Source organism: Pocillopora damicornis, chromosome 1 (assembly GCF_964200805.1).
Source record: "Pocillopora damicornis chromosome 1, jaPocDami1.2, whole genome shotgun sequence".
In the NCBI taxonomy this organism is placed as follows: Eukaryota; Metazoa; Cnidaria; class Anthozoa; order Scleractinia; family Pocilloporidae; genus Pocillopora; species Pocillopora damicornis.
In genome coordinates this window covers 35,205,022-35,275,754 of record NC_142670.1, presented here as the reverse complement: position 1 = coordinate 35,275,754, position 70,733 = coordinate 35,205,022, and the positions used below count along the sequence as shown (strand labels likewise).

Sequence of the window (70,733 nt, the reverse complement as noted above, 5' to 3'; positions counted from 1 at the left end):
GATCACACCCTTCCTTGTAGATTCTAGGAGGATATAGCTAATCCAACGTAGAACATCGTGCACATTAAGAATTCCCACGACTCGACTACAAGTTACGGTACATTTACATTGTCCTGGGGCTGTCCTAATTGACTTGAGTCTTGCAACAACATGAAAGTAATTCCTTTGAGAATAAGGCCTACAATAGCATAAGAGGAATTCCTCTAAGAATATGGCTTTTAGTGCAGAAGCATTCCTCCGCGTCAATATTTTCTTGGTGTTTATAACTTTTTAATTACACTCACAATTTTGACATGGCAGGCGGAAATTTCCATGGAATTGAATTAAAGCTTTTTCCACTACAATTCACACTTAACACCATAGTTTGGTGGAAGACGTCACATTCGCAAGGTTGTGGGCACTCTAAAATGAGGCAAGAATGATTGGCCGTTAAAATTCGTCAACAAAGGCTCCAAATTTTGTAAGACTTAAGTCAGTTGTTTGGGCAACGAAGAATATTTCACTTTGATAGAACATTACTGTAAAATCAAAATTACCAAGATTAAACGAGCACTTCAGAGTTACGATGTAAATTAACTGATCATAAGTCAAAGATGAAAACTGGATTGAAAACACGAACTTCTGGTACACTCTATGCAGGCGCCAAAATCGACAAACTGGTATGGTAACTTCACTTGAAATAGAAACAAGTTTAAGCGTACAAATGTGAATTTCCTTTGGTTATCATCATATACGCCTTCACCTTCACAAGATAACTATCATACCAATAATTAACATTCAAACCTAAAAACAACATACAAGTTAAACTAAAGGGATATAGAAAGATTACTTTTGAAAGGTGAAATAAGATCCAAGCACCAAAGTAGCTTAAAGGTTTTTTTGGGTGCTTAGAATTTTGAGCAAATAAAAAAGTAGAGGTTTAGACAATCCAATTATGAAAAGTGCTGATATACATCAACAAAACAATAAAACCTCACCTTCAATTCTAAGGCTGATGTTCCTTCTTGACACCTCTCCATCTCCTCTTACCTCGCAGCTGTAATTCACGTTGTTTTCCGATGTTACTTTAAGCCGAAATGTTATGCTGGTACTATTTTGAACAGTGACACCATCTTTTCTCCATACAATGTATGGAGCCGGCGCACCTTTCACTGGGCACCACAGTTTAGAGGTTCTGTTCAAAAATACATACTGCGTCTTTGGAGCTTGGTCCATCGTAGGATTGACTGTATCAGTTTCAAAAAATAATAATAATAATGTAAGAATGATTATGGTGCATGTTTTCAGAATACCTTAGAAACAGTATGGACGTGATAATCTTTTCCATTCGTCTGTGTTTAAAACTAGAATGTGAATGAAGGAAGATGAAAAGGAAAAGAGTCCACATGTGGAAAGAAAAAAGAAGCCTTGCTTTCAGCAAAAGAGGTAAAGAAATTCGTCGCGGAATGGCGAAATAATCTCATCAAAACGGATAAATCCTCGTAACTTGGGCAGTTTTCGCTGCTAACAGTCGATCACTAAACAGTCAACTAAAAAATTGCCGTTCAGCAGAATTGAGCTAAAGGTCTATCACAGGTTACTGTTAAACAGTTACCGCAAATCGTGTTTGTGCAAGGAGTCTCCTGAGATTCTGCAAGACGCTTTTATGTTTCTATTAGGAGTTAGCATTCTAAGTTTTTCAGAGTTTCCACATAACTTGACATGTGGTTACCCAAACGCGTGAACTGTTGGGAAAACCTTGGAAGCATAAAACAGTCTACGTCGTTTGCATGCCAATGTGTATTTCTTTGAAGAGTCAATAGAGTATGTAAACTTCACTAATTGCCTTGAAATTTGGTCCGAAGACTCTTAAGATACTAACCTAAAAGACTTTGTTAGGGAATTGCGTTTTTCAAAATGGATCTCCCGCAATGGCCTCCGTCGTAATGCAAATCGGTTAAGTTTTCATCGGTAAACTTGACAGATAAATTGCAAAGCCTATAAGAATATCGAAATGTCTCACACAATTTTGAAGACCAACCCCTCAGTATTGAAATTGTTCAGAAATTTTCATTCGTGCAGTCAGATGTGATATCGTCCATTTCGAATTGTTGCGCTCTTTTGGTCTAAGATTAGATCGAGCTAAAACGTCATCACACTAGTGAATTAATTAGCTACTTATCTAATATGTATATAAGGAGGTATGTTCTTCATTGAATAAAGTTCTGTCTGACGAGCGCTTAGGCGCGAAACTCAGAGTCACAGAGAATCGATGCGTCCTTTTTAATTCTTTAACTTATGTATATATATATATATATATATATATATAAAGAAAGATATATATATATATATATATATATATGCAGTTAGATATAGCTCTTTGGCATACAAAGCTTTGCTTTCATGTCCAAATTGAGCACTCTACTAGGATGAGTCATTGCTGCTAGCATTGCGCATGCTAACTAGTTTTTCTAGTTTGAGCACTCTGGCATGGCTTAGATGATCCCACGTGTGAGATCACTTGTGGTGGCTATATGACCTTACCTCCATCCTAGCATCAGCACTACACTGTAGAGGACCAGAAGGCCGAAACAATACTGTCTGCAGTTAGTTATAGATAGATAGATAGATAGATAGATAGATAGATAGACACATACATACATACATACATAGATACATACATACATGGATACATGCATATATAGACAAAAACGTTGCAAGTTTGAAAGTACTTGATATGTATATATTTTTTCTTTTCTAATCAGGAATAGACACTTTTTGATGAATAAACAAAGGCATATATATATTCATATGTAATTTCAAATTGCAGCGTTTTTGAAAACGGGTGTACATATATATATATATATATGTACAGGCGTTTTGAAAACGGGTGTACATATATATATATGTATGGAACACTTTTTACATAACAAACGAACTCACGACTTTAACAATAATGTTACCATAACCATTATAGAGCAAATCCGAAAAGATCATTTAGAGACTGACAAAAAGAAAGAAGTTCTTAGAGAAAGAGAGATTTTTTGGCAAAGAACATTAAACTCCTTTCAGCCATATGGACTAAACAAAAGAACTGGATAAAGCTTTTACGCGAAAACCTTTATAAAGTTTTAGGTACATAAATTGTTTATAACATACGTTATAACGGTTTTAAAACTGTTTACCAATTAGAAACACTAATTGTTTACGAGAGATTTTACTCAGCATTTAATTAAGCAACATGCACTATACTACGTCACACAATTAACCAATTACGACTCTGTAACAATTGCATGTTAAGGCCCCTGAGGAAGGCAAATGCCGAAACGCGTCGGGTCTTTAATAAAGCGTTGAAAACGGAAGCACATTCTCCATTGTGCAAATTATATATATATATATATATATGTGTGTATATATATATATATATATGTATATAGATTTATTGAAAGAAAGATCATGCCTGTTTCATTGATGGATCTGGCGGTATAGAATACAGAGATATAGTTATAGAGATCTGTCCGGATAAATTTTAACCACATGTATCGTCCACTGGATCGCACTACTCCAGTTCCGTAATCTCCACAGAATTCACCAAGAAGATTTGTTGCCTGATTACGGCCATCACGAATTTCAAGATTAAATCCCCATAGACAGGTTTGTGGAAAGTAGCTGCGTATCGTAAAGTTTAGTTCCACATAATGTCCCCGTGGAACTAAAATAATTTTTTTTCCATCGAATTCCTGCACTCGTTCCCAGCTTTGTGCTTGCTTATCATATTCCAACAAACCTGGAATAACTGCAACAAATCAATTAGTCTGGTTTCAACAAAAACAATTAATTGTTATTAGATTTTAGACCATTAGAAAAATCTTAATAAAAATACACTTTCCTTTTTTTTATCCTCCGCACAGGAGAGAGTAAAGCAGTACCTACAAATCGACCTCTGCTTGAACTGGGACAAAAGACCCACAAAACGAATGACGATTTCCAAACTTCAAGGTTTCAACTTCAATGGAATTTTAATGCGCCCATTTCACATGCACAGTTTAAGTTGTATGATACACTCATATTAAAGAGAGATAACGATCTCTTTCTCATCTTTAAGCAGATGCTATCTTCGTTCATCCTTTAAGTCTTCAATACCTGTATTCCCTTCCCAGTGGCGCCCATCCCACCCATGGGGCCTCCCCTCCCTCAAAATTAGAAAAAAAAATTTAGAAGGCTTAAAAATTTTAGATAATGGTTGTAAACAACCGAGGCGCTTACAGAAAACAAGGATGAAACACCAGTTGGCCATTGAAGATACCATCACAATGTTGTGAGCTGAAGAAGAAAAGTTGATATGCTTAATTTTCTTTCTGATTGTGAATTTAAATATCTATCCTTTTAGTAGCCATCGGTTGTTAACATTGCCAACCAAAATTTGTGTACTTGTTTAGAACTCGTTTAAGAGTTCTATTCAGGCACAATTATAAAAAGCGTTAGTTAATATGCTTCCATAAGTCCTGAAGCAATCGGTATCCGTCGAAGCCGATGATTTAGCCTTCAGTTTTCCTTTCTTTATGAAAAAATATCAGGATTATTTGCCCTGGAGAAGTGGAAAATTCTGTCTGGTTCATCATTAATTTGAGGTACGCTGTCGTCGATTGACTCAGCGCGTTGACCTTTATCTTCATCCTCATCAGACGCCAGTTTAAATATTCTAATACTGGAAGCAGAAGTGACATGTTGACTTATCTTAGAACCACCTCACTATTCATTGTAAGCCTTCATCAAGCCAAGTGAGATTTATAAATGTAATTCATGTAGACGCGCTGACATGCAATATTAATTGTTCTCAAAGAGAAAATTATATTTATGTATACTTTTATCTTGGACGAGTTGATTGACACTTTTCTATAAACCGTTATTTCACCTGAGTTTTGGAAATCATTGCTAGTTTGAGAACCAACTCTGAAAAAAAGTGTATTGAAAAGAAGCCGAATCTCTTGTTCGGTCCATTACGTAGGGACCAAGATTGAAAACAACACGATCCTTTATTATACGGTTTATTCTGGGTAGTCTATAAACGATGAATCTTGTTTTTCTCGACAGCTGTTACCTGAAAAAAATACGTTGATATGTCGAGAGAGTTGACTCTTCTTTAAATCTGAAATTGGGATGGGTCACTCTGCTGAAAACTTTACAAGCTTCCTGCTTCTTGTTTGTGCTCTGGTATTAGTTGAATTTTTCATTTGATCGAGTTGATTGTTTTCCAAAATTCTAAACACCATTGTTCTTGACAATGTCATGTTGTTGGTGGAGGGGAATAAGATTTCAATAAATTAATCTAACGCATAACTTAGAGATACTATGATTAAAAACTGAAAGGAATCAAGTTTATTTTGCAATAGAGAATTACTTCGAACATATTAGAAACTAAATTGCGGTAAAGCAGGTAGCATATTCATCAACAGGATTGACCTCTCTACAGATTGCGTACATGCATTTATCTTGCAATGAAAAAGGAAGGCTCGCCGCCTTTAGATAGAAAGTGTTCGTAATAGAATGACTAGGTTCTTCATTGTTCTATAATTTATTTGTAATTCGAAAACCGTAATTCGTTCTTTTTGGCAAGAGAAAGGCCATCGCTCTTTAAACAACAGATGTTTCAATATCTAGTATATAAATATACTAGTTATCTTTTGTATAGTTCATGATGCGAAAGTCGCGAGAGACTATTTAAAAGAGTTTTTTTAATCTTTTGAGGAAGAAAAGCCAGAGAAATGTTAGGTTTGCAATTTTGTGGTCTAACCGACCTCGTTATTCTCAAAAGCAATCTGCTCAAGTATCCACATATATTGAAGATAGAAGGAGAAATTGCTTTTATCACTCTACTGCAATAATTGTTACAGGGCACATCATTGGAGAACTTACAGAAAAAAAGCTTATTAATATCACGTAAGAGGAATCATTAATTTAGCACGTATTTTCGTTTTCCTTTGTTGTTTTTCATTCTCTTATCGGGACATAGGTTTTAGAACAAATCTTTTAAGACGACTCGGCAAAGTCGAAGAGTAGTACATATTTCTTTTAAAGATTATGTCCGTTGCTCTGTAAATATAACTGTTGATCGTTTACAAACTGACTGCTTCGTGTCTTTACTCCCAGATGTCATTTGACTTTCAAATTTACGTTTGAACAACTGACAAGGCATATGTTTTCCGTTCGGTAAAATTCGCATCTGCATTGTTAAATACCATTACAAAACATAACACTCTTAGAATATTACTAGGATAATACTACTATTTGTATTTGTCGAAGAATTTGGACTCTTTTCTATGTCGATCAATTTTCCTTAACTCTCAACACCATTCTTCTTGAAAATGTATCGTTAATGGTAAGGAGAAACTTGATTCTGAGAAATTATATAAAGCGCTGTGAAAAAAACAATTATGTTTCACTTTTTTTTTCGTGTGCTTTGTGTCTCAGAAAACGTGGGAAATGCACCCAACGATAACAAAAAAATCCCAAAAACAGAGAAACAAACTAAAATGATCGAGTTGAAGAACTAGAAGTCCGGGAGCTAGAAATAGTTTAGAATAAACATTGTGGTAACAAACATAACAAAAATATTTCATGGAAAAGATTGCCATCTGTCAACATCTCGAAGGAAGCGGCTAAAGCACTCAAGAAGTTGGGAAGCTAATTCCTTAGTTAAAAAAATGCTCTCTACTTTCCAATCTAACTTTTGTACCGTATAGTGAGCGAGAGAGATGAATTAAAATTTTATAAGATAAGAACAGAAAGATACGAAACTCTCATGTTTAGGACGTGAATGTTGATTGTCCCTTTACTCTGTAAGAATCTGATCGCATTTATCCACATAAGCAGATGATAATTAATTCACACAAAGGTAAAGGTTTTTACAGCTGTTTTAATTGTTGTTTTTAATAACTTGAGAGTTTTTAACAGACAAAATTTCCATCACGTAATTTTCCAAGTCCGCGTTCACCTCAAAAGAGAAATTAAAATAAGGTCTCTTTGGCTCCCTTTTTTTCTCCCTTTTCTCTTTGAGCAGTTTTAATAACTAATTCATATAATGTTGCAATTTTTAAAGGAACTTAAAGGAACTTAATTTTTAAAGGAACTTAAACTCTTAAAATTTCATGATATCCATTCGTTTCAATTAGGTACTTTTATGTTTTCATTCGAGAACTCTACACTCCCTTCCAAATTCAATAACTTTTTTTTACTGAATAGTCAAATCCACAATTATAATACTAGGAATGCTCAGTCCTTCCGTTTGCCACTGTGCAGAACGAACACCAGGAAGTTTTCAATTTACTTTCAAGGTCCAAACTTTTATAATTCGTTAAATTCTGACATAACTAGTTCTCCCTCCTCCGCTTCTTTTAAAAGAAAGCTTAAGGAATTTCTTTTCTCTAAGTATTAGCTTCTGTAAGGCAGTAATTCTTAACTAACTTACTTAATATGTGTGTGCGTGTGTGTGTGTGTGTGTACGTGTGCGCGGTCAAAGTTAATTTCCATAAGTCCATATTGTAATTCTAATATAAGATTAGTTATTTTAAGTGAGAAAACCTGACTTGTTATAAGCCTCGTGGTTTCTTTCAGGTTTTCTCGCCATTTATTTTCTGTCATCAATTTTCTTCATTTTTTTTTTTTCCATGTGTAAATGTCGTATATGGCAAATAAATATTGTATTGTATTGTTGTATTGCAATGAACTGAATGAACCAAATGAATTATGACTATTCATCGGCAACCAACGCTTTTATTAATTCAAAACTGTATTTGACTTTCAAAACCAAATTATGTTAAATTGGTTTTCCTTTATTTATGGAAATATCATAAAAATTATTTCCTTTCAAACAGTGGACAATTCTGTCCATTTCATTGTTAATTCGAGAGACGCTGTCGTCGGTTGACTCTGCACGTTGACGTTTTTCTTTATTCTCATCAGACGCCAGTTTAAATGTTGTAATACAAGAAGCAGAAGTGATATGTTGACTTATCTTAGAACGACCTCAATCTTCACTGTAAGCTTGCATCAAGCCAGACAATATTTTATGGTAAAGGAGAAAAAAAGCCATTGTCTATGGTCAGCAGAAAGCAACAAAAGAGAGTAAACAACAAACAGTAAAATCGTTCGTTAGACTAAGAATGCAAAAATCGAAACACGGAATAAAAAGAAAAAATGATTGAAAGAGCTTTGTGAAGGGCATTTTTTCTTCATCGTTTTAACGTGTGGAGTAATATATGTATCCAAGGCGGAAGCTATCTGTGAAATAATTTAACTGCTAGTATTCACCTAATGAGAACGCAATTTTTATATTATCTTCACAGAGGGGGCTTTTTTAAATAAAATTTCGAATCGTTGTTAAACTTATTGCTAATTCATGGCGATCGATAACGATATTCCATACTATATTTGGGGCTTTTCATCCTGTAAACAAGAAATTTAAAGGTGATTTTTATTGCTTTTGAAACGCTGAACAAAATCCCCACCGTTGCGCAAAGTAAATATTATGTTCATGCATTTTTAATGTAAGGAAGAAGAATGTACAAATTTTTTGGATTTTCCTTCCTATATAGAAAGTGCTTCTCTTTCCCCTTGTGGTGTTCTCCAACCTCTTCGGCGAAGATATTGATGACGCATTTAGAGTTTTGGAGGAAATAAATTGAAATCCTCGCCCTGGGAATAATTATCCTTTTATCCATCACTCAGCTGATAATTTAACAAGCTGCATGCTTTTTGTTTATGCTCTGATGTCATTTGAATTTTTTATTTGATCGAGTTGATCGTTTTCCAAAATTCTCAACACTAATTTTCTTGACAATATAACGATGTTGGCAGAGGGAAATGAGATTTCGATGAATTGAATGAAGTGTTATCATGAATTGATTAAAGTTTTACTCATTTTGTTTTGTACTGGTTTTGACAGGGCGTAAAATGCACATCTAGAGCATAACTCACACATACTATGGTTAAAAACTGAAAGGAATCGAGTTGATTTTGTAGTGGAAAAATATTCTAGACATATTAGAAACTATATTGTGGCAAAGCACGTAGCATATTCATCAACAGGATCGACATCTGTACTGACTGTGTACATGTAGTTATCTCGCAATAAAAAAAGGAAGGCTCGCCACCTTTAGATAAAAAGAGCTCGTAATAAAATAACTAGGTTATTCATTGTTTGAAATTTATCTTAAATTCGAAAACCGTCACTATTCGTTCTTTTTGGAAAGAAAATGGCTACTTCCCTTTAAACAAGAGATATTTCAATGTCTATATAAATATTCTAGCCATATTTTGCATAGTTTATGGTGCGAACGTCGCGAGAAACTATTTAAAAGTGTTTTTTAATCTTTAGATGAAGAAGAGCCGCATGTTAGGTTTGCGATTTTGTGGTTTAACCGGTCTCGTTCTTCTCAAAGTAAATCTGCTTAATATCATCATATATTGAAGATAGAAGGAGAAATTGCGCTTATATCACTCTACTGCATAACTGTGTAACTGACAACACATCATAAAAGAACTGATAGAAAAAAAGATCTGTATGCGTTGCGCGCTTTCTATATCACCTAAAAGACTAATTGATTCAGCAATTTTTCAATTTCTCATCAGGACATAGATTTTTGAACAACGCTTATAGAAAGACTCCACAAAATCGAAGAGTTGTAAACTTTTTTTTTTATGTCCGTTACTCTGTAAATATAACTGTTTATCGTTCATCAACTGACTTCTTCGTTTTTTTTTTTCTCAGGTGCCATTTGACTTTCAAATTAACGTTTTACAAGGAATATGTTTCCCTTTCAGTAAAATTCGCATCTCTATTGTAAAATACCATTACAAAACATACACTCTTGTTTATTATCTCGAGGATAATACTACTATTTGTGTTTTTCGAAGAATTTAGACTCTTTTCTATGTCGATCAATCAGTCGATTAAAATGTTTAACTTTTTTCGTGTCCTTTGTTTCTCAAAAAAAGCGGAAAATTCACCTAACTATAACATAAAATCACAAAAATAGAGAAAACAAACTAAAATGATCGAATTACAGAACTTCAGAGGCTAGAATATTTTAGGATAAATACAGTGGTAACAAACAGAACAAAAATAATGTCATCGAAAGGATCGCCATGTGTCAATATCAAGAAAGCTTATTTCCTATGAACAAAAAAATTCTCTCTACTTTCAAATCTAACTTTTGTACCGTATAGCAAGCGAGAGAGATAAATTAAACTATTATGAAATAAGAACAGAAAGAAACGAAACTCTCATGTTTAGTACCTGAATGCTGATTTCCCTTTACTCTGTAAGAATCTGATCGCGTTTATCCGCATAAGCAGAAGATAATTAATTCACACAGAGGTATAGACTTTTACAGCTGTTTTCATTGTTGTTTTTAATAAATTGAGAGTTTTAGATAGACAAAAATTTCCATCACGTCTACCTCAAAAGAGAACTGAAATAAGGTATATTTGTTTTTTTTTTCTTCTCTCTTTTCTCTTTGAGCAGTTTTAATAACTAATTTATATAATGTTGCAATGAACTGAATAAACTGACTAAATTATATGACTAACGTGACTATTCATCGGCAACCAACGCTTTTATTATTTCAGTCATAACAGTATTTGACTTTCAAATCCAAATTATGCCAAATCTTCTTTACGCTAAATATTTTTTTTTTTTTCATGAACACTGACTTACTTTTTTGAGCCGGGAATCCAAAACTACGGATCTCATCTCAAAGGCATTTTCATTTTCTTCTTTTATCAACTTCTCGAAAAGGAAAACTTATTTCCGCAGTATTATGTCCTCGGATTGAAAATGACATGTCAGTGGAAATCTCCGCTAGAGGGCAGCATTTTCAAGTTTCCACCATACGGACCTTCCCTTAGACGGTTGATAGCTTACCATTAGTTTCTCTTTTTTTCTCAGCTCGTGAGTGGGCGGAATTTTACAATTTTGTGATTTGATTGGTTCTAGGAGCGGGCAATCCCCCTTCTCCCCCCACCCCCACCCCCACCCACCTCTTCCCCACACGCACACACACTCTCACGCTCGCAGCGGGTGATATCTGTCGGGTGATGTGTTATATATGAATATCCGTTTTTTTCCGGCGGGACAGCGTGTTTAAATCCTTGCTCGTAGTTCACTTCTAGTAGGGTCCACCTTCATCAGGCAAATTACTTATCTATATTTTTACTCCTTTTTCTTCTAAAGCTAAACTTTGGGTAAGTCTATGAAAGTTTTTTTCAATACAGGATTCCACATCAGAAACCAAAAGAATTCAGTGAGCGAAAGCCGAATTAAACCACCTCGTTTCTTGTATAAGTTATCTCATTTAACTTCAGTTATCCATTGGAATAGAGATAGGATGTATAAGCATCATTACGTCGTACAAGCGAATAAATTCTTACAACTCCAACATAACCATTTGAACCTACTAACCGTGACTTTCCTTGTCATTTAGTGAGTAGCGTTACCATTGAATAATCGTCAATAGAGGCGGATAATACTTTACGATAAATTATTTGACTGGTTCTTAGAAATTATCGATTTAGAGCAATTTTTCGGTGTCTAAAGTAAGTGTGAAGAGTCGAAAAACAAGCCAAGTTCTCTTTGGGTTTGCTTCACTTTGCTCTGTGATTGGTCCAGAAAACTCGCACCATCCTGTCAACCAATCAGATCTAAATTAAAAGCCAATCGCGACTTGGACACTGGCGTTTGCCCGCGCTCCAGGCATTGTACCTAAATTGTCACCTTACTCAGACACTAACTGAGTTCTGGTTTCTGGGCTGATTGTTCCAGAGGTGGTCAAAGAACTTCAAGCGTTGCGTATGGAAAGTTTCAAAAATGAGGGGAAAAAATCGTGTCACAGCCAACTTAAGCCGGGTAAGAGGTATATTGTGACACCATTTACGAATAATCTCATTAATTAAACAGTTTCCAGTTTTATTATTTCTTTTTGTTTTCCTTGCTCGACTTTGTTTCAGGCCTGCCAGATTTCTTAGATGCCTTTCTATACAGATAGTACAAGATCATCCAGCGACGAACGGCCAAAATCCTATTTGCAGCAGTAACTTTGGATCGAACAGCGACTTCCTCTTAATGGACATGAACTCGGTGGTAAAAATAAGTACAGAGTTGGCTATGCTTGAATAAAGCAAAAATAAGAAAATGTTTGGATTTACTGTTTATTTAGTAACGTAGAATGATATTAATATCATGGGTAGTAGAAATATTTCTGTATAACCCCATACTATTATTGTAATAAAACAATTTAAAGTCATAGTCCTAGAGGCAATATATTGTTTCTGCCGTTGTCTTTTTTAGCCATAAACTATCTACATAGTGAAGTATGGGGTTGTGGAGAAATATTGCTAATTGAGGGAAAAGGAAAGGTTTCTTGACCATTCCCTTTCTATGTTATTACAAGAAATTTAAAAGAAAAATTTCCCTTTTTGGCTATTACCACATGCCCAACAGACATCTCGTTCGTGATTGGTCAATGACTCATGACAAAATAAGTTCTGGAGTGCAACACAGGGTTTACATATTGCACGTGCTCAGAATTAAAGACAAACAAAAAAAGCTAAGTTCTAAATGTTTTGAAAAACTTTCAACTTGGTTGAAATGTCACAACTTTTTTGCAACTCCGTGAAAATTTCTTATTTTAAGTAAAATGTATTGAGGACAAACAAAGAGATTTAAAAAATGAAAAAAACCGACTTTGTGTTTTGCAATTTATTGTTAGTGCGACTTTGTTGAATCTATAATTTGTTTTTTTTGTTTCTTTTTGTTTCAGGCTTCACAACAAAGGAGTTTACTTTAGAGCAGGTATAAAGAAAATGGTCAAAGGCTACTCGCGGACATTTACTCAAGAGGTCGAAATAGAGGTGATTAATTAATCTATAGAACGATGGTATTGAATGGCTGATCTTTTATAAAAGGAGTGTACCGCTGACTGTAAGACCTCTCACTGCCTTCTGTTTATCCTGAGGGCGGGCTCATGTTTAGGTTTCACCATAGTGCTCCTTTTCGGGCGCAGCCGCCTATTTTACCATCGACAGCTGCTTATGGAAAAAGGTTATTAAAACCCTGTGTCAGAATGGGTTATGTACCTAAAGGGATGGCTAACATGGAAAACGGACCGTACAACGGGTGGAAAGGTTTATGTTCTTGCCTTGGCCAGCTCGTGTTGATGCCCTCATGGGATGAACACTGTCTTCTCACAGAGCCTCTCGCCACCTAGGAGCGAGCGAACGGCTAAGAAAACCTGACAAAATCCCGCGGAGGGGGAGGGAGAGGGGGAGGAGTGTAAGCTGCAATGGACAACCATCATAATCAGGTCGAATAGCAAATTTTGAAGTCACTTCACGTTGCGGAAAGCTTAAATAGCCCATCAATAGGGGAGTCAGTCTTGTTCTTCAAACTTAACTTTCTTAGCATTGAGTGTCGGTCCAAATCATCATCGTCTTTCAGTTGTATTCAACACTTAATGATTGCATGTATATCAGTTGCACATTTTTTTTTTATTTCATGCCCCAAAAACACCTGAGCATTTTGTTTTGGCGTTTTGCGGTGGTTGTTTGCCTCTTCCTCTTTAACTTTCCAGACACCAGTATCTTGTTTACTCAGCATCCTCTGTTGTGACTTCCTTTTCGCTGCAGATTGATGGCAAAAAGCTCGACTTACGAACACTAGAAGGAATGTAGTTCTTAACATAGGCAGGTAAGTAAAAGCTTGAATTTGAGTTCAATCAAATTAATTCGAATTAATTTTGTAATAGTTAGATGTTCAATTTAATTGCAAGAATATCGCAGAACATCTGCTTCAACAAGTAGTTTTAAGCTGCAAGGTTTTTATCCCCGGTGAAAGTATGATTCGTGTAGGTCAATATTATCTATTTCATATAATTATGACCTGATTCCTTTACGGGAACGAATAACCTTTCAAAATTTGTCTCCCTCGCATCATGTGGCTTCACAGCTCAATTGCTAGCAGTCCCCAACTATTATCTGGGAGGCCCGGGTTCGAATCTGATTGAAGGCGGAATGTTTTTAAGGGTTCTTTTCTGAGATCACTTTGATTGCAGCTGATTATCACTTCGTTACTTGTAAAGTCTTTTTGTATAAATTTTGCCCTTTTACTTTGTTTTTAAATTTGTTTTTCGGCCAGTTGGGGAGCAGGCACAGATGCATGGGGACCAAACAAAGAAGATGTATGCAGTACTTCATGAATTTAGTAGTGATATCTGCTCATATTCTTAGCACCAAACAGCTGATAAAATAACCATGACATGTTGTCCTCAGAAGGTGAGGTCTGGAAAAGACTCTAAGATTCAGTGCATCTGCTATGAAGAAGCCAACCTTGAAGTTATCACAACGGCCGATCAGAACCGACGAAAGTTGAAGAAGTCAATAAGTACAAAGAGAAGAATGGCGCAAACTGCCATTAGCGCGGGAAGTTGCGAATGACCAAACCACTTTTGGTTTTAATTTTTCCCATGATTGGTTCAGATAGTGGCTGGAGTTATCTGGAGCAATCGCAAAGCGAAGTTAAACGAACTAAGTGCAATCTCGGATTTCTTTTCCACACACAATTAAAATTGCTTGAATCTTTTTGCAGGGTCATGCTTCAGCTTGTCACTGTGACGGTCTTGTATCCTGCCTTTTCCTTTTTTCTTAAGTATTTGCATAGGAAACGTTTTTATTTAGCAATAAAAATGGTGCATTAGTTCTTAATTGAGACGAATTCTTTATTAAAAGGGTCAAATTCAAAGTGGAATCAGGACTGGTATTCGGCTAGCACAGGGAGCCCAGGTATGGATGTTTGGTTGTAATACAGTAAATAACATAATGAAGCCATAAGTTGATCATCCACGTACTATTCTATTGTAATTCTGTTTTGACGTTACTATGTTCTCACCAGTGGCGTAGCGTCATTTTTTCTGCATATTTACTTTATAAAATCAGTTGATAAAAAAAATATCATGTAATACCACCCCTTCCCTCACCCCCCTCCCCCCCCCCCCCACAACGACGCAGAACCACAGTTTCCTTAGAAATTACTCTCTTCATCCATCCGCTTCAATGCTTTTTTTTAAATTGATGACAATGATTATTACTTCATTACAGATCAACATCAAATTAAAATCAGAGATGCCCGGACAAATAGATGGTGAGCCTTGGATGCAGCCTCCTGGTAATGTGATTGTACGGCCCATACTAACACAGGTATTTACAGAAAACTGTGTAACGACGCTGTAAAAGATTACTTTTTTGGGAAAATGAAAGGCTTGTGATTGGACTCGCATATCTCAGTGTTAAAAATGCACCTAGAACATTTCGAAAAATCAATTTACTTTTATCTTTTTACCTAAGAAACTTTTTTATTATTATTTTTTTTCTCAACATTTACATCCAAGAATTCAATAAAACGTTTATAACCGGACGACTTTGGTTCAGAATTAAGAATATTTTGCTAGAACCCAAACGGCCATCGAACACTTCTAGAAATTTCATCGTAAGTTCACTTATTTTTTTCTTTAGGCGCTGATGCTATCGAAGAGGAATGTTAAAATAAAAAACAAAAGAAGACCCACAAGCACGTCTCGCCCTCCTGCAAGCCCCAGCGCAACAAGAACTATTTTTTATGATGATTAAACACTTACCCCGGGCTTATGGCAGCTTAATTAGAAACCATACTGGATATTTTTTCCAGCTCTGATTTATACTTAACTTGGTAATCTTGTAAAGTTTCATCTAGTTAAGTATTGCTTTAGCCGAGAAAATGTAATTCGAAATTGTAAAGGAAATTACTATCATTTGTATCGCTTTGGGTATACGCTGTATTGTAAACAGTGCAGACTAAAATTCTATCTTTATAGTACGTTAAATTGAACCAATTGTGAAACTCTACCAGCACGAAATGCATGCTGGTTGAGAAATTACATGAACATCATGTGCTCGTCATATAGGCTGAAACAAGGAGAGCGGCTCAGTCCTCACCATTCGAACCTCTTCAGTGTACATTACCATTCGTGCTATTGGAGTCAATTTCTAACACCGGCCATTTGATTTGAAGTGGTATAAAATGATTCTGAACTAGTCTCGGCCACATTCTGTCTTTCCCCGTTCCGCCCGTAAATGCGCAAAGGCGTTGCAGTAGACGCTACGCGCTAACGAACCAAACTCGTAACCTGGTATTCCATAGTCGCATGTAGGAAAAAAGGGTGGCGCGAGATTTCTAGACGAATCACAGTTTATTAAAGATTTCATGCTTAAGAAAAAAGTGAGAAGAATACGATTTACTGACGCAATTTCAGATAGGAATGAAAACACTTGAAAGTCGACGATACGCGTACCCTGGTGTTCCACAATCGTATATCAAAGGTGCGAACTAAAATGTTGAAATCTCTGTCTCGAGGTGGAGTTCAAAGCTTAGCTTGTCCCGTCAATGGAGTTTTTACAGAAGACACCAGTGAATTTGAAGATAATATAAGGTCGAGTATATTTCAAAAGAATGTTGTATTTGTAATTATAAGTAAAAAGTGGTTTAACTGTAGAAGTATTCATTAACAAGCTAATATGCATGAACGCCTTCTATTGATTTACCTTTTCTCCATATGTTTCATTTTATAAAATGATCAGTTCATGTAGATGTGTTCTGAGTGAATTGAATTTGTGAGAAAACGTTTTTTTTTGTTTGTTTGTTTTTTTGTCGTGAAAGGCATAGCTGGTGATTGACTCACGGTAAGAGGAGAGAAGAGTAAACTGAGAGAGCGAGCAAAAATCGGCGAGGTTCTGTGAAGGCATGTCACCTTCCTTCATTCTAATTAGATTTTTCTCTCACTTACCCCACGTTTATGCCCGTCCTCACTGTGTCAGGCTTCCAGAGGTAAGGTTAGCTGCGTAGCATGAGGAAGAGTGTAGAATGGAAGGGAAGATTTTCCGGTTTGCTTCTAGTGGGTTGTACAGACGTTAAGTTATTTAAGTTAAGTTAGTTTCACTCAGGTTTGTGGCTCGATTTACTCAGGTTTAACTGAAGGTCTCTTTCAAGTGTGGTCATAATTAGTTGTGTATCTTTACATGTTACACCTTCGAGTCCTTCACTGGAAATATAACTTTGGAGCGTAAATTCTAGTTCCCCAATAAATTTAACCGCAATGGCAAATTATTGAATTTCTTAAGTTCGCTCAGCGGTTGATAAGAAGGAAATATCACAAGCAGTCACTATGGACTAAAATTCATGACGAGTCAACACCCTAAAAGGCAGAACAAAGGGTGGTGCGAGACTTCTAAACCAATCACAGTGCAGTAAAGATTTCATATCTGAGGGTTTTTTAAATGCTTACCGTCACTCCCACCCACCCTTGGTGGAAGTCTTAGGATAGAAACGTAAAGCTTAAAAATGTTTCCTAACCTCCCGGAAATATATATTTGTTACCCCTTTTTTTACATCGGGTATAACCAAAAACCTCCAAGAGAGTCGCGTCAAGAAGATACATTACGGTTTTAAAAGAAAACAGCTCAGTTTCAGACTGAATAACTCATTAAAACGAAAAGTTCAACATTATGAGAGATACAGAAAGCAATTTTGTATCAGTTTACTTGTCACAGGTCATTGTGGCACATAATCTACACTGCGGATGAACCCGAAGCGTGACTTAGAAACCTTGACAGGGTAAACTGAGAACGGACTCATGTGTAAGGTCATAAAGATGTTTTATTGAAGTCTTCGTTAACGTTTTACAGTAGATCTGGAACCCTTCTTCGTAACTCGGTCTTACTTCCCTCAAAAAGCCACTCACACATTCAAGTTATTTTTACTGTAGAAGCCATGTTAATGATCACGTTTGAACAAAGTTAAAAAAAATACCACTTACTACAATGAACTAGAATTCTCGTTGTGAGTTAAAAAAATCTAGAAATGGGCTACAAAATTAGATTTAAAAACACTACTAAATATCTAAGTTAGTGGTATTCTTAGACCTTTTTTCTTTTTTTGTCGATTTTCAGGTTAATGTTAATAATAATGTAAATTATGTAAAGAGGCAGGCTTCAGCCATGACAGAGGTCACTATTGACTATAATTCTCGCAAACGAGTGATAAAAGCTCTAAGACAGGACCTATTTAAATTATTTTCATTCTATAAAAACTTCTAACAAACGAACTCTGACCTTGTTTATTTCCTCTAACAATTCTAAACGTAGTTTGCATGCAAAGCACTCGCAAGCTTGTTGTGGAAGTGAACTATCAGATTGTTGTTATACCAATTAATATCCAATATCTGACTTGTTACTCGTTACCACAACATCTTTCTAATTTCTTTTTTAAGGAATTTGCGTTCATAAAGAAAGTAGTTACATAACGAAAATAGACGTCACTCTACCTTTTAGCTATCATTATGCTCTCATACGAGTTATAAAAATTCTAGAAATGAGCTAGTTAGGTCATTCAATATATTGTTAAATCTCTAATGCATGACGTCTTATCCAGTAATTGTTTCTCTTTTTTTGGGTGACATTTTTACCTTTTTTTTTCAGCTAGAGATACTAACGAAATTAAACAACTCGACACGTACTCTGAATACTCGCCGGACGAGTTGTAGTAATGTTCGAACTATTCAGATTGTTACTGTACCGCCTAATGTCTACTAGCTGCGGAAATCTTAACCGCAAGTCTAAGTTCTTTAATTTAATATACAACCCAAAATTAACGTCACTTTAACTCCTTATGACTTTAATGCTCGCGGATGAATACTAAAATGTTAAGAAATGAACTATTTAAATTACCAGCGTACCATCAAATATCTAGTAAGTGGACGTCCTCAACCCGTGCATTTGTCTAAGTTTTTCTTGTCAAATTTTAGATGATTTTTCGTGTTTAAAAAAAACCTAGAAATGAATTATCTAAATAGTTGTTGTGGAGATTAATATCTGATAATTCTTTTTAAAGCTCGTTAGTTTTCTATTTTTATCACATTATTAACCTTCTATGCTCTTTTCTATATTAGGAACTCTACAAGAAAGTTCTTCTGGGACATCAAATCCCCTCTAAACTATGAGTAAACTCCGAATAAACTTAACACTTTCCATGGAAATGAGCTTAAACATTACTTTTAAAACTAGTGAGACATTCCTAATCAAAACATTTACTCAGCTATATTTTATTTAATGATGGAAAGATCAGCATGCAGAATAGAATACCTTATCACATCAGGACCATAGCCAGGTTTTCGACTTGTCGTGGGCTTATACCCTAAGAAAGTTCAATCTTTGTTTCAAAATTTGCAAGAGTGATATGATAAAATTTAATGGTACAGGACTCTAGGCTGGCTACACCCCTGGTATTGTTGTGTTACGTCTTGAGCCATCCGACTTAACTGCGGTGTAGCAATCATGGTCTTTAGAAATACGCTAAAACTAACAGACTCAAAATGTCAGGTAGATGTACATGTTACAAAAACAAAGAAACAAAGAAACAAATTAAAAGCGGGAAAAAAAACAAACAAAAGAAAAATGAACTACCACTACACGCCTACTCAGATATAGCACAATATGTTCCACTCCAACTATACTAAATTACCATACAATGATTAGTTCAGACAACAAGGTTACTAATTATTGTTAACATTAAATCTAAAAAAATAGAGGTCAAAAACCAGATTTTTCTACTAAGATGTTACCATACGACCATACGTATTGATTACTAGAATTATTTTTTTTCTTTTCTTTGAACTTTTTCTGGTTTTTCTCCAGCACTCGCAGTCTCCATACTAATGGCAATGTTTTTGGCTCTTGTAGACTGTCAGACGCAAAAGAAAAAAGCATACTAATCAATGAATGCAAAAATTAATTATCGATTAGTTGTTTGTTTGATATACTGACCCGACAATCAGTCAGTCAAGCATTAAATGTTTACATGTCTGCATTGAAGTGTATTGCAGCCATAATATAATCTAGTTAGTAATAACCATGCCCACTGGCCAGGTGGAGAGTCCGGAAAACAGTCAGGCAGATAATCAGCCCATCTGTCAGTCAGCCAGTAGTCATAGCTCAGGTAGTCAATTCAATTTGATGGCTTACCGGCCAGTTAGTCAGAAAGTCAAGTGACCAGACTGTCAATGAGTAAGCTGGTCAGTGCTTTAAGGACAGAAGGTAGATATGAATATACAAGCATATACAGAGAGAGCACTCATCAGTGCGGCGTACTCGCCACCCAGATGTTTTTTTTTTATTATAATTTTTCAAATCATACATCATCAAAAGCAGAGAAAAAAATTGATCAATTTGAAAATATTTTGGTACCCTTACTGCCAACAATGAAGGGGATAGCTGAAAAAAATTCGCAAGTGACTTTGCAAAAAGACAAACAGCATATTATAGCAATAAAAAAAACAGACTTCCTTCTTCATCTCCAATAACTTCAATCATTACAGTTGCGGTGAAATCTCAAATTTGAAATTGGTTTGAATTAGCCAAGGATTTTAAAAATTTAGCATAGAGCTCCCCCTACATCTCAAATATTACACGTATTCTATAAGATTAGAAAGATGCGTGCAACAACAAAAAAAACATTTTCTTTAGAGGGATTTGTTTTCCACAACCCTTTAGTCAGCGGTATTCAGTATGAAAGCAGACGTAATAAGCATTTACCTTGGTTCGAAAACAAAGAACTAAAGTCTGGTATCAAACACCTCTTCTTCCCCTGGATGGAATACGAAAAGAGATTGAAATACAATGCGCTCATTTTCTTTTAAGCGATAGAATAATAATTTTCACAAACACAGAAAAGAGGGCTGCCACTTATCAAAGCTCATTAAATTTTTGCATGTCTGTGTTGAGGTGTTTTGAAAACTGAGGTACACAACATCAAAGTAACCATGCCCTTTCAATGAGCTGGGGTAAGAGGCGGTTATGTTTTCTGTATCTGGGAAAATTATTTCTGTATCCATAAAAAACCCAAACAAACAAAGTAGTAAAACGGCTTCATAAATTCATAAATGTTTGATTTTAGCATTGCATAAAAAGGAATGGCTCTTCGTTACGAGGAGGTATAATAATGCCCAAGTGGTGTCGTTTTTTTGTTTTTTCTCAATGAAGTCACCTCCCGATATGAATTACGACCTTTCCACTAAGCACTTCAAGTGATCTTCAGCCAATTGAGTGGACTGATTATGCATCACCTTATAAAGCATGTGTGGACCAATTTGAATTTATCTCTTCTGATTTATAAAAAATGTTACCTTCTTCTGCGACAACCATGTCAGGCTCAGGCGCCTTCTCTTCTTCTTCAGCTTTTTTAGCTCCTTTAAAAAATGATTTATTTGATACGAAAAAAGTTAGTATACAGTCATAAAATTTTGTGTTTGTACTTAGGAGTTAAAATCATTAATGGTTAGTGACCAACCAAAACCCGTTATCTCCTTTACCTTTACTGGGCACTGAAATCTCTTCAACCTCCACCTGCTCCTCAGATTTACCAGCTGTGTGAAATCAGATTTATTATTAAAAGTTACGTTAGTTACATTTAAGTCTTAAGTCTTTGACGACAACAAACTTTCCAATAAGACTTTTTTAAATTCATCTACCCATTAGGTTTAGTAACTGAGAAAGGGTTTTGTACCTTACCGGAAATAGAGACCGACAAGCTGCTCTCGTAAATTTTTTCATGTGACAGACTTAGAATCGTGATTTGATTAGTGATTAAGCGTTAACATGATAACCCCAATCTTATTGGTGTGACATACAAAACCATGCAATCAAGTATACCAAGTGCGCCAGCTTGATAGCACCAGCCACCATTCGCTGTTTTTTTTTAGAGTTACGAAATTTCCGAAAAAAAATGAGATGAAAATTGAAAAGGTGTTTACCTTCCACAGTCTTTGTAGTGGCTGGTCTGATGTCAAAATCCTCCTGATAATCTGTTTTAAGGAACAAGTAGAGTAAAATGTTTCATGATACTTATGGTTCATGTGTTATTCTGCAATGAATATCTCTACAAATTTTATTTTAGGTACGTCAGAATTTCAGATGTATTCAATTATTTATTGATTTATGAAATAACACCGTGTTACAAAGCTCACATTTAAATCTGAAAGTTAATTTGGGCGCATGAAAATAGTTGCTGAAATAATATCTCTGCCAAATACAGTTGTTAAGACGCATTACCTTTTTTCATTTTGGCGATTCCTATGACCGTTTGTAAAAAGCGATTTGCAGTTGAAGTCACATTGGGCAACTGTGACCTTTGCAGTACAAGTACTTCTCTTAAATCAAGCGCCTGTCTACGCCTTCTTTTAAAATTTCTTTCATAAATAAATTTTTACCTGAGGAAGATGGGTTCGTATCCCCTTCACAGGCTTGTTCAATTGCTGTCAACAGAGCAAAGAATTATCTTTCTTCATACAATATAAGTGAAAACTGGAAGCAATGAAAGATCATTGTCAATATATATGTATCATTTATTAACTACAACCGTGTCATATGGGAGACGATGGTACCTTCCGTCCATAATACACTGTACAGGTTACCAATGTAAAGGGATGGGGATCTCATGAATGGAGGTCTTAAAAAGTGCATATGGCAATTTATCACCAGAATGTCTGGAGGTAACTTATCAACCAAAAGTAATATAACCTAATTTCGTCGCATTATTGTCATATGGGAAACCATTCCTTAATCTATCCTTTCTCAAAATGCACCTAGAGAAATTGTCAGAGCAGAAAAGGAATGCTATGGTTTCTATAGGTATTTCAATTTGAGAGGACTAATATTTGCTAGGTTAATTGATTAAACTATACATACCTGCCAAGGGAGTTGGATTGCAAAGTCAATTACAGCTTTATCGTTAGCATCAAAACTCTTATATTTATTAACTGACCTGGTTGCGGTGCAGGCAATTCAGGGGCTTCCACTTCTGGGGTTTCGTTGTATTCCAATACCTGCATTTCAATTTGCTCTCCTACGGGAAAGAAAATGAAAAACAGGAATTAAGTTTAAATTCTTTCTTAAAATGCACCTACAGAAATTATCAGAGCAGAAAAGGAATGCTATGGTTTCTATAGGTATTTCAATTTGAGAGGACTAATATTTGCTAAGTTAATTGATTAAACTATAGATACCTGCCAAGAGTTTTGGATTGCAAAGTCAATTACAGCTTTATCGTTAGCATCAAAACTCTTATATTTCTTAACTGACCTGGTTGCGGTGTAGGCAATTCAGGGGCTTCCACTTCTGGGACTTCGTTGTGTTCCAATACCTGCACTTCAATTTGCTCTCCTACGGGAAAGGAAATGGAAAACAGGAATTAAGTATCTATCCTTTCTTAAAATGCACCTACAGAAATTATCAGAGCAGAAAAGGAATGCTATGGTTTCTATAGGTATTTCAATTTGAGAGAACTAATATTTGTTAGGTTAATTGATTAAACTATACATACCTGCCAAGAGTTTTGGATTGCAAAGTCAATTAGCTTTATCGTTAGCATCAAAACTCTTATATTTCTTAACTGACCTGGTTGCGGTGCAGGTAATTCAGGGGCTTCCACTTCTGGGATTTCGTTGTGTTCCAATACCTGCATTTCAATTTGCTCTCCTACGGGAAAGAAAATGAAAAAAGGAATTAAGTATAGAAAAGAGAAAGGAAAGAAAAGTATCATATAGAGAACCCTACAAAGGCGTGGAGGGGATATTTCGTATGTGACTACACTAAGAAGCACCCTATTTTTACCCTCTTCGACGTTAGCATGTTCATCTCCATTTCCAATCTGTCCCTGCTGATCATTATCTGCTTCTTTCATATGAGAAAATAACACCAATTAAAAACTCAATGGCCATTGTCAGGTTTATATAAAAAAGCATTCTACAATTCAGAATCTCAACCTTATGATTTAAGACAGAAGTAAAGCAATTCATACTTTGAGAATTGTTTGCAGAATGAGTTTTGAGTGGCATGCTATTTTAAAAATCTATCGCAAATGGCATCCATTTGTCTCAATGTTCCCTAATAGTTTAGTTTTAGAGATACTAGCCTTCAAAAATCGAACTGAAAGCATGATTTCCACCATTAAAATTGATGATTTAATACATTGATGCCCTCTCTATTTAGGATCACTGTTGCTTTCTCTTTTACGTATGCTACAACTTTACATATTGTAATTTGTACATTTGTGGTTTCAATAATTTGCTCAGTTTCTTTTTCGAAAAAAAAAATACATGTGTTTTCTACGATTTCATGCCAGTTCTATCCTATTCCCCCTCGAAAGCCTTGGAGTAAAAATCACATAAGTTACTTAGAGAAAACTGGGTTGCTCATACTCAATTTGATAAAAGTTAAAGTTTCTTCATTTCAAGGTTTGAAATATAATTATTGTTATCGTGGTATTTTTCAATAGAACTTAAAACTGTACCTTCTTGATTTTGTCCTCTGCTGAAAATAGATCGAACATTGGACCACAACTTCCTCAGTTTTGCTTTCAACACAGGCTGAACCTAGACATTCAAAATATATTGAGTAGTTTACGTTAAGACTTTCAAGTAACGTATTTAGAAGTCACGTTGGTCTCTATGGCTAAAGTCAAAGGCGGAGAAGCTAAAAAAATCTGTCCGATCATTTACTTTTTCATGCTTGTTTTGTATGTCAATCGTTACAATTACAAAATTGAGTTGCCAGCCTGCTCTGACACGAAACCAAATTTGAACATAACGGTAGGTGCTATTCCAAAGTAACAAAAAAGAGAAACATGTTACCTGTGGAGTAGAAAGCGTATACAGCAATGGGTTGATGGCTGAATTTATCGGCAGAGCGAACACTGCAATCCACACTGCCAGATCACCAGGTGGATCAAATGTTTTCTCGACGTGGGAACGGATGCCGATAGCAATGATTGGCATCCAACACAAGAGATCGGTTAGAATAATGAAGAAGACTCTTTTGGCAAGTGCTCTTTCTCTTTTGGCCTGAGCACTTTGTGCTCTTGCTCGTATTTCACGAACAGTTCCATGTGCACCAAGCTGTCTGCTTGACGACCATGATTTCCACAAGATGGCAATATAAGCAACCATGATGAAGATGAATAGGGAAAAATTCAAAACGATAAAGATGGAAGTGGAGTATTCCCAGCCTTCTTGTAATTTAGGGGAAAGCTGCAGGGGCAGGCACACTACATTATTGCCGTAATACCTCTCACTGAAATAGTGCATTCCGGACAAGGGAAGGAATGCCATAACGCCTCCCACCAGCCAGATAACCACGCACATTATACGGGTCTGCCTTGGGGTAATTTTTGCAAAGGTGTAAGGAAACACGATGTTCTTGAGTCTGTCCAATGCGATCAGAGAAATCATCATCACTGACACTTCACTTGAAAAGACAGACATGGCACCATTGAAATGGCAAAACCAACCGATGCGCCACTCATAGTCATGCAGGTAGTATTCCCCTGACCATTGCAGGTCTTTTATGCCAATAATGATAAGGTATATTCCCATGATGCCGTCGGATACACCCAGATTCACCAACATGATAGACTGGACCACATTGTTATCAGGGTAGAAATACTGCCACCCAACTACGAATAAAGACCCTAGCAACGAAAGAAGACCGACAATCCAAAGAGTTCTCCTTGGAGCATGGTGGCGGAACATGGAGTGGCAGCTTGCGAAATTGTCATTGAAGGAGTATTCGCAATCAGCATCCTGCCTGAAAAGATCGAGATGGCAGCACATCAGGTTGGTGTCCAAAGTTCTGGAATTCGAAAAAAAAAGAAAAAAGTTAAGAAATAACACTATTATTGCATCATTGAAATCCCTTAATAATCATTAATTGATGAATAACATAGACTATTATTAAAAGAATTGTTTGAAGGGATGAGTGAAGGAAAGGATCGTCATGGAATCTTACACTCTGATGATGTGCGTCAAATGCTTGAAAAAGCCTTTGGGGAGCTCGGCCATCAGGTTGTAATGCATGAACCTGTGATTTAAAATAATCATAATGTGAATTTTAAGTTGGTTTATATCATAAATAACCTAAAAAAGTGAATTTCAATAATAAGATTCATTAAGTTAATGTTAATGTTCAAATTGACTGTCCAAAAAGACAAAATCAGGAACCTAGCTAAGGATCTTCAGTACGGACCCTAGCTTGATGTTTTCTCAAAGATTCTTTCAAAAGTAGTCATTTAGCCTAAGATAAGTCTCGTCTTGCTTTCTTGGAAATTTTTGATCGCTACTGATTTAATGGACGTGGCAGCCCATTCGGTTGAGGTCGTTCGATGCACATCTTTCCGGACTCTTCCAGGGAAAAAATTCCTTTAGTACATTTATGTTATTTTCCAAAATTACTTTGCACGAATCTTTTCTTTGAGAAAACGAAATCAAAAGGATGTTATCTGATTTCAATATATGCAACTAAGTTTAGTTGCCTAGATGAACATCTGTCATTTGCAGTAAACTTACAACATTCGCAATTCGTGGGCATAGTTAAAAGTCGTGCTGGTAACGTTTTGTATCCTATTGCCGAAGATATTCCTGAAACGAAGAACGTAACTATTTACAACTAACACCAAAACGGGGACTTGCAGCAGTCACATTCCTCATTCTAATAAATTCTCATGGAATTTCAGTTAAGACTACATAGATCTCCACAATGTTTGTTTCCGCTTTTTCATAATATCCACCTAGGTGCACCAAAAGTATGTTATGTAAAGGCACATTTTTAGTGCAATATAAATTAAAAAAAACATTGCTTTGTTGAGGAAGATAACTGGCACCACCCCTGTTCTACATCGTGGTAAATTTGTAGACAAAAATCTCAGATTTTGAACGCTGATATCGTATTCATTCTATCACTTCAAATATTCTGGAATGTTTTGTATGTGATTAACTGTACTCACAGAGATCTGAGCTTTTTAACGCCCTTGAAAATTTTATCAGGCAGAGCCTCGATTTTGTTCTCCGAGAGATATCTTAAACAAAGGAAACGGATAAGGAAATAAATATTGAAGTGCAGTAACATAATATGATTGGGTAAGGCAAATTTTATTTGAGCAATGACGGAGTTAACAGTAAAAAAATATTACTGTATACGGTTTGAGATTCAGGTCATTATGGAAAATGGTTTAAACTCTAAATGCACTTACAGATCTAATAGCTCCACCAAGCCCTGGAACTGATCTTCATGAAGCTTCTTAATTTTGTTGTACTCCATTTTCCTGAAGAAAGCATTATGTGCAGTTTAGAATGAAATGTGTAGTGATATCTTTAGCTCTACTTTTTTTTTTGTAAGATTTGCGGTTAAGGCAGGGAATGGCAACGTTTTCCAGTAAAATAGCTCCCAGTCTTTATATCGTAATGATCAAAGAACACATTAGACTTATCTATAATGATCTCAAGATTAAGCGCGAAACTCTCAAGTTCATTCTCTATTACAAATTAGAAAATTAGTGCCAGGGTAGTTTGCTGTGGCAATACAACAAATTCTTAGATATTTTCAACTCGGATAAAAAGGAAACAAAGCAACCTTTGCCTTCCAGAAGTAATTTTCAATGTAAGTTGTCATTCACTGAGAAGCTTTTATAGTCACCAAGTGCTGTTATTTTCAAGAAAATCTTTTAAAACAATTATTAATATTTTGGGACGATATCAATCTTACTTACAGAAATTTTACTGCTCTTATGTTTTTGAAAGCATACGCTGGCAGATTTTCAAGTTCATTGTTTGATATATCCCTGAAAACAATTTTTACACAGTTACTTAAATTTCGCTTATGTTAGAGCTACGAACTGATATCTGGGAATTGTTAAGGTTACTATTTAATCAGAAGCTATTAAATTCTTACACATCAAAGTAACTTAACATTACTAACCGAAGCACAAGAAATACATAAGATAGCATCGTCTACTTCAATTAAAATTTGCAGATACGAGCTGGAAAACTTCATGATGTTTCAACTATGATGGCTGTGCTTTTAAAAAAATATTTTAAGAATGATCATTTGTTTCTGTCCAATTATTATCTCCTTGGTTAAATAACTAACTCACTTACAAATATGTCAGCTTGGAAAGGCTGTCAAAAAGTCCGTCTGGTAGACTCTTCAACTTGTTATTTGACAGATAGCTGATAGGAATGACGAAACAAGAAAATGCATTTTCATTAAGTCTGCAAACTGAAATTTATAGGTAAAAATACATAAAGATTCTGGTCATCAGAAACAACCAAAGAACAAAGGGAAGTACGTAGTGATACACATGCGATGTTTTGTCTTACAGTACAGAGAATATTCAAGAGTCACTTCATTCATTTAGTTTGGTCAATGTTTATGACAAAAAGCAATTGAAGGCCGCTGAAAACTTGAAATCTGCGTGGATACTGAACTCTTTTCCCCAACACTGGCAATAGCTTCCTCTTGGATCAATAATGAAATCATTAAGCTCGTGATCTAAGAAAATATGCCAACATGGTTCAAAACAGAGAAAGATAACCCATAAAAACAACTCTGATATTCATAACATGCGTGAATTTCATTGTTGTATGTATGATCGTTGTCACTGAAATGTTAGTTCAGCAACAAACACAAAATTCTAGATGGTTCAATTTTAAAACGTGTTATAAGTGCAGATGGAAAGATTTTATAATCTGCAACTGGAAAAGATTTTCTTTCTATATGCTCTAATTAGAGAAAGGGACGAAAAGTATAATACTACCAGAATCTGTGTTAAAGACACTAGCAGTGATTTAACAAAAGAAAGGAAAATTTTACTAAGTGTTGGAACACTTTATGTAGTCATTGAGTTAAAACAAGGGAAAGCTTGGAATGAAATAACTTACAGTTCTTTTAAGCTTTTTAGATCTTGGAATAAATTAGGAGGCAATTCCGTGAAGTTGTTGTCTTGCAACCATCTGTGTTGAAATTTAAAAAAAAATGTGACCTGTATGTAAAATATGTTTATTTTCATTAAAACAGTTATAAACCGACTCGTCTTTTGATCACTGAGTGGAAGGGAAGAAAAGAGAAAGGAAAAAAGTTAATTTGAAAAACAAGTATAGACAAGGCGGTAAGAGAGGGGAATGCTGCTGCGTTACAAAAACAGTTTTTTCTTCCACAGCAGTATTGATATATTAACTTACAGTTCCTCTAACATTGTCAAGTTTTTGAAGGCACTTCCATTCAACCCTTTCATGTCGTTGTCATTCAGGCGTCCACGTTATTTACCATATAAAACTGACGATTAGTTTAAAGATCCACCAGAAGTTTATCTGCTTAGATAGGGGTACTACTAAAACTTTTCAGGGCTGTTGGCGGATACAGTTACGGTTGTTTTGACTTGTGAGCAAAAGTCGGCATCACTGTCATTGAGCGAAGAGTTGTTTGTGCTAACTTCATCGTTTACTCGTTTTACAACATAAGATTATAATCAAATTTGACATAGATATGGAAAGTTGTTAATGATGGAAATTGGAATGATCTTTTTATTTAATGAAGGCACTTCTTGATGCCTTTTATACAGAGACAGAATCTCATTAACGGTCAGTCCTGGACAAAGATCCAGAATGCAACAGTCGATATGTGATCTTCATGATATTTCATGTTAATTCTTGATTTACGAAGCGAAACGAATAATCTGATAAATTTAATAAAACAACGACAACAACAAAAAGCAGTTGGAGTCCTGTAGAACTGTTGTGCAGCTGGTCTGAGATTAGAGTTCTTATTCTGCAGGTGCGAAAGTTGACCAGTAGTGTTAATTAAAGGTGAATTTATTTTGTATTTAAATAGCTACATATTATGAATGAAATATTTGCAAATTTTGTCAATCTTATTAACGCTTACATTGCATCACTAAGAATCTAGGAGCGCGGATCAGACAGAAAAAGATGAGGTTACTTACAGAAACCTTAGCTGTGTGTTCTTGTCAAAGATTCCTGGAGGTAGGTGGTGCAATTGTATTTCAGACAAGTACCTATGAATTCGACGAAAATTTAGCACACTAAATAAAGGCCAGAGCTGGGATGCATATAAAGTAATAAACCAGATGACTAGTGGAATAAACTCAGTTTTGAAATGCAGCTGGAGGATTGAGTAGACAACTCAAAATGATTATTATTGAGATTTTACCGTGAAATTAAAATGGTGCAGCCTTATACATATGTTTTAATATTCTCACTTGTCAAGACGAGCAAGGTTTTGTCTGTCGTGCTTATCCTAACTCAGTTATGTACCCTTTGACGAAGAAACAAGCTACTCATAAGGCCTCGAAACAATCCTCCAGCTACATCGGTCCTAGGCCACCTTTCGGGCCTTTTTCCATGATAGATGAACTGAAACAGGCTTTTTTTTTTTTTTGCGGTTCATCTTACGATAATTTGTGGTTCCCCGTTTCCTTTCCGAATCTGTTGCTCCGAAAACATATAGAAAGGTTATCTTTCTGATTCTCGAATACACCATCGTATTTTCCTTCTTACATGATTCCGAAAGTTCTTGCGATATCTTGTCTTGCATTTTGATCCTATTTTTTAAGAAATAAGTTTCATTTTGACCTGCAGATGAAAATCAAGTACAAAACTGATCTTCGCAGGCGCGGTTATGCAATTGCACCTTAACTGCAAGGATCATTGCTTTGCTTGATTTTCATCCGCAAAATTTATTTCATCAAAAAATATGATAATATTCCTCTAGGGGATAGAAGAACCCTCGTAAATGTGCTCTGATCTCAACGAGTGGCGTCTTAGCTCAGTTGGTTGAGGCACCCCACTAGGTTTGGGGAGGCACGGGTTTGAATCTTGTTGAAGCCTGAATTTTTGCTCGCGCTTCTCAGTTTTTGCAATTGTATGAAATACAGGTCAACTTCGAGGATCATTGTCCAATTTATTTTATTTTATACTCTTTCCTTAAAGCCTTTCTAATGTCGTCATATGATCTGTTAGTCTCAGCGTATAATCATAATATCAGAGTGAAATTTTTCTTGTTTTTCAAACTAAAAGTGGTACACAAACATTTATAAACACGTAATAGTGGGTTAATATGTTTTAAAATACAGAGACAAATATTGTTTGAGTTAAAAATCCGAGACCCAGATGGGATTTGAACCCACGACCCTCCGTGATCTAGTCGGATGCTCTAACCACTGAGCTACTAGAGACTCTATGGTGAGCAAGGGTCAATTTATGGGTCTTGACTGGAACCGCATCACGCGGTTACACAGCCAAGTAATTAGTGCGGACTCACTAACAGCATCGCGCTGTCACGTTAAGGCATATCAAGATGCAGCCAACCATCCAAAGTGAGTAAATTAAAGTTAAAAATCCGAGCCCCAGATGGGATTTGAACCCACGACCCTCCGTGATCTAGTCGGATGCTCTAACCACTGAGCTACTAGAGACTCTATGGTGAGCAAGGGTCAATTTATGGGTCTTGACTGGAACCGCATCACGCGGTTACACAGCCAAGTAATTGTTTGATGTCCCTTAATAGAGGAAAAATTAACTTACAGCCAAATCAATTTAGTATTTGTAGCGAAAATGTCAGATGGCAAACTCTTCAACGGGTTATCAGACAAGATTCTGAAAGATAAGAAACAAAAAAAATTAGAAATGCAATTTAAAATTGTTAATAGTGGCCTTCTCTAAGCTGTCAGTTTGGCATTGTCAAGTAAAACATCGATATGCATAAGAAATTTGTCATACTGATATAAAGAATAAAGAAAATAAATGGTTATCCGATAAAACGCTCTTAACATAAATCGCCTCATTTTCATGTCAGAATGTGTCACTTAATTTACGTGAAAGACCTTTACGTTTACTCACGGTCTATCCTCGTGGAATTACAACATTATGATTATAAATATAGACAGTGACACGAAGTATACCAAGTAAAAACGTCGTACTTCTACCTTCTGTACTTCTAAAAGATTAAGATATAACAAGTCATAATAAAGATTTCCATGGATGCCGTGCTACAGATATATCGAAAGGAGAACTGACTAAAAAATTGGGACGGTTTATTAAAGTTTAAATTCTGTCATGACGCAAGTGGCGACCTAAGCTTTTTCACAACACTGCATTGCCGTAACTAGAGCTTCACTTCAAAAATTCTGAGAGGAGAAGTGCAATTATGATCCCAGCATTTCTCAGATTATAAGAAGTAAGTCGTTCCTTTCAATGAAATTGGACTTTAAATATTCTAAAGGCTTGCTTTTTCCTGTTTTCAGTTGTTTTTAAGTGGCTTTGTAATATGTCAATTTGCTTTCCATCTCCGCCAGTTTAAGTTCGAGAACCCCTCGATTATGTCCATCTAAATGAATTGGTTGGTTCATGATCAGTTGATTCTCGATGAGATTGATTTCCGACGGGACATTTTGGACCTCAGAAATAATTCCACTTTTCGACAAAGCTTTCGGTTGCCCGGTGCCACGCACAAATTTCTCGTGATCCTTGTTCACTCTTTTAGATCCCATCTGAGCGTTTTCAATTGTCGTTGTATTTCTTGAAGTCCAGTAGACTTATTGCGTACAGAATATATGGGCGATTTCTTGAAAATCGTCAGGTGTTACAGAGAGAGACTGGGCCTTACTTGGTATTGCCACATGTGGGTTTGTCTAGCTGTTTAGTTTAACTTTTGCAACAAGGAAGCCTTCCGAGATTGTGTTTTTCAAGCTCTGAAGCGCTGAGGGACAAGTCGTCTCTCTCTCTGTCTGGGTGTCCTTGAATTAGTTGTCTGGAAGGTAGTGATAGGTATGTGGGCGTTCGACCTCTACTTCTGGGGGGGGGAACGCTCACAGTCCTTTATGTAACCTCTTGACAAAGTGTTGGCTGTCAGCATACCTTTCCTAGGCTTGTAGCGTATCTTGTAGTTATACTGCTGAAGTCGCGACAAAAGCAGTCCGCAGGATGACTTTCTTACCGAACACATATAGGTGGTTACGCTGTATACCAAGGACCGGGGCAAAAAAATTCCTTCTCGATCTTTGAGCACTTCCTCACTGCCAACGGGAGTGCCCCACTTCTAGATGTCACTGGTTGACCATGCTCCATCAGTAAAAAGCTAAGCTTATCCTTGGACACATCTCCTTAGTCCTCTTTTAGGTCACTCTCGCTGAAGTACTTAACTATTGGTGCTTTGAATCTCTTGAGTTCAGATCCACTCGCATTCTTGTGTGTCAGGCGGCGTAATGGTCTCACATTTCTGAAAGGTTTTGAAGGAATTTAGGAAGGTGCCACACTAGCCCTATAAATCTCTGCACTGCTGATACATGTGCTGTTCGCTCCATCTTGACTGTTGCATCCGATTTCTTATGCTCTGCCTTCGAATTCAATCCATTCTTTGTCATCACATGTCCAATAAATGGCACTTTGCTTCATTTGAATTCGAACTTCTCCTTTTCCAGCTTGATGAATTTTGCTCAGCAATGGTCTTACCCTATTATGACTGAAATTTGTTTAACGCTCGTAAATTGTGTTCGTGTTGCCTACGCGGTAATTAGTCCACGACTCTAAGACTTTATCGATCCTACCTTTCTCTTCCTTGGAGGCAAATGTTGAACCAGAGTTAATATTGACGGCTTCTGACCTGATACATGTGATGAAAGACGCTTTTCGGTACTGCGAGTGTAAATTGAGGGTAAATTCCATGTTTGAAGCCAACTTTTCCAATTTCCAATTATTCTCCAGATCCACAAAAAGATCTAGCCTCAGAAGAACTGGTAAACAGAAGTGAAGATTTGCTTCGGTGTTTGAGGCTTGGAACTGATGCGCTGCAGCTGCTATCTGCTGGCGACGTCATTTTTGTCTAGGCTCTGTCGCCGTGTCTCGGTTCAAAGTCGGCTTAAATTTGACTAAAACACAAGTTAAAAGTTGCTATATGTCTTGCTGAGAATTTTCCACGCCACCATGTAGCGTTGGCAGCCCGACATATTAGAAAAGACAGGGTAAACAGAACTTTAAAAAAGAGTTGATGGCCTACCATCTCAAAACACATGGTTCTACCAAGTCACGATAGGACTCTTAGAGAGCCTTACTGAGAGACTCGAATAAATATTATGAGTTTTCTTGTTGTTCTCCAGGCCTCGTACATTCATAAAAAATAGACACCTTTCATGCGCTTTACTTTGTACGCGAACTAATAAAGGTTTAACTGGTAAGTAGTTGTGACCTTTAGAGGCTTCAGTTAAAAACCGGTCACATTGGGAACATTTTTTCCGCTATTATCAATTAGTAACCTGCGTACTTAAAATGTGACCAGACTTTGCTTTGATTTGTCACATAACAGCCTTGAGACTTTGTCATGTTGCTGCATTGATGTTCTTTTGTTTATCTTCCGGCCCAAGTAACGAACTTTTCCTTGTCAGCACATTCAAAATCAAGCTCGATTGAACGAGACAACGAGGCGCCCTTCCCCTCAAGTAGCAAAAGTTCGCCTCTGGTGGGCATTCACTACCCCCTTTTCCCAACTCGACAGTCCAAAGGGAATTAGGCTGAGAAGTGCTAGAATGAATTACTATTTATTAATCATTAATGATTAATCAGATTTTATTAGGGTAAATAATCACCAAGTAATTAAAAACTATATTACTCCTTCATATAAGATAGATTACAAGCTTAGCATTTTTTCTTCGGAGCTGAAGAGTCATTAAGACTGATGTATCATACATTAATATAAATCTGTGACTTTGCGGACAAAGTCTATATATTTTAATGCCTTAAACGTCACTAACTGTCCCTGAAATTATCTCTTCATGTACTCTTCTTCCTTTTAAAAAATTAGTAGGATTAAATCTGGGAAGAATGGTCTTCACTTTTGACCAACAAATATTTTAGTTCGTTATTGGGACGTATGAAACAGCTCTATAAAACGTTCGTCGACAAAATATGAGCGTCCACTTATTGAAGTTAAACAACACATGTCCAACTTGGAAACTCATTGCGATGGCTTAAACCTATATAACTTCGAACATCGAATTCCTATAGAAACTACATGCCAAATATGAACGAATGACTAAATGATACTAAACGAACTAGATACTTATTAATATTTTGAAGTCTCTTCTTGTGCAAGTTAAACACCATAAGTGTCACTAGCAAGTACTTATGACTCTCATATCACAAAGATAAAGAAATAGATAAATTAAGGAGTGCTCCACTGAACATTGACCTGACCCTGTTCGATTTGTTGCATGGAGCTTAGAGGTCGACGCTGTGTAATGATGCTTCATTTAATAGATTTCTTTCTTTGGTCTACTTGAATGTCTTTAAAATGAGCTATGCCACTTTTTTGACCGAGGAAGCTTACCATTAGAAAACTTTTAAAAGGCGAAACTTAGAAGTGTAGTATTTGACGAGGAGATTGTGTAAAAAAAAATAAAATAAAATAAAAATTTAAAAAAAACCCAGAGATAGAAAGGAATTTTCGTTCAGAGCACTAACTTCAAAACATACTAACTTTGAAATAGACGTCATAAGTTTTCTTTGATAATTTGCAGAACGAGCAAAATTAAAAGATCTAAAAAATTTAAAGATTCGTAAAGTAGTGTTCAGCAGAAGTGAGGACAGGGTCGTAACACGGGGGTAGGAGGGTGGTGTCTGAGGATGCACTTGACGCACACCCATACCCCATTTTAATTGCAGAGGAAATAAATAACATGTTTACGAAAATTAAACATTCCTACTCTGTAGCTGATATTTATTTGGTGCCAAGACAACGATGCTCGTATCTGCTGTTTTTTTTTCTCCAATGCGCAATGGATTTGACGTGTTCCTTAGACAAAAATAAAACAGAGTCCAAACTTACAAATAATCAAGCTCGGTGTTGCTACTGAAAATGCCTGATGGTAATTTCCTCAACTGGTTGCTGTCCAACAACCTACCAAAAGTAATAGAAAGAGGGTGTCGGGTGTTGAAAATGTCGTATTTTTCTTAATTTTCTTATCTTCTAACAAAATCACATGTCCAAGAACCGATGTCTTCTTTTCAGAAATAGATAAGGAGACCAAGGGTAGCGTTACGAATTAAAATCTGGCTCAAAACCAATTGAGACTTCTTTTTTTTTTTTAAGCACTAAAAACAACTGAATGCCTTACATATGCCTTTTCTCCCTCCTTTCATTGCCCAGCTATGCAATACGTAAGGCTTGTCATTCAGAATAGTCTTCATCATGAATCAGGCGACGTCGATTGCAGGGAGGGGAGGGTGATATACCGCGACACAAATTATCTGGATAGTTTTGTTTTTAGTTTACATACACAGTGTCTTCAGCACAAGTGATAACGCCATGTTCAAACTTATTTCAAATTGTTAAAAATTTCAAATTGTTTTCCACTGAGACTCTTACAAACTTTTCTTAGATAATTACAGTTTACAAATTTTTATCCACGTGATGCCATGTGAGGAAGCCCGTGAAGAGAGTGGTGTTCAAGGTTAGAAGCCAACATTTTAAGCATATTAATGGAAAGCGGAAAAATTATGCCTCCGAGAAAGATTGAATAATGTATGTTACGAGTGACGAAGGACTGTTGTCGGTCGCGGTGGACTGTTGTAGAAAAGAGAGATGGAGAAATCTTTGTCAGTCACCCAAAGCCAAATGTTTGTCATCTCACCTATTTATCGACCTAACGCCGACAGATCGCAGCGCGGTTATTTGTATCGAAATATCTGTTTCAGTAAAAATTGTTTTGTTTTAGGTGTTGATAAAACTTTCTTAAGTACTGTCCGGTCATATCTGTTTTGATATAATCCTACGTGTCGCAAAAACATTTGAACAGCATCACATAAGAGGCTTCATGAGGTTTGAAGATACGCTCGTTTTGTACCCCAAAATTAAGTCATTTCACCATATTAGGGCACTGGGAAGCAAAAGTGTGAATAAGCACTAGAAATATTGCATTCTCCAGTGGCTCTAATAGATCCTGGATGTCTGGCAGTGTTCTTAGAAAGTAAGTCCAGCGATGTTTAAGCCGAAGGTGAAAGGTGAGGCATGCTTTTGGTTATATCTGAGGAAACTCTACGAATTGAACTATTTCACTGACCAAATCAGACACCTTCTCATTGACGAATTCCTCTCGTGAGCCGATCGCCGCTCTTAAATGGTTCTTCCCTTCCATTGTCATATTAATGTCTGTGTCCTTAGATATTCGTTTCACACTTTCTTTCTTGTCCCGCTTTGCGATAATCCAGCACTTCTTGGCGTTTAAGAAGTAGCCAAAATCTGGACCCAGGGTACTCAACATGTTCCGCAATCTCTTGATTTCTGTAGTGGAGCCTGCCCCACCCGCATCATTGGCGAACCAGCACTGCTTTGCTATAGACCTCACCTGTAGACTCCTGGATAGAGGCTGGATGCTAAGAGCACAAAGGGCCGTAGCGATCGGATCTCCCTTTGTGGTCCCTTCTTCTCAGTGGCGGGATCTCTTTACCGCCAGCGATAAGTTAGTAATTGTCACTACGTATTAGTCTCGAACGTACTTATAATGTTTACTTATGTTTTTATTGATTTTGTAATGGGTCCTTTGAGCATCATGAACTGTTGTAAAGGCGCCAACATGGCTGCCACGTTTTCTGGAGCTCTTCGCCTATCTACCATTTTTGGTGTTCTTTTCGTTTTGAATGCTGCCCAAGAATGCTACAATTGTCACTATAGGGGGGGCTGAAAGTCCTTGGCTTTTCAAACATATTTTATCCAAGTTTACTACTCCTAAATTTAGAGTTCGCCGGCCGGTGGTGTTGTGGGGCGTCCATGGTCTAACCTTGCTTGCAGTACCGGAGAAATATATCACGCTAGATATCACTATAGATATGGACGTAGAGTCACAACCGGGTCCAGAGATAGACAGGAGTTTCGGAGGAGTTAATAACAACTACCCGATGTTAATGCGAACTAAGCCAGCGTCTTTGAAATGCTCTGAACTCTTGTCTCTCCGAAACAAAGCTTTCAAGCCATCTCCGGCCGTTCTATCTCAGTTCAAGTCACTCGGCATTCTGAAATACCGTGGGCAACATAGTGCTCGAATCTCACGATCCATCTCAACCAAGAAAATCCCGGTGATGCAAGGCCGCCGTTTCATCAAGGCTGAAGGTCGGAAAGTGGATCGGAGTAACTTAATTAACATTCCGCGTGTCAACACAACCGACAAAACATCCACCTCTAAATCAAAGGGTTTCGCTGTCCCAAAATGTTTGTTTACGAACATTTGTGGTTTGTCGAAAACAAAAAGTCGTGTACGAGCACCTGTGGCGCTTGAGGCTGACCTGAGATCTCAGGATATTGATGTGTGTATTGTCAGTGAAACTCATCTTTCCACTAATATGCCGGACGCCGTGGTGAATATCCCAAATTACAATGTGTTCAGGCGGGACAGAGGTTGGGCAGACTTGGACAAAAGAAAAAAAGGGGGTGTTGCGGTCTATGTGAGAGACAGTCTTAAAGTCTTGGATGTCTATCGGTCCAATTTATATGAATTTATTGCTTTAACAGTGCAGTTGCCGTCCGATCACATTATGCTAATTTGCAGCCTGTATAATCCTCCCAAGCATAGCTACCAGGATCTCGACTTAATTAATTATATAATATCTTTTGTGGACCTTGTGTTGAACAAACACCCAGAAGCGGCTGTTGTCTGTGGTGGCGATGTAAATCGTTTGGACATGCAAGAATTTAAGGCTTTGTCTGGCTGGGATTTCGTGGTTGATTTTCCCACGCGGGGTAACGCGTGCTTGGATAACTGTATGACCAACCGAGCGGATCTGTTCGGTCAAGCATATTCCATACATATGCTTATTAAGACAGACCATGAAGGCTTTGTTTTACCGGCGGGATTAAAGCTTAAACCTATGCGCCGCAAAGTTCTTGTGCGGGACTGTAGGGAACATCGGAAACAGTCATTTTATATGGCACTCACTGCGCTGGACTGGAGTGACGTCCTCAATGAGGTGGACATAAACAAGGCGGTCGAGGTGCTTGAGGTAAAGATTCGTGCAGTGATGAATAAGTTTATGCCGCAAAAATCTGTACGCATGTCATCGCGTGACCCAGTTTGGATGTCCCCATTAGTCAAGTGTATGCTGAGGACTAAGTCCCATATATCTTTAAACAATAAGGAACGCCTGTCTTTATTTAATAAGCGCATTTCTGAGCTGATAACCGAGAACAGAAGAAAACTGGCTGCCATTGGTAGCGGTGAGTGGTGGAAGGGCGTGGACGCCCTATCGCAGCGTCGCAGGTCATCGTTGATAAATTTGGACAAGAACTCTCTAGTTCGTCTGAACGACTACTTCGCCAACCTGTGCTATGATGACACTTACGTTAGACCTAGTGATATGGATATCCCGGACAGTGTAAAGCCCCCGATAATATCTGAGCGGTGTGTCTGGAATACCTTAGTTCATGTAAAGAAAACCGCAACGGGACCAGACGACCTCCCGTACTGGATCTGGAAAGACTGTGCTGAGCTACTCACACCAATCGTCACTCACGTTTGGAATCTGTCGCTGTCTACTCATACATGGCCAGACTCCTGGAAAAGGGCAAATGTTAATCCTCTCCCCAAAGTGAATATGCCTATAGAGGACTCAGACTACCGTGGTATTAATGTTACTCCCGTTATTGCCCGGTTGTTTGAGAAGGTCGTGTATCGTACACAAGCACAGTCAGTCATTGAGAGCAACCTGAGCCACACCCAATTTGCATATAGACAGGCGGGTAGTTGCACAAATGCCTTGCTCGCTATCCAGCACCAGACATACAAGTATTTAGATAGTAGTGACTATAGCGCAGTGCGAATTTTTACCATGGACTTCAGTAAGGCTTTCGATTTTGTGAACCATGCTATTTTGTCTGCCAAACTGAAACAGCTACCTCTAAATCCGTACATTATCAATTGGTATCATAGTTTCCTCTATGCAAGACAACAACGTGTTGTTAGTTATAATTTTTTAGGACAGTGGAAACTTGTCAATAGAGGAACCACACAAGGTAGTGTAAGCGGACCGTATCTTTTTAATATATTTTTGAACGATTTGGAGATTTTTTTTAATGGTTGCCCTGTGCTTTTTAAATATGCCGATGATTCCACTATTCTTTCGCCTATCACTAGGAATAGTGACCCGTCTGCCGACTTAGTAGGACAGTTCTTAACATGGTGTAAAGACAATAGAATGGTCTGCAACCCTTGCAAATGTAAAGAGCTGGTTGTTAGAAAGAAAAATCATAATGTACTCTACTCTCCAATTAATAATATTCCCCAATGTAATAGCTTCGTTTTACTAGGAGTAACTTTACAGAGTGATGGAAAATTTGATGAGCATGTAAGAACTAAGCTTGTCAAAGCAAACAAGTGTTTACACGTCCTACGAACATTGAGAAAGGAACATTACTCTCAGGCAGAGATTGATCATCTTTTTATATCGATTGTTTTGGCTAATTTTAGCTATGCACTTTCAGTCTATGGGGCATCTGAGTCCGATCTTACGGTTGTACAAAATTTTTTAGACCGATGTCATAAACGCGGTTTTATCTCATTTCCAGTTTTTATCAAGAACCTTTTAAACAAACAAGACAGAAACATTTTGAAGAAACTAAAATCAACGGATTGCCACCCCCTGAAAGATATCATTCCTGTCCAAAAGACATATCTACACAATCTCAGGAAAAAAGGCTGCGCGCGCCCGAAAATTAATACACAGCGCTTTATGAACACATTTGTAAATAGGTTGATATTTAAGCTCCATTTATTGTAATGATATACTTTTTAATTCATAATATGTATGTAGATTTCTGTAGTTTTTTCAATTCATTGTAACATAAGATATGTAGTTTTATCTTATGATGGAATAAAGACTTTATTATTATTATTACCATGCGTATATAAAAGCTGAGTTAGCATCCTTTCAGAGAAGTCTTCTTTTTGATTTCGAGTGGCCTTTTTTGAGTGACGTTTTTTGACTTTTAACCCTTGGCCCACCTTCGTTATTTTGTTGAGGTAACGTTTGATAGTTATGGGCAAAAAATACAAGAGAACATATATTTTTTCATGTTCTACCTGAGGTCCTGGAACATACCCGCTAACAAACTTTTTGTGCTAATGTTACTTTTTAAAGAGTGGGATAATTTAAATTTTTTCGCCAGGGATTTGGCCACCGAGGAGGCGAATGACGTAAAGAAGCGCTAAAGCCTGTGACACACCTGGCGATTTTATGCGCCGATCACGGTGATCGGCGAAAATCGCCAATTGTGCTCGGTGCGGCGATTGCGATATTCGCCAATCCCCGCGATCGGGGTATAAAATCGCCGACATCTGGCATGTCAGATATCGGCGATTTAATTCGCCGGCATTCGCTAAGTCTGCCCGTTCCCGCGATTTTCTCGCCTTTTTACTCTGGCAGTCGGCAGTAAAATTAACCAATCAAGTTGGGCGATATTATCACATGATTTTTCAAAATGACGGAAGGCATCGAAAATTGTTTCTGAACCGAAGAAAAAGAGGTAAATTTGACCACACTGTGGTCAGAAAAGCCATGCTTATTTGGTGTAACGTCGAGCGACTACGGTAATCGTCTCATGAAAGACTCTGCGTTTCAATAAATCCATGTCTTTGACCATACTTTTCCATTGTCCCACTTTTAAGAACGCTTCCTGGAGCGCTTTGGGTGCAAAATTATCGCAGCAGCCAACAATTTTTTCGCTTCGCTGTCGCCATTCTGTTTGTTTATATTGGTTTGCGCAATTTTTAAACGTCAGCCTATGGAACCTGGGATGAAGTGCCACATTGTCGCGATCGGCAAAAAAAATCGCCAAGTGTGTCCGCAGCTATCTGTGGCGATCAAATTGGCTGCAATTGGCGCATAAAATCCCAAGGTGTGTCGCCGGCTTAAGGCAAAAGGTGCTACGAACTTTGTAGCCATATTAAGGATGCTCTATTTTGGTTGATAAATCCACACCTGCCTCTGCAACATATTTTTATTTTGTGACGTAGAAGGTTTTAAGGTTTTAGAAGGTTTTAGTGACGGAAACTTTAGACGGAAACTTTCCTGAAAACGGTAGTCTTGTCTCTTTTGGTTTGGGTTTATCCTCGTGAAATGAAAGCAGACAATGGGAATTTAAAAAATGCCGCCATTTTGCCTCGATAGTTATACTATGTAATATTGTCGTTCCTATTCCTTTACGCGCGTAAAATTTCTTGTGTGTTAGAAGCATGTACACTCATTTATCCGCTTTGTCTACACCGTCTGAGATTTTAAAAGAGGTGATTAAAAGGGAACCGGCATGTTATTCTTCCTTTCAGGCTTTATGAAGCATAATTTGAATGCTTTATAGTCAGTGATATATACTCTGTGGTTTTGAACTCTCGAGTGATGGATTGGTGAGGACTAGGCACATTATTTCCTCTTGGTGACGAATAACGTCAAAGATAGTGGTCCACAGTGATGAAACCATGTTGAATATAGCTGGTTCTATATTATTTTTCAAAATATTTGAAATGAAAATACCCGAGGTTGTTTAACCACAAAATCTCCACAAATCCTGTTAATAACCAATAAGCCCTCACATATTGAAGAAACTTCTCGAAAAAAAAAAGCTCAGTAGAAGGACGTATGGCATCTTATTTTTCATTAAGTGTGGTCGCTTCGTAGGTTTAAAGCTGCCCGTATCCCAAAGTTCACTTGATCAGAAATACAATTGGTAGTGGGCCTGAACCTTCAAAGGAAACAGGACTTCACGTGCAAACACTGTCGTGATGAGTGTATATAGGCATTATTACTACTAAGCCTTAAACATGGAGCGAGCCTATAAAAGTTCAGCGGTTTTCACTTTGTTGGCTTCCTTCGCACCGATAATGGCGGCTTTCTGCAACGGTCACTATCGTTATAAATCTTCTGCTAAATCTCTTGTTGTCTGCTTTCAAGAAATGATACCTTAAATTATTTATTTACAACCCCCACCATTTCCTTACCTTTTCAAGAGTGTCTTAAATGTCGTTCTTAGACAAAAAACTCAAGAAACGAGCGAAAACTTCCTTCCCGTTCGGAGAAAATTCAAATTTCGCGGGCGCTCAAGATCGATGAACGCATGTCCTCCGTTGAGAAAATGGGCCTGCAATCATAAAGATCATCTATTTCTATAACTTGAGCATGCCTGTAGGTTCTGTGCGATAGTGAGGCTTGTACTTTGAGCTTTGGCGGCGGGAAAGTAAAACAACAAAACAAACAGAAGTTATGTGTTCGTATGTATACGTTTTGCGACCATGCTAGGCCGCCATAGTGCAAATGCACCTCCAAACTGTTCTATTCAGAACAAAAAAATCCGAAATTCTGAGTACTACAAAGAAAAGAAAGAGTCTTTAAAGGCTAAAAAGGTCAGGTACGACTTCAAAATAGAGTTAAACAAAGAAGAAGAAGGCCGCCTGGAGTCGCTGAAGATGAAAATTGCATCCATCAAAAAAGAGCTGCATTTGGATAACAAACTCGTACCTGCAGCAAACGCTCGTTTTATGGAAATTTTGGGGAATTTTTTGCTCGTGATAAAATGCACCTCTACACTAAGGGAAGCTTATATACACTCACAGAAAGCGAACTACAAATATTTACCCTGTGTTTGAGTTGTGTTGAATACAATTCAAGCTTTATTCAAGCAAATTTCGCTATAAACATGCACTGAAACAATGCAAATACACATTCATTGATAATTTTCACGATTGATTGTAGTTTGAACGTGGGCATCTACAAAGAATTACATTTCTGTCAAGCTCGGCTGAAATTACGCGACATGTAAATCAAGCTACATTTATAAATTTACCAGCATCTTCCTCTTCACGGACATTGCTATCTTGTGTTATTTTTGCTCTTTTCCTTCGGCTGGGTTTGGTTTCAGAGACAACCTCCCCGCCGCTGAAGGCCACAAAAGAACGCAGAGATTCCATTTCACTCACTGGCATTAGAAGTACAACCTAAAACACGGCATTTACGTTGAGTAACAAACTCCAAAACAATCGATATGCTTTCACAAGTGAAACAACAAAAAAGGTGTTAAAATGCATGTATATGAAGTACGATACCTGTCTTAATTCTTCTTCTGTAGATGCCATTCTTGTTGTTTTCGCTTACCTTTTCACAAAGCCGAGAAGCAAACAAGCGAAAAACCTTCCCTTGTGCGGTCGCCTGAAAAATTACTTCGTGCGAATTTCGCGGGAGTACGACACGCCTGGGTGAATAAGCCAATCAAAGCAGAGTATTCCAATTTGTGATTGACGGGCTGAGCCGCTCAGCCTCCATTAAAAGGCTCGCTCCGTGTTTAAGCCCTCGGAAAAAAAGACGCTTTAACCCTTTAACTCCCATGATTGACCAAGACAGAATTTCTCTTCGAAATATCCTTACAATATCTAGTACACATGTGATGAGAATAGAGAAAAAGATGATTTAGTAAATTATTAGTCGATCCAATGCCAAATTCTCCGCACTAATTTCATAAGGATTTATGGCAGACAGCAGAGAGAGTTAATGATGAGATCTTGCGAGCAAAAGGGATAAAAACACTTGAAAGCTAGGGATTGGTGATAACATCTTTCTTACTTCATAAAAAAAATATCTTATGATTGATTATGGTCCGCTTACAAAATCTATCATTGACGGAAAAAAAGTATGGGCTTTCTCATATTTCAAGGAGACGTCAAATGCGAGAACTTAAACATAGTTTGAATTCTGTTGAACGGTAAATAATATCAGGGTCATTATGTCATTAGTTAAAGTATGATGGTCATCTCAGGAAGCTAACGAATAAAAACGTTTCGCGCCTCAGCCAGCAAAAGAGGCTCGCAGAATCTCTGTGTGCTGATAGTATGTGCTGTGAGAGCTCTTCTAGCGCCCCTTGTTGTAACGTCACGGAATCTTCGTCTCGGTGTCAAAGTTTCGTAGGGGAAATAATGAAATATATTAGCAATGTTAGCAGTCCAAAATATCAGAGGGGACATGGTAAACACGGCTTTGATCAGGTTTCCTGGCCTGCCAGTTCAAACCAATAGGGTCTACTAGGCCACGTGACCTCACACCACAGGCTTACTATTACATCCATCTTCTCACAGAAAATGGTAAAAAGACACAATTTTAACACTTTTGAAGAGGCTTAAATTTAAAAAAAGTTACTGTGAATCTTTCGTACGAGTAAAGTCAGGCTCTATGTGTTCGATGTTTCCTTTTTTTTAGATTTTGGGTGGTCTGCAGTCAGCCATTCGAATATACTTATGCATAGTCCTGCAAGTAACTTGATGGCTTTTACAACCGTCGAGATCTAGTGTCTCCGGCTTCCACAACTTAGGGCTTGCCAGGTGTTGCAGCTTAGGAAAAGCCTGATTTCCCACGGTAACAGCAGAATAAAAGAGCCGCAAGTAATGTGTCATTTTATTATATTGGAACCGCAATGAATATCATTGTGTCACTAATACCGATGAAGAACAACTGTAGCTGCAGTTTAAGCTGTCTGCAGCATAAGTACCGTTATCACAAACACACAACTTTAGCTTACAGAAGATCTTACTTGAAGGGTTAATAATCTTTCGGGACATATAAAACAGCTCTATAAAAATATAAATAACATTCTTTGCAGTGGCCCTCTCATTTCTAAAAAGTGTTAAAGAAATGTAGAAAGATACCTCTTAGCCCTATAAATCTTTGCGCTGCTGATGCATCTGCTGGTCGCTCCATTTTGACTGTTGCCTCCGATCCATTGTTCTTCATCACATGTCCAATGAATGGCACTTCGTTTCATTGGAATTCGAACCTCTCCTCTTTCAGCTAGATGAATTTTGCTCCACAACACTCCTGTTCTATTATGACTGAAATTTGTGTAGCGCTAGAAAATTGCGTTCTTCTTGCCTACGCAGTAATTATTCTACATCCCTACGACTTTCCATGGCGGAAAAGGGTAAACCAGAGTGGATGTCGATGGCTTCTGTCCCAATACTTGTGATCTCCTGGAAGACCTGGCCTAGAAATGGAACAGTAGAAGTGAAGATTCGCCGCGGTGTTTGAGGCTTAGAACTGATGCGCCACTGCTGCTATCTGGTTGGAACGTCATATTTTTCCCTGTCATATTTGTCACCATTTCTCTGTCCAAAGTCGGCTTAAATTCGGCTCAAACACAGTTTAAAAGGTGCTTTATGTCTTGCTGAGAACTTCCCATGCCCTCAAATGATGTCACGCCTAAATTTTCTTGTTGTCCCCCAGGTCTCATGCATCCATCGAAGATAGGCACCTTTCATGGGCTTCCCATACGTAGGTCTCACGGGTTAGCACTATTGACCTTTGCGTCCTTAAAAACCGGTCACATCGAGCTAAGTACTTAAAATTTAACCCGAAGTTACTTTGATTTGTCACATAGTGGCTTGAGACTTTGTAATCTCGCTGCATTGATGGTCTTTTGTTTATCGTCCGGCGTAACTAACGAACTCATCCTTGTCAGAGTATGTAAAATCGAGCACGAATGAACGAGAGAACGATACGCCCTTTACTTTGGAAAGCAAAAATAGGCCTGTAGTGGTCCATCCATGCTTCAAGGCCGAGAAGTGCTCAATGGATTACTATAAATTAATCATTGATGATTGATCAGATTTCATTTGGGTAAATAATCACCACGTAATCAAAACTACAAACTTCCTGCATATAAGATAAGTTCCAAGCTTACCTTTTATATTAAGGGCTGGCGGGTGTATTAAGACTGATGTATCAAACAATGATACAAATCTGTGACTTTGGTGGCAAAGCCTTATTATTCTGATGTCATAAATGTCGCTCTCTGTCCCTAAAATTATCTGATTATGTCCTCTTGTCTTGCTTTTTAAAAGTCAGTAGGATGAAAACTACAAAGAAGAGTCTCTACTCTTTGACTTACAGATATTTTAGTTAGTTATTTAGTACGTATGAAACAGCTCTATGACAAATTATTAGACAAACTATGCGCTTCCACCTATGGAAGTTAAACAACACATGATCAACTTGGAAACTCGTCGCCATGGCTTAAACCTTCGGACTCCGAATTCCTATAGTAAATACATGTCAAATATGAACGAATGTCTAAATTGTAATAAACAAACTAACTACTTGATAACATTTGGACGCCCCTCCCTGTGCAAACGAAACACTATAAATGTCACTACCGGTATTTTTGACTTTCATATCACAAAGATAAAGCAATAGGTAAATTAAGGAGTGTCCTAGTGATTATTGACCTGATTCTGTTTCGATTTGTTGCCTGGAGATCGACACTGTATGATGTTCCTTCACTGTATAGATTTCTTTCCCTGGTTTACTAGATTTTCTTTTCGACGAGCTATGCCACTGTTTGACCGAAGAAGCTTATCATGGGAAAACTTTTAAAAGGCGAAACTATGGAGTGTAGTCTTTGACCAAGAGATTATACAATATAATAAACTACGATTAGAAAGGAAATTATTTTTTAAAACACTAACTTCAGAACACACTAACTTCGGAATACACTTCACAAGTTTTCTTCGATAATTTATAGTGTGAGCAAAATATGAAGATATATAAATGGGAATGGTATGTAGTGTTCAGCAGAAGTAAGGAGAGGGATGTAGCACAAGGCAGGAGGGTTTAATCAAAGGGTGCATTTGACCTACACCACTACTCCATTGTACGTGCAGGACAAAAAAATTCCATGTTTACAAAAATAAAACATTCCTGCTTCGTAGCTGATTTCTTTTAGAGCTAAGACAACGCTGCTCGTATCTGTTGTTATTTTTATCAATGCGCGATGGATTTAACGCGTTCCTTACATAAATAAGACAGACTCCAAACTTACAGCACTCTCAGCTTGGTGTTGTTACTGAAAATACCTGATGGTAATTTCTTCAACTGGTTGTTGTTCAAGAACCTACCAAAAGTAATATAAAGGGGTTTTAATTACGTTGTGCTTATCAACATGGTGCGGGCACAGTGTATGCTTGAAACTGACGTATAATTTTGAGTTATAATCTGCTAATAAAGTCATATTCATGACAGGACGGAAAATGCGTGCACTGTAAGTACCTCCCGTTGTCCCATACAAAGCCTTAGAAAAGTTTTCTAAGGCTTTGTATGGGACAACGGGAGGTACTTACAGTGCACGCGTTTTCCGTCCTGTCATGTCTGATAACCGATGTCTTCTGTCCGGTTTTACATATAGAGACCTAACATTGCACACTGTCATCTAAAGCAGTCCTCCTTATAATCCAGGCGACATTGATTGCAGGGAGGGGGAGTTTACGAAATACCAAGACACAAATTGTCTGAATAGTTTTTTTTTCAACTTTACATACACATTGTACTCACTTGTACCAGCAGAAATGATTACGCCATGTTTAAACTTATTTCGCTAATCAAACTCTAGATCGACGCAGTGTGATGTTCCTTCATTGTACAGATTTCTTTCCCTGGTTTACTAGATTTTCATTTCGACAAGCTACGCCACTGTTTGACCAAAGAAGCTTATCATGGGAAACCTTTTTCAAAGGCGAAACTTGGGAGTGTAGTCTTTGACAAAGAGATTATACAATATAATAAACTACGATTAGAAAGAAAATTCTTTTTGAAAACACTAACTTCAGAACACCTTAACTTCGGAATACACTTCACAAGTTTCCTTTGATAATTTATATAGCGAGCAAAATTTGAAGATATATAAATGGAAATGGTATGTAGTGTTCAGCAGAAGAGAGGAGAGGGATGTAGCACAGGGGGTGGGAGGGTGGAGTCCATGGGTGCATTTGACTTACACCCCTACTCCATTAAACGTGCAGGGTAAAATAATTCCATGTTTACAAAAATAAAACATTCCTGCTTCGTAGCTGATTTCTTTTGGAGCTAAGACAACACTGCTCGTATCTGTTGTTACTTTTATCAATGCGCGATGGATTTAACGCGTTCCTTACATAAATAAGACAGCCTCCAAACTTACAGCACTCTCAGCTTGGTGTTGTTACTGAAAATACCTGATGGTAATTTCTTCAACTGGTTGTTCTTCAACAACCTACCAAAAGAAATATGAAGGGGTTTTAATTACGTTGTGCTTATCAACATGGTGCGGGCACTGTGTATGCTCGAAACTGACGTATAATTTAGAGTTATAATCTGCTAACAAAGTCATATTGTCTGATGACCGATGTCTTCTGTCCGGTTTTATATATGTAGACCTAACATTGCACACTGTCATCTAGAGCAGTCCTCATTATAATCCAGGCGACATTGATTGCAGGGAGGGGGAGTTTAAGAAATACCAAGACACAAATTGTCTGAATAGTTTTTTTTCAACTTTACATACACATTGTACTCACTTGTACCCACAGAAATGATTACGCCATGTTTAAACTTATTTCGCTAATCAAACTCTAGATCGACGCGGTGTGATGTTCCTTCACTGTATAGATTTCTTTCTCTGGTTTCCTGGATTTTCATTTCGACAAGCTACGCCACTGTTTGACCAAAGAAGCTTATCATGGGAAAACTTTTAAAAGGCGACACTTCGTAATGCAGTCTTTGACCAAGAGATTATACAATATAATAAACTACGATTAAAAAGGAAATTGTTTTTGAAAACACTAACTTCAGAACACATTAACTTTGGAAAACACTTCACAAGTTTTCATTGATAATTTATAAAGCGAGCAAAATATGAAGATATATGAATGAGAATGGTATGTAGATCTCAGATGGGTGTTGTTGCTGAAAATGCCTGATGGTAATTTCTTCAACTGGTTGTTGCCCAACAGCCTTACAAAGCAATAGGGAGGGGTTTTGATTATATTGTGCTTGTAAACATGGTGCAGGGCCCGTGTTTGCTCGAAAATGACATTTTTTTTAGAATTATAATCTGCTGACAAAGTCACATTGTCTAAAAACCGATGTCATCTGCCCAGTTTTTTTTACTGTCATTACTGTCATTTAGAGCAGTCCTTATTACAAACCAGGTGACGTTGATTGCAGGGGGGGGGGGGGGGAAGTTTAACATACCAAGACACAAATTGTCTGAATAATTATTTTTTTAACTTTACATACACAGTGTCCTCCCTTTTATCTCTCAAAGGATGGATTTGTTATTGAGAGACTCCAAAAAATTATGTTATGCCTTAGTTTTGCTCTTGTCTCACCAGGCCTCGTACAGTTATCGAAAATAAGCACCTTTCTTCACCTTACATTGAACGTTAAGTTCTACACTTTTCACTGGTGAGTACTTGTGACTCTTAGATCCTCATAAACTTGTCAGATTGAATCAACTCTTGAACGCAACAAGTTTTAACTGGGATGCCAGGATAAATTAGTAACCTGCCTACTTTAAATATGACAGGACTTTGTTTTGATATGTCACATAGAGGTTAAAGACTTTGTGATGTCACTCCATTGATGGTCTATCGTTTATCTATGGAGTAACTAACAAACTCATCCTTTTTAGCAGATTCAAAACCAAGCACAATTGAACGACACAACGAAGCGCCCTTCTCTTCGGGTGGCAAAAAAATAGGCCTCTAGTAGTGGCCATCTCTCCTCCCCCCCCCTCCCCTCCTCCCCCCTTTTCATAGAATGTTCTTTAACTCTTTTTCTTTCCCTGACGTTGCATCTTATCTTTTCTTGCCTTATTAAATCCTATAAAATCGAAATTTATCGCATTTCAGTGAGAAGGCAGCCGGTATAGAGTCTGAGTGTTAAGGTTACCAAACAAGGGCCCATTTTGTGGGGAAAAAAAGCAACCATAGCAACAATAACAATGATAATGATGACAAAGATACAATTATGATACTACTTTCGAGTACTATCATATTATTTTATCGAAGTCACTCTTCCTGCCCGTGGTGGTAAATACGAGGGATATTAATGTTTCGTGTTAAGTGTCGAGAACTGTCCTTGATTAGTGGTGCTTCTTCTTATTCTCATGCATATCTGTGGGTTTTTTGTGACTCTAGGCTCTTATAGGACTCCGCATTTGGGTGACAAACCCTGACATCAAAGAATGCCGATAATTGGTGCTCGCAGAGTCCACGTGCATGAATGACCAGCCTTGTGCTTTCTTAGATGCTCTGTTCAGCTGTAATGTCATCCACTGACCAGTGATACTGTAGTTGGACAGCAGCACGGAACTCCTGTTTAATCAGGTTGGCGCCCAATTCTCGGAAAGGAAGTATTGTCAGCCTTTTCCAGCTACTTGGTCAAGCACTCGCCTGATCTTTTGTGGTTCTCCTGGTCTTTCGAAAGTGACTACGTTCTGTGCCGACTTACTAAGAGACTCACCTGTTAGCTGTTGTGTTTGAAATGTTTGAGATACTTAACGAGGTGCGTTGACACTTTGACTGATGAAGCGAACTTCCGGCTTGGATTTGCAAGGCACAGGCGCCTCCAAGGCGAACATTAGAGGTAGCATGGTCGTTGCCAGCTGATTACACTTGCGTTTCGATATTCCAGGAATAAGTCTCAGAGTTGTTGCTTTCTCCAATGGCTCTAGTAGATCCTGATGCCCCAGGCAGTGTTGCCAGAAAGTGCGTCCACCGGTGTTTTAAGCCCGAGATGGAAACGGCATAGCATGCCTGTGGCTGTGTCTGAGCAAGCTCCGCCAATTACCCTACTTCACTGACCCAATCAGACACCTTCTCACTGATGAAATCTGGAATATCATCAAAGTAGGGATCAACAAAGGATTGATATCCACTAAGTAGATGATTTATCATCCTCATGAAGGTTGCTGGTGCGTTGTGTAGTCCAAACGGCATAACGGAAAACTCGTATAATCCGAATGGCGCTGCGAATGCTGTCTTTTCTATTGAAGCCTCAGACATTGGAATTTGCCAGTATCCACGGGCGAGGTCTAGGGTGGAAATGTATCTTGCCTTTTCCGCCTTCTCGATGACGTCATCAATATGTGGCATTGGGTAAGCATCGAATTTTGCAGTTTTGTTGAGCTTTCTATAGTCAATGAAGAAACGAATTCCACCATCTTTCTTGGGTACAATTACAACTGGTGATGCCCAAGGGCTTGTGGAAGGTCTAATCACACCCATTTCAATCATCTTGTCGAGCTCATCTTTCACCATCTGTCTTTGGGACAAGGGAATGCGGTAAGGTGCTTGTCGGATCGGGGTTGCATCTCCAACTTCAATTGACTGCTCGAAAGCTTGCGTTCTGCCCAATTTGTTCCTCTTGGAAGACCTCTGAACTCGTGAAGCAACTCTTCCAGTGCAAATCTTTGTTGGGCGTCGAGTTTAGGGTTGATGTCAACTTTTATCCCATCTTCATCACCAGATGATTCCTCAGCGTGGAGTAAAAATTCCTCCAAATTTTTCCATTCACAACTTTCTGATAACACCTCTACCGTCTCAAGCTTCTGCCATTTCTTCAACAAGTTAACATGGTACACTTTCTTCTCTCTACGCCTTCCTGGAGTCTGTACCTCGTAATCAACTTCAGATACTCTTCTTATCACTTTATATGGACCATTCCACTCAAGCTACAACTCAATTCTTCTTGCCAGTTCAAGTATTAGCACTTCATCTCCCACTTTGAGGTCTTGTGGTTTGGAATTCTTGTCATTGTAATTTTTCTGCTTCTTCTGCGGTTTAGTTTACATCTTCTCATCTCCAAAACATGGATGCTAACGTTCTCTTTCTCACCTTCATAACCAACCCAGGCCTCTTTTAGGACATCAAGGAGTCTACGCACTCTCCTTCCATAGAGGAGCTCAAAAGGAGAAAACCCGATCGACTCTTGAGGGACTTCTCTGTATAAAAAGAGTAAGTAAGGTGCTCATCCCAATTCTTCTGATTACTTGCTGCGAATGTTCTGATCATCGACTTAAGTGTTCCGTTAAATCGCTCCGTTAGGCCATCGGTCTATGGGTGATACGGGACGGGGAGGTCCTCAAACAACTAATGTTCAACAAGAGGTACATTTAATGCAACAGACTCGACATAGAGTTCTACCTTGGTCTGTGAGGATCTCGTCAGGAATCCCAACCCTTGCAAACACTGATACTAGCTCTTAGGTGATTGTAATGGCTTCCGTGTTAGGTATGGGTATAGGCTCTGGATAACGCGTCGCATAATCGCAAATTGTAAGAATATATTTGTTACCATTGTTGCTCCTCGGGAGTGGTCCAATAACATCCATAGCTATTCTCTGGAAAGGTTTCCCAATTAATGGCAGAGAGATCATCTCAGTTCATGCTCCATATCTCTTTCCTTACGCCCTCTGGCAAACCTCACACGTACGGCAATGATTGGCAACATCCCGGAACACACCAGGCCAGTAATAGCGCTGTACTACTCTGTCCTTGGTTTTGTTGATTCCAAGATGACCAGCTGCGGGTATATCGTGTGCAAGCTTGAGAACTGTGCTACGGCACTGTAGGGGAAGTACCAACTGTTCCACAGATCGAATATCTTCACTGTCGCTCCCCTTTGGTTCCCACTGGCAATATAACAAGCCTTGCCTGAAAAAGAAAGTTTTTTTTCTGATCTTGTTTCCTCCCGCTGCTTAGGTTCTCTTGCTAGGGCTGTCGCTTTCTCTAAGGTTGGGTCTTCTGACGGCCACTTCTGAATTACCTCAGGACCTGCATCCTCAGGATTAATACTATTTGATGCGGCAGTTTTGGTTTTGGGTTCTTCTTCCTCAGGTTTCCTAATCTTATCTTGTATGTTTCCCAGTTCCCTGATTTGTTCTGAAAAATTACTCTCAGCTTCCTTTTCGTCAGCAAGTCTTATTTTCTCAGCAGCTTCCACTTTGCCCTCATTTTCAGCCTCTTTTCATGTCTGTGATCTTGTCATTAGGGCAAGATTGTGTACACACTTTGATTGGCCTGGGATTTCTTCTGACAAGTCAAAGTCCTTTATCCCTATTAAAACATCAACTGGTACACCTGGTACAAGAGCTACCTTAGTCTCCTTTATCCAACCACCCATCTCTAAATCCACTTCTGCTGTTGGATAATCCACTGAATCTCCATGAACACAAACAACGTTGATAGTCTCTCCTTCATTGCACTATTCTTTCTCCACAAGATCAGCTTTCACGATAGTTGTATAGCTAACAGTATCAACAAGCATCTTTACATCTTTTCCCTCGATTCTGCCTTCACGCATGTACTTGCTGTTGCTTGGGTTGCATTCTCACTGTCGACATGATTCACTGACGAAAGCAGGCTTGGCATCTGCTTTAAAATTTGGCGGGGTTGGTCTTTGAGGGCAAACTGTTGCAATATGTCCCCATTTCTTGCAATTGTAACACTGTTTCTCATCTTGAGTATTTGTTTTGCTTCGAGGAGGTATGTTGCGTACTTCTGAAGGAGGAGCTCTGAAAAACAATCTTGACGATTGCTGTTTTTCCTGTGTCACTTTAACGGCAGGTTCATCTTGTAGTCGTTGGGATCTCCTTAACTTCTCATGGGGAGGCTTAGTTCCACGGAATAGAACGTAGTCATCAGCCACTTGTGCGGCTTCTTTAGCTGACTTAGGTTTTCTTTCTTTAAGCCAAACTGATAGATCAATAGACACTCCGTGAAGAAATTGTTCCAAAATTATCAAGTCTCTGAGTTCCATCCCTTGCGACTTTGTCCAGCGCTGGTAGTGTTCTTCTAAACGATTGAAGTATTCATGACGTGACTCGCCTGGCTTATAAGAATCATTTCGAAATCTCAGACGATACGTTTCAGAGTTCACGTTGTATCGTTGCAAGATGGCATGTTTTACTTTGTCATATTTCAGAGACTTTTCAGTGGGAAGGGATGAAAAAGCTTTCAGGGCCTTTCGGATAATAAACCAGATAACTGTGTTGCCCACATAGTTTTTGGGCATTTGTGGAGGGAGGCCACTCTCTCAAACATATCTAAAAAGCTTGCGACGTCATCCTCTTCTGTGAACTTTTGAAATACTGGTTTTAGTAGCTTCACAGTGTCCTTTTCCTTTTTGGAATCTGCTAACTCTTTCATCAGTTCTGACGGGAAACTCTGCTCTTTCTCCATTTTCTCTATTTCTCGTTCTTCTTGCCTTCTTAATTCTTTTTCTTTCGCTATTCAATCCTCCTCTTCTCTTTCTAGCCATCGCATCTGCATTTTTTGCATATGAATAAGCATCTTCATAGTTTTAACGTTTACTTCCGGCTGAGATGTAAATTCCGGTTGAGAAATCGCCACTGTATCACCGGTTGTCAGTTCGATAAACTCACTCAGAAGATCAATCAACTCTGCTTTGTTTTTACCACCGAAGTCAATGTATCTCCACGCACATTTCCTTCAACCCATCAAAGGTAAGTGTGCTCAGCTCCTTCCGTCTGGTTTCGTATTCCGTAGCTTCCAAATCCATCGCTTCTATTCTTCTTTGGGTTCTTGCTTACTGACGTAAAACCTCAGCAAGGTTATCCCACCGCAGCCACCAAAAATCACTGCGTGAATTAACAAATATCAGGGGGTGTAATGAGCCCGTATACATGACGTACACGGAGAGATATACTGACATATAAGGACATCGATGTATAAGGACTGAGTAATGATCAGTATATGTTTGATTCCTTATTCCTACGTATACTAGATGTTGCACATGACCGTATACTAAGTGTTAGGACATCGTATAGCCAGTATTTCACCAATTGTTATGAAGCTACAAATTTACGTTATTTACTTATATACAACTACTGACACTGGGTAAAATGCCAAATTTTAGTGTCATTTAAGTAAAATTAAACAACTATTAAACCCAAAGACAAATTTAAGCCATGTTTACTAAACTTAAACATGACTTAAAAATGTACCTTTGTTTAGGCGAGGTTTAAGCATTCTTAAATGCAAATTAAATCGACGTTGAGATTTAAGCTATGTTTAAGTCATTTTAACCGTACTTAAATCCTTTGAAGGATTTAGGGTTACTTTAAACCATCTTAAATCTAACGAGATATTTCTATACTGAATATTTACTAAGAGGCAGTTTTTTTCTGTACCCTTTCCCGACAATTTTGTCTGGACATAAGTGTATACTGTTTTGTGTACTGATTATTACACATAACCGTATACTAAGTATTAGGACACCCTATATCCAGTTTTTCACCAAGCATTATAATGCTTTAAATTTACTTGCATACAGGTACTGCATATATATTGCACTAAAAATTTACTGAAAAGCAATTTTTCTGCACCCTTTCCGACAATTTTGTCAGGACACAAGTGTATACTGTTTTGTATACTGATCATTACGCATAGACGTATACTAAGTGTAAGGATATTGTATAACCACTATTTTTACTAATTATACCAAAGCTCTTAATTTGCTCATCTATAACTACTGCGGAAATTCTTACCCTAAAGCTGTTAGAGATTTTTCACTTTACCACTCTTCAGCAACTTTGTCGGGACACAAGTGCATACTGTTTTGGATACTGTTAATTACACATAACTGTGTACCAAGTGTAAGGACATCGTATATCCGTCATTTTACCAGTTATTCCAAAGCTTTTAATTTGCTTACCCATAGCTACTGAAGACACTCTTGTCCTAATCGACGAAGTTGCATCATTTAATTTGAATGGGTTTGGTCAGTTGGGCTAGTTTGGCAGTTTTAGACAACACTGTGCCATTTTCACCAGTTGGGTCATTTCAGCCTGTTTGGCCATTTGAGGTAGTTGGGTCATTTGAAACAATTTTTGTTATTTGAGTGAGTTTTGTCATTTCAGTCAATTGACTCATTTGAGGTAGCTGTGCCATTTGAAGCAGTTGGTAATTTCAGCCAGTTGGGTCATTTCAGCTAGTTGCTAGTTAGTTGAAACAATTGGGTCATTTGAACTGATTTACTCACTTGAGCTGGTTGGCAATATTAGAGAGTTGCATCATTTGAACTGATTGAGTTATTTGATCCAATTGGGTCATTTGAGGCAGTTGGGTCATTTGAACCAATTATGTCATTTGAGTGAGTTTGATTATTTCAGCCAGTTGGGTCATTTGAGGCAGCTGTGCCATTGAAGGCAGCTAGTCATTTCGACCACTTGTGCCATTTTAGCAAGTTGGGTCATTTTAGGTGGTCGAGTCATTTGAAACAATTGGATCATTTAAACTGGTTACTCATTTGAGCCTGTTGGTTCATTATATTTGAGGCAGCTGAGCCATTTGAGGCAGCTGTGCCTCTTGAGGCAGTTGGTCATTTCAGCCAGTTGGGGTCATTTGAGGCAGTTGGGTAATTTCAAACAATTGCATCATTTGAACCAGTTTACTCATTTGAGCTGGTTGGGTCATTTGAGGCAGCTGTGCCATTTGAGGCAGTTGGCCATTTCAGCCAGTTGGTGTCATTTGAGGTAGTTGGGTAATTTCAAACAATTGCATCATTTGAACCGGTTTACTCATTTAAGCCAGTTGGGCCATTTGAGACAGTTGCATCATTTGAAGCGGTTTAGTCATTTCATACAATTGGGCCATTTGAGGCAGTTGGGTCATTTGAACCAATTTTGTCATTTCAGCCAGTTGAGTCATTTGAGCATGTTTGACCACTTGAGACAGTTGCATCATTTTAGGGTTTGGTCATTTGATCCAATTGGGTCATTTAAGGCAGTTTGGTTATTTGAACCAATTTTTGCATTTAAGTGAGTTTGGTCATTTCAGCCAGTTGGGTCATTTGAGGCAGCTGTGCCATTTCAGCAAGTTGGGTCATTTGAAACAATTGGATCATTGTAACCAGTTTACTCATTTGGGCCTGACTGGTCATTGGAGAAAATTGCATCATTTGAACTGGTTTAGTCATTTATAGAATTGGGCCATTTGAGGCAGTTGGGTCAATTTGAACCAATTTTGTCATCTAAATGAGCTTGGTCATTTCAGTGAGTTGGGTCATTTGAGGCAGCTATGCCATTTGAGGCAGCTGTGCCATTTAAGGTAGCTGTGCCATTTGAGGCAGCTGTGTCATTTGAGGCAGCTGTGCCATTTGAGGCTGTTGGTCTTTTCAGCCAGTTGGGTCATTTCAGCAAGTTGGGTCATTTGAGCCGGTTTGGCCAATTGAGGCAGTTGCATCATTTGAACTGGTTTGGTCATTCAGCCAGTTGAGTCATTTGAACTGGCTTGGTCATTCAAAGCAATTTGGTTGACCAATTGAACTGGATTGGTCATTTGAGGCAACTGGGTTGACCAATTGAAATGGTTGGTCATTTGAGGTTTTTTGGGTCATTTCAACTGGTTTGGGAATTTGAGGCAATTGGGTCAACAGAGCTGGTTTGGTCATTTGCAGTAGTTGTGTTATTTGAACCAGTTTGGTCATTTGAGGTAATTGGGTCAATTGAACAGGTTTGGACAATTGAGGCAGTTGGGGAATTTTAACCAGTTTGGTCATTTTAGTAATTTTAGCAAGTCAGCTTATCTTACCCATTTGGATCATTGGAAGCACTTTGGTCATTTTAGAGAGTCAGTATCAGTGAACCTCTTTGATCATTTGAGACATTGTGACTGTTTGAGGCAGTTGAGTAATGACTGTAGTCAGTCTGGTCATTTGACACAGTCCAATCAGTTGATACAATCTATGATTTAAGTTTGGTGAAAATAATCTATAGTCCAAAGCTAAGAATCTTGCCAAAAAAACCCACACAAGAATAAAGGCAAAAAGTTGCACTATCCCGCTAGAGGTCACTACCATCACCATACAGTTGTTTACTAAAGTAAAATTTCATTTATTTGCTAACTGTATTGCTAAGAATTACAGTGCAAACCACCACTGATGAAAATATATAGGGCCACTCACTTGACCTCAGGGGGTAAGCTAACTTATATACACTTGTGTGGAACAGTTTAACTAACAGAAAAAAAACAATGACTCCAACAATTACAGTAGACTCCTAGTTGGGTGAAAACCGGGTGTTTCAAACTTCTTTTAACAATATCTAAAGCAGACACCTGCTGCCACCCACTGGAATAAAAAAAAAATCCAAGAATATCTACTGACTGAAAACCAATTTTCACTGACCATGTATGTGTAGGGAAAAAAACTATATATTTACAAATGAAAGCATGGTTTCTTCAATTATAGCCAGACAAAAGAGAATGCCAAAGCCAAATGGCAACATCATCAGCTTTCAGAAAATAAGCATATTTGGATACTAAGGTTAGAGACAAAACAGTCTTGTTTACTGTCTGGTTAAGTAACATTACTTAACCTCACAAGTCTTTCAGAGCATCTTACATATTTCTGATCACCCTTTGCAGAGCATTACACTGCCCAAACAATATAAGTTCAGTTTCAATTGTTCTAATTGCTTTAAATTAGTTTTAAAAGTCATAATTGCCTTTAATATTCATACATGTAACTTAAGGTCAAGAGGGACAGCCACAACAATTTTCTCTTTACCATTAGCAGTGCCTAAGTTGTAGCTCAACTCAGCTACACCACATATACTATCAATCCTCATTACTGGAATAAAAGCTGCCACTGACTCAACTTCAAATGATGGCAGGCATGCTTGAATTGGTAAACCAAAGTAAAACCTTGCATGAGGGTGAACTTTGTACCAATGAACACAAGCCAGTGTGTAAGGTAGGTTCACATTTTCACCAGTTGGGGAACGGATAGTTATAGAGTGCTTGAAGAAGTATTGGACAATCCCTGTAAGAGAAAGAGGAAATAGTAGAGAGGATGAGTGCTATAAACATACATGTAGTAGTCTTCTATGTTCTGTACAAAAAGCTTAAAAACTTAGATTCACTAAGATCTAGTGAATCTTACTTCTTATATACATGTAGAGTATTGCTTTGTAATGTGATAAATAGCAAGACTGTTAAGTTGCAAACACTGAAAGTATTTACTATTATTGTCCTCTGCATCTAAATATACCAAGGTAATAACAGCAAAGGGTATGCTCAATCATTTTTTAAGCAGGTGTTTGTTGGGTTTGGTTCTCCTTTTGCTTGTTTGTCAATAAAGTATTTACTATACAGATTTAAACACAGAAGCCCATAAAAGGAGATAAACAAGTCTGCTTTGATTGAAAATCTTACGACACTGAAGGGCAAACTTAATATTTATTGCAGCAACTATAAAAGGGAAGTAAAAAAAATTGCCACAAGACAGATTCAAGGGGAAAAGAAAAAGTATTCCTCTACATTATATTACTGTTGTCTCCATTAATAATTCTTTGGAGAGCCAAAATATTTCTGACAAGGACATGTACATTCTGCATTTTTTTTAAGTCCACAGGAATAAATACACTGTATTTTCTCAACTAAAACCAGCATTTATCTGGAGCCTAGCATTTAATTTAGAAAATAGGGTAAAGTATGACCCCTTATCGCACCTCACTGTTCTCACAAATCAAGTTCAGGCCAAAATGATTTCAAACTTTTTTTTTTTTTTCTACAGGTCTTTAAGTCATGGCAAAAAAATTAGAACAAAAGAATAAACAAATCAAACTAGTTTGAAAAATTTAAAATCATAACTACATTTGAACCACATGTACAAACTCACCTGGCCGCAGATCCACTGAAGCTGTATCCAAACCATTTGCACCATACCATAGCGCAAGTATACAGGCTGACCGTTCACTTCTTGAATACCAGGAGTCAAGTTTCTGGTCATAAAGTAGTAACTGTGAAAATTGACATGACAATTTGGGAACATAAACAATAGTGTCTTCCTTGTGAAGGAAAGTGTACATTGTTGTCAAGGCTTCAACTTCGTCATCACTCATGTAAACTTCCTTGATAGGAGATAACACTTGAATGGAGCATTTGTCAACAAATGACAAATGGAACAGGTCAGTTCCAGTGTCAGCTTTGAGTTTCATACTTTCTCTATATTCAGTTGGAGTCAAAGGATTCTTCTTTGTCTGTGCCAATGAGCCTTTATCTGCAGATGCTAACATGTCTTTAAATCCATCAAATTCTCTTGGCCATGACATGCCCCTCACTTGTTGCCGCTCAATAAATTTCCTCATCAATTGTACCTCAATCTGATGGTTGTTTACATGTAAAGCACCCAAAATACCATTGAAGCGCTCAAATGAGAAGCACCAGAATCCATAAACAGGACCAAAATCAAGGATACATGCACATAAATGGCAATGAAGATGCATGTTGGGTGTGATTTTAGAAGAACCATACAAATCTTCAACACTTCTGCAAAACTTGAGAAGAAGGTCATCAGCAATTTTCACTTGCGAAGTGGATATAACTGTTGAACACAGTATACAGCATGCTTTCGCAAATAATTTCCAGCATTGTAAATGTCTGTCTGGTAGTATGTCCTTTAAAGCAAAGGATGAAAAAACCACTGCCCAGTTCTTAAATTGATCAGCAGTAAAACCTTTAAAGCCTGACGCAATCTTCGATGGAATTCGCCCGATACTGGAAGGCACTTTCAATTTGTTAATCCTTTTTTGAAGCACTTTGAAGTCCTGTTCATCCAGCAAGTTCAATTCTCTCCAAATCTTAAGCATTTTCTTTGTAGTACTCAGCATCAAGTTATGCATGGGATCAATGACGACACATGCAATGAAGTCAAAATATGGAAGGTGAATCAAAGATGAAAATCGCACTCCATTCACACTTTCCTTCTTTTCACGGCCTTTCTTTGATGTTACTGAGTTGTGAACTCTCCAGACCTGCTCTCTATGATCAATGTTGGTGCGTAAATCCCAACTGTCTCGATCAAACCCAGAGAAATCTTGTTTCTCCCCAAATGATTACCTTGGAAACTCTTTCTTGCACTTGTTACAGCCTTTTCTTGCTGAAAAGCCCAGAAAACCACAAAGTTTGCGAGATGCTGGAATGTCACAGGTAACACAAAGAACAGCAAGCCGACAAAATCTGGGTCCTGTTGAGGGGCAGTCCAACCAAACACCATCCCAAAAGTCTAACAATTCTTCCACCAAAGGGTCCAGGAATGAATTTACATTTCGACTTGGTTCCTGAGGACCTGGAATGATTCCCACCACTGCTACATTTTCCTCTTTATTTCTTTCCTGTGGTGGCAAGTTTAGGAAACTTAAATAGATCACCCCAACACTATAAACAGAATCCTTGTATGGTTGAAACCAATCAAGATTCAACATGCATCCAAATGTATTGGGGGCATCAAAGGGCTTTCCTTCTGCACTCTTGAAATTCTTCCAGACTCTTCCATCATAAATGTCTCCTAGGAAGTTAGGATCTTGAGGACACTTTTTGTATTGCTCACATTTCTCAGAAAATCCAGGACGATTTAGGAATTCTTGCAGGGTTTTCTTGACAGAACGGTAGCAAAACACTCTTTTTGCTTTTAAAATCAGTTCTCCATGTTTGGAGTGTACAGCTTTGAAAAGTGCTGCTCCACATGACCTTCTTTGGCTTCTATGTGGATGATGGGGAAATTCCACAAAGCTGCAACGTTCATCCTTCTTCCGTCCATTTGACAGAGTTCGTACACAGTCCTCAGGTTTGTAACATGAAGAACATTTTGGACAAACAATGAATTTCTCAATATCATCTCGATTGATTCCCAAATGCTTCCTAATCATATAGAGGGATTGGGGAAGTAGGTTTGACATTTGTTTTAGAGCCTTGCAATGAATTATTCTAGCCATTAGATCCAGTAGTCTTTTCAGAAAACAGAACAGAACATTCACTGCAGCATCTGACAAGTTGTGCATTACTTTCCACGTCATGACAAAAATAATTATAAGACTGATAGATGTGCTGCTCAATACTGATAAATTATTACTCTGCGTAGTGTTACTCTTATCAGTGGTAATATCATTATCCTCGGATGATGACAGTAAGTTTTTAAACTGCAATTCAGCCTCATCATCAGTCTCTCCCTAAAAAGAAAAAAGGGTAAATGTGTAACTTTCAACCAATATTAAAAGAAAAAATACCCACTCAACAGCATTCTGTTTCTTTTACCGTGAAATTAACATAATGCCATTAAATACCCCTTCTTCATCAGAGGAAAAGCTCAAAATACATTCTAGTCATGCAATGCTTTAGAGAAGTATACAAGTTACAAGTGGAATATTCCATGGTAATATTACTTCAAGAAAGCGTTGCATAACTATTTTATACTATGCCATTGAAAATACATGTACAGTGGCCAACACTATCAATGTGACCTATGCATAATGGGAAGGTTGAGTATTGCAATGAATTTCAGGTCAAACTGATTTTCACTACATGTAGTATGATTTGCATTTTCCTTCATTTAAGGATTATAGTAATAAACATGGAATGAGGGAAAATACATACATACATACATCCATTATTGACTTTCCCCAAAGAGGCTTTTCAAAGACAATACCAATTTGTTAAAAATATTGTCTTCATGTTGTCAAGTGGAGAAAAAAAAATTACAAATACAAATACAATACAAATATTTAATTACAAATACAGTGCAAATTCCTTTAAAATAGAATTAAGCTGAAAATTAATTTCAGTGCAGCTCTTTATTTTGTACATGCTCCACCCACTGAGCAGCAAAGGCTTATAACAGGCTAGATGATATTTACTGATGTATTAGTCAGACAATTAAAACATCTGGCTTACATGTAAACTGTCAGATGACTCAGCACTTGACAACCCATTACTGTCGTCACTTCCAGAAACATGTGTATCTGTTGGTTAAAGAGAATGATAGGTCACTTCAAAAGAGAGTGAGAGCACAGGTTTAGTCACCAGCAAAAAAAAAAAAAAAACAAGTGCGTTTTTGCTCATAAAAATAACTAACTTCTTTTTCACTCAAAAAAGAAGTTGCATGATTCTCTATTGTGACACTTGCAACACCATATGCATTACAATCCCAACTATTCATATATCTGTTACCTTACATGTACATGTCAATGCCAAAGAGTTAACTCGTGAACACAAAATCGTAACAAGTCCAAGGAAAATTTTGTCTTGGAGGAATTACAATGATTTGTAAAACAGCATCTTATATTTCAGCTTAAAAGTGAGGCCTATAGGTCACAAACAATGAATAAACATGCACAACAAACTGCATTTTTGTGTCCCCTAGGTCTAGTCGCATAGCTGAATTGTGATATGTAAAAAGTGGTGTTTTGCAATTAAATTTAGCCCCATCCTGGAGCGGGCTAACATCTGCAATACAAAACTGTACTTTATAAGCCAATTAACTTCAAGCCCTCAAAACTTCAATCTCACCCAAACTTTGCTTTCAAAGAAGGTTTATTCTGAAGGTGAATAACATTAAAGTTTGGTGTAAATAGATATATGAATATATACCTTGAAGTTCCGGACTTTCAGCGGTAAATTTTGCAACTTCAGAACATTCATCGCTTGATAAATCAAAGTCAAGATCCAGGTCGCTTGAATCTGAGTGAATTCGAAGATCTTGGCTAAGCAATTCATCTGTGTAATCTAAGATCAAAAATAAAATTAGACACAGTTACATCGACAGGCAGTTTAAAAAGCCGACCAAACAAAAGCAAACAACAACCATTCAAAGTCACACTGACTTACCAATTTTTGCATTATCGACGGTCTTCCTTCGCTTGTGGGCATTAAACGTCCTGATCGAGACCAGACGATCGCAGTGATCACAAAATCTTTTCTTCTTCCTCTTCGAACAATACACAATTTTCTCATTTGCAGGTAAAACAGAATTCATTTCCTCCACCAACGTCACTGGAAGACTATGCTAACTCGTTGAAAAAAGGCTTGGTTGCGAAGCTCACGCAGCCGCTTCGTGGTTATTTGTTGGTTCTTTGTGGCGGGAATTTTCAGTTCACGAGGTTCGCTGATTCAGACTGTTTCTCGACTTATGCAAATTCTTCTGCGGTTCAAATAGTGTTATTCATCTGATTTCAAAAACATGGATCGGAATTCCAGCGCACAAAGTCGCGGTAGTGCACCAAGCAATTTTCATTCAATATCACGGACTCCATCCCCTTCTAGCGGTTCGAGTTCGCGAGTAAGTTCAGTTGGTCGGTCGTCATCTTCTGTCCGATCCAGCGGATCTACGCCCCTATCCTCACGAGAAACAGCGCAGCAGTTGATCACTGGCCTTGCTGCCTGCCAGAGGTCGATTGAGGAACTGCTTCAGACCGTGCGAAGCTCAAACGAGCGTGTTGAAGAACTGGCCGAAAAAGTAAAAATCCTAGACGGCAAGGTAGAAAAGCTTTCTTCCCATCCCGTAGATGGAACCGAGAGTGATTCTGATGGACGAGGGAAAAAGAGAAAGAGAACAAAATCGTCTCTTCTTGTTCAGGTGAGTTTAAAAATTTTGACTGAAAAACCTTGGATTGCTGTTGTGGTACCTGATTCCCTCTGCTAAGTTGGCGTCATTTTGAAACGATCGAACAACGATGTATATTTCTCTCATTGAAGACTACACCCTGATGGTAATTTTCTCATTTACATCAGTTACATGATATCGTTCAAAATCTCAGTTAAGCTAAATGAATACATGTCAGTCGCTGGTTAACTTTTTAATTTTAAAAGCTTAAGGGAAGCTGCTTGCTCTGGCTTTTCAGTCGTTCTGTTGATCGAGGTGAGAAATTTTCATGTAAGTGTGATTAAAGCTTACAAGCTTTTGTCTTGGTACCGCTCAATTTAGGTCACTTAGATTTCATTTAGTTTTTGGAGTTTTCATGAGAGGCTGAACACAACCTGTTTGTGACTTGCTTTACCGTGAAAATGGAAGTTTATAATGTTGCACTAATTGCGGCAGTATTCAAATTTGTGTAATAGGAAGAGGTTCACAAGCTCCACAATAGTAGAGACCCCGCAAGGCAATACAGAGGAAGGGAATCGTAAGTAAAAATTAAACTGTGCACTTGTTTAGAATTTAAATTCTGATAACGACCTAGTGCATGTATATCTATTTCCAACTCGCATGAAATTGTATATGATTCACGTAATGTCAGCGCGAAGACAAAGCTACACGCGGAACTCTGTGATTTTGTTGGCAACGTTTTGCCGCCATCTTTCCTATTTGAGGAAGGACTTTGAGCTTGCCGCCTAAGTATTTTGTATAACAATAGGGGCCCGTTTCCGAAAGTTTTAATTAACTTGTGCGCGCGAAAATATTTGGACCCGGTGAGTTCTCGGGACTTTTTTAGGTCCCGGCAGAAGAATCACTCATGGCAAGCTTTCTTGAGTGAGAGTTATTCCCGCTAAATAATCATTTGCGCATCGAGACATCTGATTTCTCTCTTATCACTGAGGACGAATTATGAAGAGAGTTTTAGGTTAATGGTAGGGAGAAACGACTCTAAACAATTAAAACTAGATCGCGTTCTCATGACGCGCAACTAGATCTGGCAAGCTGAACTAGTTCGAGACACTTTCAGCATGTAGTTGACGGAAAGCTCAAAAGTACCATACATGTAGGTTCCTGTTATTTGCCTAGCGTTCAGATCGTATAATACTAAGACGAACACTGTAACTGCTGTACCTCTGCGCCATTTCCCCGCGCGTTCATAGGAAGGAAGCTGTTGACCAAAGGCCATGTTCACCAATTTTCCTGGTTTTCGCGCGCTGCCAACTTTGCTACAACTGGCGGGGATTTTACAAATTGAACATCAGATTTTTGGGGATTTTGAAAGTATTCTAAGTCGATCGGCAATGTTCGAAAGAAATTTAAGGGCTAGAAAACCCGAATTAAGGAAAGAAGTCAAATCAAAATTGTGCAACGGAAATCAACTGGTAATTAAAATTTATCATGCAGGTTTCAGGGTAATTATTTTACTGCTTAGCCTTTACACTCCTTATTGGATGCTGTCGCTTTTACTTTTAGTTTACCAACTATGGAAGTGAAGCACATAAGAATGTATAAACTATGTAAACCGATGTAAAATTCTCTGTCTCTATATATTGCATGCTATGAAAAATTTCGTAATATGCTTGTTTCCTTTATACAAGGTTGTTACATTGTTTAACTAACATTTTTTTGGTTCAACAGAGAACTTGAGGATGAAGAGACCACTGACGAAAGCAGAGCGGAAGAAAGAGAAGGAGAAGAAAGTGATAATGACAGCTCCTCAGGAAGCGATTGTGATTTTGAGAACGAATAGTTTGTTTTTCTGTGTGTTAAAGGAATAGTGTGATTGTACATAAATCACAACTTTTAATCATTGGATTATACCTTTTCGTAAATTAGATTTTCAACTTTCATTCTTCTCATTATTATTAACAATACTATTTTTGAGAAACACGAATGTTAGGTTTTTTAGTTTTTTTTTAATGTATATGTACTACGAAAAAAATAACACGTGACTGAGGAATACTGAAATAAATTAACAGCTATTTGTAATTGAAGCATGAGATGATTCACGATTTTATGATTCCACCTAGATCACACCTAAGCAATGCAAAAATCTTTAACGCTGAACGTACCCCGTAAGAATACTCGAGAATGGTGAATTTTCCCATTAAGATTGCTCAAAAAAGGCTCGTTAAAGCCCCACAATACCACCTTCTACTATCAGTACCTTTCCTGCTTCATGCAGTATACATCATATATACGGACTTGTGTAATAATGAATAAGAAATCCTGCAACGACTGTATACGTGCCTTCCACACAAAATCAGTATACCTCATAATTCCTTCCGTATACAACATGTATACTGAAACGAGTACTGGCGTATAAGAAATCCTCTTACAAGTGTATAAGATCCTGCTATTTTCTTGGCATAGCCTGACGTATACTGATCCTTAAACAGTACCTTATACATCATGACACCTCCTTATTGATCCCGTACACGACTTTGTGTACTGACTGTATAAGACCTACATAAGGGACCGTATTCGGATTATTTCACGCAGTGAATGTCACGAAGCCTGGAGAAGATTCTTGTTTTCCTTTCTAAGACACTTTATTATTTATCTTAAACTTCTGAAAACCTTACGATCTCTAACCTTATTTATAGTAGCCGATTAAATCATACGTATTTCTGAAACATTATTTATAGCAGCAAGAACATTCTAGACGCTAATGATGACATATTCTTAAAATAACTCAATAGAATGCTCCGGAATATGGAGAAGTTTCTAGCTGAGCTTGTGCAATAGCGTTGTGGTAAATCAATGTTCTATTAATTTCTGGAGACTTCGATATATACCGATAAAGGATAAGAATGGGAAATTTTAAAATAATGACAATTGTTCCATTTAAAATTATATGAAGTTTGTTCAATCCAGCAGGTCCAAAGAAGAACGCTACGTTCAGGCTTATACTGCCAGGAATAGTCATGACCTAAAATCAAAATTATGTGCAAAATAATCTAGTTTTTTTTGAAGAGTTGATTAAAAGAGAACCGGTATGTTAGTCTCCTGATCAGGCTTTATGATGCAAAATTTGTATGCCTCATAGTCACTAATATGTACTTCGTGGCTTTGAACTCTAAAGCGGTAGATGAGTGAGGACGATGGTCTACAGTCAGCAATTCGATTATACTTATGCTTAGTCCTGCAAGTAACTTGCTGGCTTTAACAACCGTCCAGGTCTAGTGGTCCGGCGTTTTCTAGATCTCCACGAAGTTCTAGCCTCGAAAGAACTTGAACATTAGAAGTGAAGAATTGCTCCGATGTTTGTGGCTTGGAACTGATGCATTGCTGCTGCTATCTGCTAGCGACGTCATATTTGTTTAGATTCCGTCGTTGTGTCTAGGTCCAAAGTCTGCTTAAATTCGACGTAAACACAAGTTAAAAGCTGCTATCTGTCTTGCTGAGAACTTCCAATGTCACCATATATCGTTAGCGGCCCGAATTATTAGAAAAGACAAGGTAAACGGGACTTTTAATTGGTTTGATGGCCTACCAGCTCAAAAACACAAGAGGGCACAAGGTCACGATATCTCGCACTACAGTCCTACCATTGTTAGACCCTCTTACAATTTTTGAGGGAAAATGACATAACATGTATAGGTTTAAGCAAGTTGAGGTTCTTACTCTGCATTGGATGTTTTTCCGTGATAATATATCATAAAAACCTTTTTCAGATTTTCTTTAATTGAGAAATTGTAATTTTGGATCGATATCCTCTCCTGATTATAAACAATTATATTGTACAAGAAGTGAATGTGACTATTGAGTATACCACTCGACAGCTTCGCATAGTTATTATTCTAACATAAATAACTTATTCCTTGTTTAATATAAATTGTTTTTTTTTATCGTTCAATTCAACCGCGCAACCCGCATTGAAAAGCGATAATCACATCCTCTGGAGTAAATGCACAGTGAATAGGACTCTTAGAGAGCCTTAGTGAGAGACTGGAATAACTGATGTCGTGCCTGAGTTTTCTTGTTGTCCCTCCAGGCCCATGCATTCATCGCAAATCAGCACTTTTCATGCGCTTTACGTCGCAGGCTAAGTACTACAGATTTTACCGGTGAGTACTTTTGACCAAAACCGGTCGCATGGAGATAAATTTTTTCCGCGCGCAATAAGGTGCAACTCGGCTGCTAGGATAAATTAATAGCCTGCGTACTTAAGATGCGACCATAATTTATAATTCTGGCGACAAAGTTTATTCATTGTTATACCTTAAATGCTATAACTGTCCCTCAACTTATTTGTTTATGTCCTCGTGTCTTCCTTTTGCAAATTCAGTAGGCCTGGAGTAAAACTTTTGAAAATACTCTTTACTGTTTTACTTACAAATCTGTTAGGTTGATGTTGTTACTGAATATGTCTTTTGGCAAGTCCTCCAACTGGCTGTTGTGCAAGTACCTTTCAGCAAAAGACGACAGTTAGTGTGTGTAAAAAGTATTCAGCTGCTTTATCAATCTAAACGCATTATAATTATCATCAATATTTTGATCAGCTAGAGATGTTTTGGTTAATAACCAATCAGATCCATTTCTAAATCTCCCTCTTCGTATGCTGACGTCTATAACAACATCCATCTATGACTTCTTCAATTTCATCCTTCTTATGAGGAATCCCGATAAACTTGTCTGATTCACTTTTTACTATTTACGACTAATTTGTGGTAGGACTGCTTAGGAAAAGGTAATTTCCCATGGTCAAAGCAGAATAAAAGAGCCGCAAATAGTGTGTCATTTTAATACATTAGAACTGCAGCCATCTTTGACAAGAGTCTTCTGAGCTCTAAAGCTGATAAAGTTTCACATAAATATTATTGTATCACTAACACCTATGAAGAACAACCGTAACTGCAGTTTAAGTTGTCTCCAATGTGAGTACCATTATCGCAAACACAGAACTTTAGCTTACAGAGGATCTACTTGAAGGTTTAATAATCTTTGGGGAGATATGAAACAGCTCTTTAAAAATGTAAATAACATTTCTGGACTCAAAACCGAGTGCTTCCATATTGTTTCAAAGCATTTTCTCGTTTTTGCCATATGGTTTCAGTGAAACTTCGTTCATCATCCACTGACACCTTGCAAACTCTTATTTATTGGATGTCACTACACATAGAATGTTCTTTAACTCTTTTTCTTTCCCTGACGTTGCATTTTATCTTTTCTTGCCTTATGAAATCGAACAATGATCGCATTTCAATGCCGAGACAGCCAGTGAAGAGTCTGAGTGTTAAAGATACCAAACAAGGGCCCATTTTTATAAAAGAAATTAAAATCAAAGTGTCAAATAAATGATGCAACCACAGGAATGAATAATGGTAATGATAACAATATTTGTAAAAACAATTTTGATACTACGTATACTTATGTACTATAATTCAATACTAATCTTAACCGCAAAATTTTCAATAAAATTAACTAGTCTTTGAACAGAAATTAAATCCATTTTTAAAATAACTACACTTAAAGAAAATCGATCAAAAGCTGATAAAATATAAAATTTCAC

General features: G+C 37.7%; 6 protein-coding genes and 1 long non-coding RNA gene across 7 annotated transcripts; 2 read left to right on the top strand and 5 right to left on the bottom strand.

The window, feature by feature from the left end:
* Nucleotides 1–280: 280 nt before the first annotated feature.
* On the bottom strand, nt 281–4,285 carry LOC149053518 (uncharacterized). Its single transcript, XM_089183176.1, has 4 exons — nt 4,246–4,285; nt 3,440–3,766; nt 978–1,226; nt 281–402 (listed from the first exon to the last, which is right to left on the bottom strand). Exons 1-4 carry the CDS (start codon nt 4,274–4,276, stop codon nt 281–283), a joined length of 729 nt encoding a protein of 242 aa, XP_089039302.1. The 5' UTR covers nt 4,277–4,285.
* Nucleotides 4,286–14,286: 10,001 nt separating this feature from the next.
* Nucleotides 14,287–16,712, top strand: LOC149053517 (diacylglycerol kinase theta-like). Its single transcript, XM_089183169.1, has 4 exons — nt 14,287–14,307; nt 14,761–14,814; nt 15,130–15,228; nt 15,544–16,712. The coding sequence occupies exons 1-4, from the start codon at nt 14,287–14,289 to the stop codon at nt 15,655–15,657; spliced, it is 288 nt and encodes a 95-aa protein (XP_089039295.1). The 3' UTR covers nt 15,658–16,712.
* A 3,960-nt stretch (nt 16,713–20,672) lies between these two features.
* On the bottom strand, nt 20,673–37,216 carry LOC149053516 (uncharacterized). The gene is made up of 19 exons (XM_089183162.1): nt 37,016–37,216; nt 31,889–31,899; nt 31,488–31,559; nt 28,827–28,898; nt 28,044–28,115; nt 27,656–27,727; nt 27,140–27,211; nt 26,894–26,965; nt 26,457–26,528; nt 25,900–25,971; nt 24,747–25,743; nt 24,407–24,488; nt 23,728–23,790; nt 23,512–23,592; nt 22,326–22,370; nt 21,870–21,920; nt 21,429–21,482; nt 21,243–21,305; nt 20,673–20,704 (listed from the first exon to the last, which is right to left on the bottom strand). The coding sequence occupies exons 1-19, from the start codon at nt 37,214–37,216 to the stop codon at nt 20,673–20,675; spliced, it is 2,256 nt and encodes a 751-aa protein (XP_089039288.1).
* Nucleotides 37,217–37,781: 565 nt separating this feature from the next.
* LOC149053515 (uncharacterized) lies at nt 37,782–41,152 on the top strand. The gene is made up of 3 exons (XM_089183154.1): nt 37,782–38,948; nt 39,132–39,865; nt 41,110–41,152. Exons 1-3 carry the CDS (start codon nt 37,782–37,784, stop codon nt 41,150–41,152), a joined length of 1,944 nt encoding a protein of 647 aa, XP_089039280.1.
* Nucleotides 41,153–43,676: 2,524 nt separating this feature from the next.
* LOC149053514 (uncharacterized) lies at nt 43,677–44,204 on the bottom strand. Its single transcript, XR_016186535.1, has 2 exons — nt 44,036–44,204; nt 43,677–43,927 (listed from the first exon to the last, which is right to left on the bottom strand). It is a non-coding gene; the product is annotated as an uncharacterized LOC149053514 (long non-coding RNA).
* Nucleotides 44,205–58,627: 14,423 nt separating this feature from the next.
* LOC149053513 (uncharacterized) lies at nt 58,628–61,431 on the bottom strand. Its single transcript, XM_089206227.1, has 2 exons — nt 60,431–61,431; nt 58,628–59,572 (listed from the first exon to the last, which is right to left on the bottom strand). The coding sequence occupies exons 1-2, from the start codon at nt 61,419–61,421 to the stop codon at nt 59,265–59,267; spliced, it is 1,299 nt and encodes a 432-aa protein (XP_089062353.1). The 5' UTR covers nt 61,422–61,431; the 3' UTR covers nt 58,628–59,264.
* Nucleotides 61,377–64,569, bottom strand: LOC149053512 (uncharacterized). Its single transcript, XM_089206234.1, has 4 exons — nt 64,414–64,569; nt 64,177–64,311; nt 63,481–63,548; nt 61,377–62,759 (listed from the first exon to the last, which is right to left on the bottom strand). The coding sequence occupies exons 1-4, from the start codon at nt 64,559–64,561 to the stop codon at nt 61,647–61,649; spliced, it is 1,464 nt and encodes a 487-aa protein (XP_089062360.1). The 5' UTR covers nt 64,562–64,569; the 3' UTR covers nt 61,377–61,646.
* Nucleotides 64,570–70,733: the final 6,164 nt, after the last annotated feature.

What these genes read in the sequence shown, in the direction of transcription:
- LOC149053517 (XM_089183169.1), top strand. Translation starts at nt 14,287, where the DNA reads ATGACATGTTGTCCTCAGAAG. An exon ending in TGACATGTTGTCCTCAGAAG is followed by an intron (nt 14,308 to 14,760) that starts GTGAGGTCTGGA and finishes CTTTATTAAAAG; the next exon opens with GGTCAAATTCAAAGTGGAAT. An exon ending in TACGGCCCATACTAACACAG is followed by an intron (nt 15,229 to 15,543) that starts GTATTTACAGAA and finishes TTTTTTCTTTAG; the next exon opens with GCGCTGATGCTATCGAAGAG.
- LOC149053518 (XM_089183176.1), bottom strand. Translation starts at nt 4,276, where the DNA reads ATGGCCAACTGGTGTTTCATCCTTGTTTTCT. An exon ending in GTGTTTCATCCTTGTTTTCT is followed by an intron (nt 3,767 to 4,245) that starts GTAAGCGCCTCG and finishes CAGTTATTCCAG; the next exon opens with GTTTGTTGGAATATGATAAG. An exon ending in CAGATCCATCAATGAAACAG is followed by an intron (nt 1,227 to 3,439) that starts GCATGATCTTTC and finishes AAACTGATACAG; the next exon opens with TCAATCCTACGATGGACCAA.
- LOC149053512 (XM_089206234.1), bottom strand. Translation starts at nt 64,561, where the DNA reads ATGAATTCTGTTTTACCTGCAAATGAGAAAATTGTGTATTGTTCGAAG. An exon ending in CGTCGATAATGCAAAAATTG is followed by an intron (nt 64,312 to 64,413) that starts GTAAGTCAGTGT and finishes TTTTGATCTTAG; the next exon opens with ATTACACAGATGAATTGCTT. An exon ending in TGAAAGTCCGGAACTTCAAG is followed by an intron (nt 63,549 to 64,176) that starts GTATATATTCAT and finishes TTTAACCAACAG; the next exon opens with ATACACATGTTTCTGGAAGT.
- LOC149053516 (XM_089183162.1), bottom strand. Translation starts at nt 37,216, where the DNA reads ATGTTGAGTACCCTGGGTCCAGATTTTGGCTACTTCTTAAACGCCAAG. An exon ending in ATAAGAGCAGTAAAATTTCT is followed by an intron (nt 27,212 to 27,655) that starts GTAAGTAAGATT and finishes TGCTTTCTTCAG; the next exon opens with GAAAATGGAGTACAACAAAA. An exon ending in CATGGTTGTCGCAGAAGAAG is followed by an intron (nt 20,705 to 21,242) that starts GTAACATTTTTT and finishes TATTCCATCCAG; the next exon opens with GGGAAGAAGAGGTGTTTGAT.
- LOC149053515 (XM_089183154.1), top strand. Translation starts at nt 37,782, where the DNA reads ATGGACGTAGAGTCACAACCGGGTCCAGAGATAGACAGGAGTTTCGGA. An exon ending in AGGCGGTCGAGGTGCTTGAG is followed by an intron (nt 38,949 to 39,131) that starts GTAAAGATTCGT and finishes CTGATAACCGAG; the next exon opens with AACAGAAGAAAACTGGCTGC. An exon ending in AATCCGTACATTATCAATTG is followed by an intron (nt 39,866 to 41,109) that starts GTATCATAGTTT and finishes TTTTTTCGCCAG; the next exon opens with GGATTTGGCCACCGAGGAGG.
- LOC149053513 (XM_089206227.1), bottom strand. Translation starts at nt 61,421, where the DNA reads ATGCTGAGTACTACAAAGAAAATGCTTAAGATTTGGAGAGAATTGAAC. An exon ending in TTCAGTGGATCTGCGGCCAG is followed by an intron (nt 59,573 to 60,430) that starts GTGAGTTTGTAC and finishes TTTCTCTTACAG; the next exon opens with GGATTGTCCAATACTTCTTC.